At 39.0% G+C, this 72089-nt stretch overlaps 2 pseudogenes across 1 annotated transcript; both read left to right on the top strand.

Annotated features, from left to right (window-relative positions):
* The first annotated feature begins 27415 nt into the window (after window positions 1-27415).
* Window positions 27416-30189, top strand: LOC149199337 (protein EDS1B-like; annotated as a pseudogene). Its single transcript, XR_016253766.1, has 3 exons — window positions 27416-27657; window positions 27738-28034; window positions 29188-30189. The product of XR_016253766.1 is annotated as a protein EDS1B-like (transcript).
* LOC149199338 (uncharacterized) lies at window positions 28165-29251 on the top strand (annotated as a pseudogene).
* Window positions 30190-72089: the final 41900 nt, after the last annotated feature.

Here is a 72089-nt window from a genome sequence, read left to right as displayed (position 1 = left end):
ATGAATGACATGAAGCTACTTCTTTTAGTCAGATGGTATCCCGAATATACTGAATAAACTAATAAGTTCCCCATTCAAAGAACTTATTTTTAAATTTTAATGGACCCCCAAGGCAATTATCTTAGGTATGGACGCAACACAACTTTGATGATGCCGCCTTCACAAAATTGAACCTACAGAGGCATGGAAAGCTAGTCAGTGCCTTATCCAATTATCAATTCCAAAGAGAAATTCTAGTAGGTGGGTAAAATAATTATGCTACTAACTTCTCATTTCCTCTGGCCCAGGAGGACCAAGGAAATAATGAACTTTTATTGCTAGAATTCTACCAGGTGCCCTGCTAAACAAAAAACTTGAACTGTTATCCTGTGGAAGAGGTAGAAAAGACAGAAACAACTCAAACTTACAGGTTATACCTTGCAACTCTTTATGTTGGGTCAAGCAGCAAAAACGTGCACAACAACTGCCTTAACAATATCAACCTCTTTTTTTTTGTTTAGTGGGAATTTGTCTTTTATTTTATTGCATATCCTATTTATATATACATCGTCTACTAGCACATGGGCAATCATTATTTCTATTCATACAACAATTTCAGTTTTGTCCCTCTCTCGACCACAAATGGGACTTACGAACTCCTCCAATAAGAGGGGGGAAGGGGTGATGTATCACCTAAGGGGCACTAATCAACCACCCCCAATGCTTCCAATCCTAACGCCTGAAATCAAAGAGAAGAAACTAATAATCAATGACCAGACCCATCAATCGTCCCATATCCAACAAACTAAATCGAAAAAGTGCATCATAACTCCAATTAAGCTAAAAGAATTTATTCTTGTAGATGTGAAAGCATTTTCTAGGAACCCATGGAATGATTTGACTTCAAAATCAACCCATATCCAACGAGCCAAATAAAAAAAATCATAACTCCAATTGACCTTCAACACTTTTTTTTTTTTATAGATGTAAAATTAATTTCAAGAAACTCATTAAATCATTAATCCCACTTCACAACATATTACTCGAAAGGCAATCTCCAAACTAAAATTTGGCATAAGGCCTTGGAATATAGTATTCACAATTGGCACTTTGGATTTTAAAATAAAGGACTCGTATATTTGGCTTTCGGTATTGGAAATGAAGATGTAATAGATTCTCCATTGCGAGAGTGCATATCAGCAGGGAAACGAAAAAAGAGAGAGGATGTGTTATGTGGAATTTTTCATCTACGGATAAACAGAAGACAAAAACCAATAAAAGCAAGAGATCTATCTACTATTAGAAAATGGAATCGAAATAATTTACACATATAATCATCATACATAAATACAAGAATATGGGAAAAGGTGTAAACAACTTTATTAAGTAGAAGGAAGAATTACAACCATGAAGTTCGATCCATTGTCACTCTTCCAGCTTGGGTTCCAACCAAAATCACATCAAAAGCACAACACTCCAGTAGCATAACAATATTTGCTTATAATCTCAAACCTCACACCAACAGTATCTCCTTACAAATTCTCAAAGTCCGACCCCTGATCGCTTAGATGAGTGCTCAATTTATAGGAAAATGGAGGAGGTTTGGTCATAAATGAGGGTATTGAATGGCCTTCCAAACTTAGGGTTAGTTTCCATGGAAGAAGGGATGCGAGGATAGCAGGTTACTTAACTCATTCCCTATCCAATTTCAAGCTTATAGGATATGATAAGTGTGGGAATCTTCTAGATGGCTCCAGAAGATAGGAATATTTCTAGAACCCTATGATGATTTCGCTCAATCTCGCCCAGCAGGTCAAAGTGGGCCTAAGTGCTCTAGAAATCACCTTGACATGGACCTACCTGCACTAAAGTGCACTTACCCCTGACCAAGGCTGCCCTGGTCCCTCAAGGAGGCATTTCTGGAGGGCTTCAGGCCAAGAAACTCTCAGGGAAGGATGCATTCAAAGTGATGACTTGTATAATGCATGTAGCAACTGAATTAGGGTTTGATGAGCCCTAATAGTACTAATCTAAATGATGGGAGTGATGTGCCCAAATGGATTTGTAACAGCTGCACCCTAAAGCATGAAGTCGAAAATGATAATGTCAAGTGATATGCTTTATGATGTGATGAGGAGGTTCTGAAGTGGATTGTGACCTGCATTGATTACAATACATAATATCATTATATTTTGATTTTTTCTCATGAATTGTTGAGGGAAGGCATACCCATGCTCAGCATATAAACTTTCATTACAAGTACATAAATAGTCATCTATAGATATAGACCCATGATCGGATGACCATCAATGTAAAGCCATTATACGTATGATTTGGTACTTTCCTGAAATCGCAGCCCAGATGGATGAAACTAGATTCGGTTTCTTCTCTCTCGTTCAATCGTTCACTCAATTACAAGTCTAACCATGTGAATATGTGATCTGAAGTCGAACATGGGAAGACACTGTCTGATTACCAGCCAATGATGTAAGTCGTTAATAGACGCGAAAGAAATCACTGATAATGATAATGATCCTCAAGGTATTGTATTACATTCTGCATGGTGTGAGTGGATGTTTTGATGTCGAACACCATACAAAGCCTTTCGGTTGAAGGCCAATGATGTCAACCTATCGCTGGAAGCGAGAAAATTGTCATTTATGTATGCAAGCCCCAAGGTACTAAAAGGGTGTTTCTAAGTCAACTTCTTGGATAATGTGTTGATGTCGAAAAGAAGCGACTCGTCGCAGGAGGGCCTTGATGTATCCCACATCAACGACACGAAATGAGTGTAATGATTTTGGAGACGGAATTTGACTGACGACACAAGGTTTAGGAATGGTGATCATGAAAATGAAGATTTATGAGTATTGCAAAGGATGAATTTAACTGAATGACTTCTCTTGAACATGTTGGCGACACTGGATGAATTGGCAGAATTGAAAAACCATAATGGATGGTATGATAGACCAAGGTATGTTGACCATCAAGCAGATAACCCAACCCATGTAGTCACAGTGATGAAGTGAAAGTGTCATGTTCAAGAGCGACCTACTGCCATAAAGTGGTTTACACCTTTTCTCATTTTCACCAGTCATTGCTGACCAATACCTCTTTATTTTTTATCAATCTTAAGGAGGATAACATATGCTTGTTGTATAATTCCACCCTTTGGGTGAATCCATTGCTATGTGATTTTTTAACAAGTCTAGCGAAGGTGAAACTCAGTATTGTCATGATGGACAAGTTGGTCACTATTTGATGTTTTAACGAGTTTAACGACAATGATAACTCGGTCCTTTTCATGTTTACAGAGTTTAAAAAGGGACAAAAAAAAAACTCCACAAGTTCTTTTTCGTATATTTCTCTCTCAAGTCCGAAAAAGTGTAAAACAATACGAGAGAGAATCTATTGACCATGTTCGGTCAACGTATTCCTTTTTCATAAATAATCTATCTCAGTCCGGAAAAGGGTTAAACTTATACTGAGTAGATGTCATTTCCAATCTGTTAACGAGCTGAAAAGGACAAGTGCTCGGAAATGTTTTCATATTTCGAGAGTCTGAAAAGAGCTTAAAGAGGACTCCAAGGGGGTTCCTTTTTCTATCATTGTTTAACAGAGCTCAAAAAAGATATAAAAGTATGCTCTGTGGTCAAAGTACAATTCATGATCATGCACATCAAATTCTGTAAGCCAGTTGTAAATATATTCAAAGCAACACCAAAAGGATCAAACATACCAGTTTCATTGGTAACATTAGGTAAATACTGAAGTTTACTCATTTAATGATCATGAAATAAACATAAAAACAAGAATTTACCATGTTACTTTCACCATTTGATATTTACCATTACGTTTGTGCTCTAACCCTATTTTTTACCTCGATCTTGATCAGTTGATTGTGAGAGATTTTGTGGATCATTTCTCATGACGTCCAGACCAAGTAGGAGATCTACCCCTCCTCTTTCTTTTCATGGAATTCTTTTACAGTTTCATGCAATTTTTTACGGTTTTTAGGGCCCCTGGGGTTTGAATATTTCACCCTGGTATCAGTGCAGGCTTCCATGTTGAAAACTACATTGGGGAGCACCCAGACAGAAGGCTAGCTACACTGCAGCGCACTGTCTCCTTGCCTAGGCTGCGTTGGGCAAGTTTCACAAACTTGTTTCACCTGTTTGGCCCAAAATTTCTCCAGTTTTTTGCATGAAAAGGATCCTAACTAAGATTATGGTTTGATTTCAAGATTTCATCGAATCAGAATGTCTATTACTTGGTGAGAAAGAGAGCATGAAGAATAATACATGGTTGCCCTAAATAATCCGGGTACAGTTGAGACCCTCAAAAATTGTGGGTTGCTCAAATACTTCAGGTTATTCGGAATGAGGCAACAATCAGAACTATTGCAGTTTCTAGTTCATTCATGGGATCTAACGGATCGGGCATTTCACATAAGGGATAAAGTGGTCCTTATTATGATTGATGATGTTTACTTTATTACAGGGTTGCCAAGACGAGGTGCCCCCATTTCACTTTCAGGTTCTTCCCATGGAGGGGAATCAGTGAGGGACTATGTTCGACAATTCTGTCGGACATGTACATAGCCTAGCAAGTACGGAAAGACAATCATCAAATATATTCGTGATTTACCCATGAGAACAATCCTTTTCCCCATCACAAAGTTGGTAGGCAATATGACACTTCATCTGGCGAACAAATCATACATGCAGTATGCACTTGAGTGTCTTGAGCCAACTTTATTCAACTAGTGTGAGGCAGTACTTTCTTCACTGAAAGAACAACTAAAAAAGGTAAAGAGTGGTAAGACGAAGAACTTTAGCTATGGATCACTCTTAATTGCTTTTACGTTAGAGAGAACTCCATTGATGCAACCTCAGCATGGGACACTAGGTGTAGCTGGTACTAGAGATCCACGGATGTAGAGGTGGGTCGAATTGATGGCTAGACATGCTGGTTAGTCATCGATTACATTTTCTACTGCATTCTCCAGTTGGATCAATCGAAAACACATTGTCATCAAGGAGCATCCATATGCAGGGATGGATTTTCGTGGAGATCCAGAGTTGAGTTTACTAGTGGGTGCTCAATGGGGTGCTATAGGTAAAAAAAAAATTGACCAAATGTTTTTTGATTTTTCAAGTTTCTACATGTTTTTGTGTTTTGATTTTCCAAGACTAAACTAAAATTGTTCTCATGCATGTAGATGTTGGTACTGTTCGACCTATGAGGCACCAACAGGAGGTAGGCGGGCCAGTGCGAAGAAATGTTGGGAGAGAAATTCTCCAGAATTTGGATTTGGTTGAGACACTGGCAGAGTTGCAGGATCATGTAGAGGGACTAACCCTTGGTATTCCAGATGTTCGAATCGAGGAGTTACCTATGGGGCTGCAACGCCATACTATTTGTGTTCCAGGTCGTTGGATGCGGCTCTTACGTATGATAGCTCAGGTTGTGACCTGTTATCATGAGCATCACTAGGTCTACTTAGGTTGATTTTTGCATGCATTTTGAGTTTTTAGGTCAGATGACCAAACATGCCTTGGACACAAATTTTGTAAAAACTTTAAAACATCTATCTATTTTTACTTTCATAGTTTTTATATATGGCTATATGCATTCCTATTCAACTAACAATGTGAATTGAAAATTTACTTTTACATGTGTCACAAATGTCTGTTTAACACATAGTTCACTAATGAATCAGTTAATATGTTAAAGTTTCTGGAAATATGTTGATATTGAATGTACTCAAAATATCCTTCCAAAAGACAAATTCTAAGGAACATAAGAAGAATTGTTAGGTTTCAGACAGTATAAATGTTGTTAGTTGCAGTACGACAAGTTGTGAGTCCAGCCTAATGATGATTCAGTGAATGCTAAGTGAAATGGCATCAGAGAGAGGTTCGATCAACGCGCTATACTCAGTGATATTTTTCGTCGATCAACCGATACAAATCCCTTGAAAACTCACTAACTCGCCACTTGGAGCGAAAATGACCCATGTTGTAGAAGATAGGTTCTGCGTACTATGACTAGCACCAACAACGTAACCAACAAATGGTTCCAAATATTTTGACATCTGCAACAATTGCAAATCGGATTACTTAACCACATAAAAACTCTAAAATACACACTCACACACACACATGCAATTAAAGCATATATATAGTGATTTTACTAGACTCAATTAAGCATAGTAACGTTTGAGGTACAGGCCGTTTCGGGGCTGCGACAATGGAATTCCATCATAATCCACCAATTCGTAGGCACCTTTTGCCAAAACACGCTTGATAATGTAAGGACCCATCAATAGTGGTTCAAAGTTTCCTGTTCCTAGTTTATTAGCTTCCTGATCATAAAGCAAGACCAGGTCTCCTTCTGAGAAAACGCGAGGCTTGACATTTATGTCGTATTGCACCTTGATTTGTTTCTTATGTTCTTCGTTAGCCAATGCGGCTTCATGATGGGTTTCATCTAGATGGATGAGCTCTAAGAAACGTGCTTCTTCATTAGAAGTGTCGGGTAACAGGTCAATCACGAGTTTAAGAGATGAAATTTCACATTGTATTGGCAAGATTTCCTCCAGACCATGCACCAATTGAAAGGGTGTGAATCCAGTTGCATTTCTCACCAAGGTTTGATATGCCCACAAAGCAGAGTAAAGGATTAAATTCTAGTTTCTTTTATGAACCTCTATCATTCTTGTAGAAAATTTGTGATAGGTTAACCCGATAATGCAATATAAATCAAAGCAGAATATTATAACCTACTTCTACTATCAATTTGCAGAAGCTTAAATATCAAGTTGAACAATATAACCAAAAGAAGAAGAATCAATGGCACAATACACATGAAAATAATTTGCGGAAAGCCTCAACTAAAAACCCCACACTATTGTATTATCGTACATGATGGAAATACATAGGAATTATACAAAGCCTTAGCTCTCATATCTAGCCAGTTCTCAGTACAATCCTCATAGATGCCCATAGGAAATCTTGGCTTCTCTCCAGCCTTCCTCTCTACCCTCCAAGCTCCTATTTCCTTGCATTGTTCCTTGTGGATGATTAGCCTCTTACCAAGTGGAAAACCAACTTCAAAACTGCGCAATCCTCAAGGATAAATCCTTGAATGCATGCATGAGTTTTCTCCATGAGAAAACACATGCAACTGATAGTACATTTTCCTTGAACATTAATCTCAATTGGGTCTTTCTCATAATATACATGCATGAGTTTTTGATGAGGGAATTTTCAGTTAACTGGAGTAGCACTAGTTGAGTGCATTAATGCAACAACTGACTATTAACTCACTATTAGTTCTTCAAACAATTTGGAACTAATTTAACTGGACTTAATTCAGTAAACTGAGTTAACTAATTACAACTCAAATATAACTCAATCTTATCTCCTTAATTTAAGGGATAACTCTTGCATGACTTCAGAAAAACTTCTAACTTGAATTTCTCCAACTAATTAATTTAAAATGAATTAATTAATTATTTCCAAGTAGTTGTTAAGACTAAATTCGATTTTAATTCACAATTTAATTCAAGGACAAGTTAAATTGGAATATTCTTGTTGCCATATTTCAACACTCCCTCTCATCAAGAAAGGGATTATCTGCCACCTCGATCCTGTCTCTATGGAACTCGAATTTACACTTTGACAATGCCTTTGTCAAAATGTCAGCATCTTTCTCCTCTGTCGAAAAATATTGCAGCAACATTGTCCTCCTCGCCTATGAAAAGCCATGGGCAACAAATCTTTCCTTATGCTTCTCCACACTACCATCAGCAGCTTGCTTTACCTTGTAAAGCCAACGGGAACTCACAACTGACTTGTTCTATGATCTTGGAACCACATCCCAAACACTGTTACGAACTATGGAGTCATACTCCTCCATCATAGCATCAACCCAAATTGGCTGTTGCACTGCTTCCTCAAAGGAAGATGGCTCGATCTCAACAAATTCCCCAGCAAGGGCCATGTATCCAGTGTACCTCTCAGGTGACCTCCTCTATCTGCACTGAGAAGATGGTGCTCCCACATTCTCTCTCGCATCCTCCAATAATATGTCAACTTCTCTTGTGCGCTTCTGTCCATCTCTGGAAGACTCTGCTTGAGTGGATGTCTCCTCTCCTAGAACCTCTACATGTGGTTGCTCTGCATCAGTCTGAGGCTCCTCCTCCTTAGGAATCAACAGTTCCTCCATAGCCTGTAGTTGGAGCTCCTTCTCAAGGGAAACTCGCATGGCCTTCTGCTCATCAAACTTGAGATCTCTGCGAACCATTGTCCTCTGGCTGGTAGGAAATTACACCCGATAGTCGTGAGGTGTATCAGTGTACCCTACAAATATCTCCAACTTTGCTATTGGCTCAAGCTTCTTCCATTCCTCCTTTGTCACATGGAAATATACCGATGAGCCAAAGATCCTGAAGTGACCCACATCTGGTCTCTTACTAGAGAAAGCTTCCTCTGGTGTCTTCATCCCAAGTATGCGATGCGAGCTTCTATTCTGCAAATAGACTGTTGTGTTGCATGCCTCAGCCCACAAGTGAAGTGGTAGGCCTTGGTCATGCAGCATTGCCCATGCTGCCCCTACAATAGTTATGTTCTTCCTCTCAGCCACCCCATTCTGTTGTGGGTTATGAGGTGCCATCAACTCTCGTTTAATTCCTTCTACTGCACAAAAGTCCTTAAACTCTTGAGAGACATATTCTCCATCGTTGTTGCTTCTTAAGACCTTGATCTTCTTCCCTGACTCTTTCTCGACCAAAGCTTTGAACTCACAAAACTTTGTGAAAGTTTGGTCCTTCTTCTACATGAAATAAATCCAGCATTTATGAGAATATTCATCAATGAAAATCACATAATACCTTTGCTTCACTATGGATGCCATCAATAATGGTCCGCACAAATCATTATGAACTTGCTCTAAGATAGCCTCTACTCGACTGTCTCGATCATGAAAGGAATACTTGGTGTACTTTCCCAAGGTACAACCTTTGCATGTGTCAACTTGCTCAAGTTTACCTTTAGGAAGTCCTGTAGATATCTGCTGCATTATCTTCAAAGCCCCATAATGAAAATGGACCAACTGCGTGTGCCACAACTCACCAAAGTCTTGGCTTTGCACCAATTCTGCTTTCGTACTCAATGCTGCACAATCATCTACCTCTAGTTTATAGAGATTCTTCATCTGAATCCCTATCCTCTTGGTATGACCTGTGTATACGTTTCTTAGGAATGCCTTTCCTTTACTGAAGACAAAATCATAGCCTTTGTCCTCCAACATCGCGACTGATACCAAGTTCTTCTTTAGTCCAGGCACATACATCACATCTGTCATGGTGAGAGGAGCTCCATGCTCCCTCTAAAAAGCAACCGTGCCCACTCCTGAAACACTATTCCTATCGTCGTCACCCATCTCTATGCACATCTTGAGGTCTTTCTCCTCCAAGGAACTGAATAAATTTTTATCACCAGTCATTTGGAATGAGGCTCCACTGTCAAGATACCATACAAAACACATCATCGATGACAACATGCATGTGATGAGGGTAAAGTCCATTTCGAACTAAGAGGCTAATGCCTCACCTTCCAATCCTTCCAAGGATCCCTTCTTGGACTTCTTCGATGGGAAATTAGTCACATAATGTCCCATCTTATGACAATTAAAGAATATTACTTTAGACATGTCACCCTTCTTCCCTCCATGAGAAGAATTCGATTTGAAATGGGGAGCCTTCCCCTTCCCTTTCCTTGCCTTACTTGCTAAGCCTAGATTTTCTTCACCATCATTCTTGGATGAAGAACCATCTTGTGTGCTCCTCCCGATCTCCTCCTACATAAGATCTGACCACAGTCGTTCCCAATCCGGCAGTTTCTCCCTTCCATTCACAGAGTCCTGGTAGCCATTCCAACTCTTTGGAAGGCCAAGGAGAGCGAGGCTCACCATATCATCATCGACAGTAGTTATTCCCACACTACCAAGCTCATCTCTGTAGGTGGTGAGGTTGTTCAGATATGTGGAAATAGTACCACCCTTCTCCATCTTGATTCTTCGAAGCTTATCCTTGAGCGCTAATTTCCTCTAGTTGTTATTGTTCTGGTAGAGGTCCTTCAATGTCTTCCACATTGAAAATGGAGTATCCTTCCCATGGAGACTCGAGACAATATGGTCTCGAACTCCCTCAAGGATGATCCATCTCGCCTTCGCCACACACTTCTTCCACTCAGCCAACTCTTGGGCATTGGTTGAAGCTGGCTTTGAGATTTCTTGATCAATGAATTCCTTCAAGTTATTGTCTTATAATACAGCCTCCATTCTATCTTTCCATGCTATCTGAGCTACCTTCCAAGGCATACTCGAGTCTCAAGCCATAGAACACCATTGGCCAACCTTGAAGTATGATATGAATTTGATTTGCACCTGCAACCTTGAACTTCAAACTTCAAATTCTCTTCTCAATATACTATTCACAACTCTGATACCATGTAGAAAATTTGTGATAGGTTAACCCGATAATGCAATATAAATCAAAGAAGAATACTATAACCTACTTCTACTATCAATTTGCGGAAGCTTAAAGATCGAGCTGAACAATATAACTAGAAGAAGAAGAATCAATGGCACAATACACATGAAAATACTTTGGGGAAAGCCTCAGCTAAAAACCCCACACTATTGTGTTATAATACATTGTGGAAATACATAGGAATTATACAAAGCCTTAGCTCTCACAGCTAGCCAACTCTCAGTAAAATCCTCACAAATGCTCACAGGCAATATTGGCTTCTCTCCAACCTTCCTCTCTGCCCTCCAAGCTCCTATTTCCTTGCGTTGTTCCTTGTGGATGATTAGCCTCTTACCAAGTGGAAAACCAACTTCAAAACTACGCAATCCTCAAGGATAAATCCTTGACTGCATGCATGAGTTTTCTCCATGAGAAAACACACACAACTGATATTACATTGTCCTTGAAAATTAATCTCAACTGGGTCTTTCTCAGAATAGACATGCATGAGTTTTTGATGAGGGAATCTTTAGTTAACTGGAGTAGCACTAGTTGAGTGCATTAATGCATCCACTGACTGTTAACTCACTATTAGTTCCTCAAATAGTTTGGAACTAATTTAACTGGACTTAACTCAGTAAACTCAGTTAACTAATTACAACTCAAATATAACTTAATCTTATCTCCTTAATTTAAGGGATAACTCTTGCATTACTTCGGAAAGACTTCTAACTTGAATTTCTCCAGCTAATTAATTTAAAATAAATTAATTAATTATTTCCAAGTAGCTGTTAAGACTAAATTCGATTTTAATTCATAATTTAATTCAAGGACAAATTAAATTGGAATATTCTTGATGCCATATTTCAACAATTCTTTGAAGCATTCACTTCAGGACTTTGTTGATGGCCTCAACTTGTCCATTAGCTTGCGAATAATAAGGAGTAGAACTATCATGTGAAAGTCCTAACTTGGTAGTTAACTCAATCATCATGTGATTGTGAAAATGCGACCCATGATCTGTAACTATAGCCTGCGGTACACTAAACCGGGCAACCACATGGTTGAAAAAGAAAAGTGTAGCCGACTCGCCACTGTTGTTTAATGTTGGCATCGCCTCGGCCCATTTTGTGAAATAGTCAACGGTGACTATAATATACCCATGCCCCCCAACCGAGGTGGGGTTACATGTCATGAAGTCAATGCGCCATTTGGTGAGTGGTCCAACATTGACTATAGGATGCAATGGTGTAAGTGATAATCTAGCTTTATGGTCATAAATATGGCATGCATGACAGCTTCTGATGACAATAATGTAATTTTTGAATATGGTAGGCTAGAAGTAACCAGCACAGAGAATTCTCTGCATGGTAGCATAACCAGATAAGTGTCCACCACAAGCACCTAAATGGAAATCATTCAAAACTTTCTCGGCTTCCTCATGAGTGAGACACCTTCGTAAAATCGTATCGATACCACAATGGTAAAGAGTGTCGCCAATGATCAAATAATCTTTGGCTTGGTAAGATGTGTTGTTGTTACGAGCGAGAGGTACCAGGCTAGAAAGTTTGGGTCTGGAGATAAATCAGTATATCTCCATGCCACGAGTCAGATGATAAAATCAGGAACAAAGACTCATCCAGAATTGATGGTTATGATGTTGAATCAATGGTATTCGAGGTAAGGTCGCAAAGAAGCTCGACGAAGACTAGAGATTTCTTTGATTTGGATTTGAAGAATTCCAAATCAAACTCCTGCAAAATGACTATCCATTCTAAGTATTTCCCCCCCATGAATTGACGTGACAAAATATATGTCATAGGGTTGCAATCCAAAATGACAGTGGTCTTTCAGATCAGGATATAGTGGCGAAATCTCTGTACACCTTGAACAGTAGCTAGATTTATCTTTTTGACGTAAGAGTACTTAACTTCTGTGTCATTGAGATTGCGGCTCAAATAATATATCGGATGTTCAATCCCATCTTCTTCTTGGACTAAAACCATTCCAATGGTTGTATCTACAGCGACGAGATACAAGAGGTAGTCGGTTTGATAATTCGAGGATACATTAATGAGTCTCTAATCAAGGTATCTTTAAGAGCATCAAAGGAAGCTTGCACAACCTGATCCCAATGGAAGGGTATCCCCTTTTTCAAAAGACGAGTAAATCCTTTATCCATTTCAGCATAATTGGGAATGAACCTCCTCAGAAAGTTAGCCTTCCCTTGGAGTCTCTATAACTGTAGTAGATTGGAAGGTGGAGGCAAGTCAATAATTGCCTGAACCTTGAGTGGGTTGAGTCAAATTCCCTCCTTAGACACTACGAAACAAAGAAAACAACCTGAACCAACACAAAACACACATTTGTGCGGATTGAGTCATATTTTGTAGTGTCGTCACCATAAAAATATAGCTCTCAAATGCTGCGAGTGATCAATCCGCTTTCATGAATGAGTAGGTAAATCATCAAGGTATGGTTGAACAATATGTTTGATGTCATGGAAGGCATAGTTCATTCCCTCTCAAAAGTTTCCTCTGCGTTCTTCAAACCAAAAGGGAGTTTCCTATAAGCGAATGTGCCCCATGGACAAATAAAAGTAGTTTTAGATTGGTCCTCTGGGTGGATATTGATCTGATTATAGTCGGAAAAGCCATCCATAAATGAGAATATTTCACATCCAGCACATTCATCAATAATTTGGTCGATAAAGGGAGTGGGATAATTGTCTTTTTAGCAAGCCTGATTAGCATCCCTATAATCGACACACATTCGTATTGTCCCTTGTTTCTTCATGACAGGAACAATATTGGAAACCCAATCAGTAAGAGGAATAGGGTAAATGAAACCAGCATGCAAAAAAATTTCAACTTCTATTTTAATAGCAACAACCTTCTTTGGATGAACAAGACGGAGGTGTTGTCACACTGGTTTGACATCAGGATACATTTTGATTTCATGTTCAACTATACTAGAGTCAATTCTTGACATCTCCTTATATGACCATGCAAATATATCTCGGAATTCATGAAAGAGAGCACGATAAATATCAAGTTCTGATGGAGAACAAGATTTTCCAACATGAATGTTTTCTACAATGTTAGGTTTGGTCGAAATATTGATAGAAATGGTTTCTTCGATATTTGACAAGTTTCGCTCGGAATCTACTGTATCTATGAAAATAGAATTCGAAAGGAAATCGACAACTGAAGGGTGATTAAGTTCATTTGAATAATCTTCTATGTGATCTGGAAGATGGGAACGATGATGATAATCTTCCCATGGTTCTCCTTCCATCATCATTGATTGGATGATTCCTTCATCAGTAGAAAATATACGTGAAAAAGGATCAGAGGAAGTACCATATTCTAATGAACAATCTACCCATACAATTGATGAAGATGGATTTCGGTTCGGCGCACAAGCCAAAAATATTGATTACTATGCAAGCTCAATAGGGCTTAGCATCGTGATTTCATTACTACTATCAACTTCAAAACTATTGGTAATCTTCCTTAAGTCAGTCAAAGTGGAAGATATCATGTTGCATGTCTCAACTTTTGCCACTTCTACCATGTTTGATGGTGGTGGTAGTGAAAAAGTACCCATTAGGGAAGGATCTTTGAAGAGGCCTACACCAATGTTTTGAAGTGATAGCAGGGGTCCGTGAACTAACGAAACGTTTCCAATAGCCTATGAACTAGAGGCAAAGAAGGTGAGTTGGTCGATAACTATGATTCCACCCTTATGAGGGAATGAAATTGCACGAAAGTATGTTAAAACCACAGTAGCCATAGCATAAACCCACGGTCTTCCTAGAAAAATGTTGTAGTCAAAGGGTCCATCAACAACCTCAACTTCAATAGTTACTGTTTTGCCTCCTAGTTCGATTTGCAGATTACTCAATATTCCACAAGGCGTATATGTGCAACCGTCAAAAGCTTTTAACATTGTTGGTGAACGTGACAAAGGCGGTGAGCCAAGTGTTTTCCAGCAATTCATAGACATAATACAAGTAGATGCACACTCGTCAATAACGGTTCAGTGAATAAGTTTATTCAAGGCATTCACTTGAATCAGGAATGCTAATTGTGTTGGTAACTATGGCATATAACCCGCATGGTTGAAAACCACAAGATTGGAATCAGTTGGATCGATTCCACCAATTGTTGACAACAAAGCCTGCTTTTGGGAGGGACAGTTCTGAAGCACCTCAAGCGTTGACATAATAGAAGGTGACTGAGCCAAATATTCTACTATGTTATAGTTCTGTGCAGCTCGAGCTCGAGGGTTAAATGTTGATTTATGTACAACTCCCTTAGGCGATTTTATTGTTAACTCTGGTACAATAGGTGGTGGAATAGGATCAGACGAAGTCGAAGTCGAAGGATTAGGTTGATCAGCCTGGTTATTCGACGATGACGGTTGATTTCCATAATCTTTACTTGGTGTTGACACCAAAATATCATTTTTTAGCTTAGAGGTAGATAGCATAAGAACTTGGGAAGTGGAAGCATGGTATGTAGCAACCATATGTGTCTTCGGGTTTGGAAAAGGATCAGTCAACACTATAGATGTTTTAGAAGTCTTCAGAAGCTTTCAGAATTCGGAGCAGTGAGGACAATCTCGCGTAAAATGCTCATCGTTATAAATTAAACATGGGTAACGAGGTTTCCTAACCGAAGGAGAGGAATTAGATGATTTCTCTTAGCGGCATGATTTCATTACTACTATCAACTTCAAAACTATTGGTAATCTTCCTTATGTTAGACGAAGTGGAAGATATCATGTTTCATGTCTCGACTTTTTCCACTTCCGCCATGTTTGATGGTGGTGGTAGTGAAAAAGTACCCATTAGGGAAGGATATTTTAAGAGACCTACACCAATGTTTTGAAGTGATAGCAAGGGCCCGTGAACTAATGGAACGCTTCCAGTAGCCTATGAACTAAAGGCAAAGAAGGCAAGTTGGTTGATAACTATGATTCCACCCTTATGAGGGAATGCAATCGCATGAAAGTATGTTGAAACCACGCCATCCATAGCATAAAACCACGGTCTTCCTAGAAAAATGTTGTAGTTAAGGGGTCCATCAACAACCTCAACTTCAACAATTATTGTTTTTCCTCCTAGTTCGATTTGCAGATTACTCAATATTCCACAAGGCGTATATGTGCGACCGCCAAAAGCTTTTAACGTTGTTGGTGAACATGACAAAGGTGGTGAGCCAAGTGTTTTCCAGCAATTCATAAACATAATACAAGTAGATGCCCCCTCGTCAATAATGGTTCAGTGAATAAGTTTATTAAAGGCAATCACTTGAATTAGGAATGCTAATTGTGCTGGTAACTGTGGTGTATAACCCGCATGGTTGAAAACCACAAGATTGGAATCAGTTGGATCGATTCCACCAATTGATGACAACAAAGCCTGCTTTTGGAAGGGATAGTTCTAAAGTACCTCAAGCGATGACATAGTAGAAGGTGATTGAGCCAAATTTTCTACTATGTTATAGTTATGTGAAGCTTGAGATCGAGGGTTAAATGTTGATTTATGTACAACTCCCTTAGGCGATTTTATTGTTAACTCTGGTGCAATAGGTGGTGGAATAGGATCACACGAAGTCAAAGTCGAAGTATTAGGTTGATCAAACTGGTTATTCGACGACAACGGTTGATTTCCATAATATTTACTTCGTGTTGAAACCAAAATATCATTTTTCAACTTAGAGGCGGATAGCATAAGCACTTGGGAAGTGGAAGCATGGTTTGTAGCAACCGTATGTGTCTCCGAGTTTGGAAAAGGATCAGTCAACACTGCAGATGTATTATGAGTCTTCAAAAGCTTTGAGACTTCGGAGCGGTGAGGACAATATCGCGTAAAATGCTTATCATTATAGATTAAACATGGGTAACGAGCTTTCCTAGCCGAAGAAGAGGAATCAGATGATTTCTCTTAACAACATGATTTCATTACTACTATCAACTTTAGAACTATTGGTAATCTCCCTTAAGTCAGAAGAAGTGGAAGATATCATGTTGCATGTCTCGACTTTTTCCACTTCCGCCATGTTTGATGGTGGTGGTAGTGAAAAAGTACCCATTAGGGAAGGATCTTTGAAGAGACCTGCACCAATGTTTTGAAGTGATAGCAGGGGTCCGTGAACTAACGGAACGCTTCCAGTAGCCTATGAACTAGAGGCAAAGAAGGCGAGTTGGTCGATAACTATGATTCCAGCCTTACAAGGGAATGCAATCACATGAAAGTATGTTGAAACCACAACAACCATAGCATAGACCCACGGTCAAACTAGAAAAATGTTGTATTCAAGGGGTCCGTCAACAACCTCAACTTAAAAAGTTATTGTTTTGCCTCCTATTTCGATTTGCAGATTACTCAATATTCCAAAGGCGTATATGTGCGACCTTAAAAATATTTTAACGTTGTTGGTGAATGTGAAAAAGGTGGTGAGCCAAGTGTTTTCCAGCAATTCATAGACATAATACAAGTAGATGCCCCCTCGTCAATAATGGTTCAGTGAATAAGTTTATTCAAGGCATTCACTTGAATCAGGAATGTTAATTGTGCTGGTAACTGTGGCATATAACCCGCATGGTTAAAAACCATAAGATTGGAATCAGTTAGATCGATTCCACCAATCGCTGACAACAAAGCCTACTTTGGGAGGGACAGTTTTGAAGGACCTCAAGCGTTGACATAGCAGAAGGTGACTTAGCCAAATATTCTACTATGTTATAGTTCTATGCAGCTCGAGCTTGCGGGTTAAATGTTGATTTATGTACAACTCCCTTAGGCGATTTTTTTGTTAACTCTGGTGCAATAGGTGGTGGAATAGGATCAGACGAAGTCAAAGTCGAAGGATTAGGTTGATCAACCTAGTTATTCGATGACGACGGTTGATTTCCATGATCTTTACTTTGCGTTGACACCAAAATATCATTTTTTGGCTTAGAGGCGGATAGCATAAGCACTTGGGAAGTGGAAGCATGGTCTGTAGCAACCATTTGTGTCTCCGGGTTCGGAAAAGGATCAGTCAACACTGCAGATGTATTAGAAGTCTTCAGAAGCTTTGAGACTTCGGAGCGGTGAGGAAAATCTCACGTAAAATTCTCATCGTTATTGATTAAACATGGGTAATGAGATTTCCTAGCCGAAGGAGAGGAATCAGATGATTTCTCTTGAGGGTAATTATTTTGTTTCTTCTTGTTTTTCCCCTTCTTCCTACTTCCTGGTTTCTTTTCATTCTTGCCTTTGTCAAATGACACGGCATTGATTTTGGAGGCAAGAGTGTTATCAAATGAATTTGATGTTTGAATGGAAATGGCAAGTGTTTGACCATATGGTCTACCTGCCATTTGTGTGCTCGAAGAACCAATCACATCATCACCAGCATGAGAGTCCTTACTCAATGGTGGAGGAGGAACAATGAAAGTTGGTCGGGGTGCATTTAGGATCTTGTCATAGAGTGTGCCAGACTATGTATAAATTAAGTCCAAATTTTGGGCACGAGCAATTACTTGCTCTTCAGTGACAACTCCACCTTTCGCCACATCCTCGATGATAGATGGCAGCAAGGATTTTATAAACCACTCAGCTAAGAGCTGATCAGGAACATAAGTTTTAACCATTCAACGACAACAACGCCACTCATGAATATGATCAGAGATATGAGTAGCAGTAGTATGTTTAAATTTGGTTAATAGTTTCGTTCCAGTTTCATATCGTATGAGTAACTGGAAGTGGGTTAAAAACGTGGTATCCAAGGTTGTAAAGTTATCAAAAGAAGCTTGTGGTAACTCAATGTACCACTTCGCAGCCAGTCCAGTAAGCGTTCTCTGGAATCATCATTCAAGGATTTTGATGAACACCATAAATGAAAAGTCATGACATGGTTGGACGAGTCTTCTCTAGGGTTTCCATTGAATTTCAGAATATCAGAAAGTAACTTATGAGGAATCACTGGCCACCAAGGTGCATAAAGAATTGGGTTATTGGTGAGCCGATTTAGATATGGTAACTCTAGTGTCACAACGAAAGGCAACTGTCTATTGAGGTTAGGTTGAGCATATCCAGGGTAAGATGGGATTGCCTGGGAAATAGGCCTTTTCATACCAGCATAAGCCATCTACTACTGGTAACCTTCGTAAGTTTGTTGAGAAAATATGGTGTACGGTTGTTGTTGAGCACCAGGATACATTTGTTGTTGTCCAAACCTAGCATAGGCTTGTTGACCAGGACCTGGGTAAACTTGTTATTAACCAAACCCAACATAGGCTTGTTGATCGAGTCCAGGATGAGGTTGGTATTGCTGGAATTGTTGTTGTTGATATTGGGGCTGCCAAGGTTGTTGAAGCAACTGTTGTTGTTGTTGATACAACGGTTGTTGATTTAATGATTGTTGCCCACCAATGTAAGCTTGACCAGGTTGTGAATACACTAAACCAATGTAATTCTGAGTCATTCCAGTAAAAAGTAAACAAGCCTGAAGTTGTTGGACTCCACACACAAGTGGTTGTTGTAAAACTGCCTGAGAAGGTTGAATCTATACACCTGAAACTTGGGGGTCTGAGGTTGAAGGACTAGCTTGCACAAGTTGAGATACGACAATCTGAGCTTGTGACTTCGGTAAAGCTGTAACAACAGGCGTTGTAGATATGGATGAGACAAATTGCATAGGTTGTGATGGATACACAAGCCTAGGTTGAACGGGCATTGTTGGCTGCCATTGACAGACAATCATTCCAGGTCGATCTAAAGACGACGGTATACCGACATATGGTTGCCCCCCCAGAAAATAGAGGATAAGGAGAATGTGCATATTGTTCTCTGTATGGGGGTAGTCCAGTGTAAAGCGGATACATAGGATGGTAACGAGATTAACCAACTTGATATTGACTTGGTGGGTCTAGATGTTCGGTATTTGTTAATGAGGAACCAGATAGAATTCCTGTAGAGAACATTGGTGAAGACCAAGGGCTAGAAGCAACACTTGAGTGGGTTCGAGATAAATATCAGTAACCCGATGGGATGGATGGAACACCATACAAGTGTGACTCAGGTGTCATAGTAAACATAAAATAGGTTTCGACAGAAGATTCTGGCGTAGCTATAACAGATGGTATAGTTTGGGATGTTGACTTTGCCATAGTCAAATGTCCAAATAAATTTCCTAACGAATCAATGGGTGTCTGAAAGTAATCAAGATCAAAAGGAGCAATAAAATGAGGAGTATGAGGATACAGATAAAGTCTAGTTCCAAAATGGAATGGATTTCTGGGTGATTCTACCTCAGGTTCCTCTTCTATTGAAATCAAACTAGGTGGAAGGATTTCACCGTCAGGCCCGTAATATATTTATGGTATTTGTTCCTGAGGTAAAGAGGAAGTCTCGACAATTACGGATGTTTGAGGATGTACTGGTCGATGTTCTTCCGGTATGGTAACAACTTTTGATTGTTCAACCTCAAGATCTAAATGTTCTAGTAAAAGAACAGGTTCAGGTTGGGCTTCGTGAACAACTTCTGGTTCAGAAGTAACTTTTGATTGAACAGTGATAGGTTCAGGATCAACTTTTGGTTGAACAGATTCAGATTCAGAATTAATTTCTTATTGAACAACTTCGGATTGAGAATCAACTTGTTGTTGAACAACTTGGGTTATTGTTTCACTAGATTCAGTTCTAGTTTCCTCATGTAATTGTGGAAATTCCACTCCAGTAACATATGTACCAGTAACCGTAGGAGTAACTGGGGTCATAGTACTTACCGATATAGGTGTTTTTGGTAATTAATATGAAGAACCAAAAGTTTGTGAAGTACTGGATCCAGTCAAACGAAACTGCTTCGACCGGATAGGTGTAGCTTTGGGCAATAAAGGTGGTTTACTCGCTGCTCTCTACGAACGACGGGGTAAGGGTTGATTTTCCTCCAAAATTGCTGATTGATTTTATTACAAAAAAGAAATAAACAAAAAGGGTTAAACTAGGCAAAAAGGTTTACAAAGCAACTGCGAACTGCAGAATACCTCTCGGTGAACCAAGAAGCACGGGCAAGCAATCTCCCCGAATGTTGTGTTCGGTGTATCACAGTGTACAAGGCAAAAGACACGATTACCTAAGGATGGATAGCAACCTGGTGTTTTCCTCCCATATATACCCGAAAATACATGGAGGCCCAATCTGTATTAGCATTGTCTAATGCGAAACCGCACAGTGAGAGCATTCATTTATACTTTACATATTGTAACACCGTCCTATATACCCAAAGGTACGTGGACAAGCTACGATATACTCACGTACGTGGAATGAGGTATCACACTCGGAATGTATCACAGACAAGTTAGTGACAACTGCTATGTTTTACGACACCGGAACACGTCTCTAGACTAGAACCCCTAAACGTTTCACGTTAGGTGACAATGTTCCATTAGGTTAATTGATGTTAATTTTAAGTTGATCTTGATTAAGAATTTGCCTTTCAAGGTTCACCAGGTGATGTATTTGAAATTCCTAGAATGCAACTAACATGATAAGCATTCTTTTCATTCAATTTTAACAATGAAAACCTTAGCTAGTAGGGATAGAGCAATCCAATTCTTTTAATCAAAGAACAAAGAACACATCTAATGCAATTTCCCTAAACTATTCTTATGAGCACACACAAACTTTTTCAATGCACAATGCAAGTTTTTCTTTTCAATTCCCTTAATGTTGGAATGAATAAAAGGAAACTAATGCACATACAATCAATCAATCTTTTGCAAGAATGAAGACTTTACGACAGTTCCGTTTCGAAAGAAATGAAGACTTTTATGACACTTTCTTTTGAACAAAGATTAATCAACTATAAAACAACTTTGAAAATGAATTGATAGTGATAAATAAATCATTTAATAAACACTAAACAATCAAGGCCAAAGTATGGCTAGCAAAGGAAACACAAATTGATTTCAGAGACACAAGCATCATTGATCTTTCAGCAAGCAAAAACAGAAGGAAATTTGGGTAAAATCAAGACACAGGAGGGATTTTTGTCCTAAGGAGGATCAGTGCACCCTTGAATGGGAGACAGTGCGCTTCAGAGCACTGTCCTCAAGTCAGGGGTGCTCTACAGCGCTCTGTCTCTAGACCAAACCTATGCTGGTGCCAGAGAGGCCATCCTAAGGGATTTCAAGCAAAATTTTTACCAAAAAAACTCTTCAAAAAGGCTAAAACAAGATCAATGGAAGCAAGTAAAGTCTACTAGGGTGTAGTAGGATGAAATTAAACTACTCAGAACGATGATTTCTCCCCAGTGGAGTCGCCAATTTGTTATGTGGAATTTTTCATCTACGGATAAGCACAATTTCCCTAGGTGGGTAGCTACACCTAGAACAACATATTTAAAGCGTTTAACATTTCTCTATAGAAGATAAATAAGGAAAATGACCTACTTGTTATCTTTCACTTTCCCTTTGTCTCCTTTGGATGGCTCCCATTTCTCGAACTTAATTCGCTTGACAAGTACCTGCAATCATAAACAGAAGACAAAACCCAATTAAAGCAAGAGATCTATCTACTATAGGCAAATGGAATCGAAATCATTTACACATATAATCATCATACATAAAGACAAGAATATGGGAAAAGGTGTAAACAACATTATTAAGTAGAAGGAAGAATTACAACCATGAAGTCCGATCCATTTTCACTCTTCTAGCTTAGGTTCCAACCAACATCACATCAAAAGCACAACAATATGACAGCATAAAAATACTTGCTTATAATCTCAAACCTCACACCAACAATATCTCATTACAAATTCTCAAAGTCAAGCCCCTGATCACTTAGATGAGTGCTCAATTTATAGGAAAATGGCAGAGGTTTGGTCATAAATGAGGGTATTGAATGTCCTTCCAAACTTAGGGTTAGTTTCCATGGAGGAAGGGATGTGAGGATAGGAGGTTACTTAACTCATTCCCTATCCAATTTCGAGCTCATAAGAGATGACAAGTGTGGGAATCTTCTATATGGCTCTAGAAGATAAGAATATTCCCAGAACCCTATGATGATTTCACTCAATCTCGCCTAGCGCAGGTCAAAGTGGGCCTAAGTGCTTTGGGAAGCACCCTAACATGGACCTACCTACACTGAAGCACACTTACCCCTGACCAAGGCTGCGTTGGTCCCTCAAGGAGGCATTTCTGGAGGGCTTCAGGCCAAGAAACTCTCAGGGAAGGAGGAATTCAAAGTGATGACTTGTCTAGGGAATGTAGCAACTGAATTAGGGTTTGACGAGCCCTAATAGTACTGATCTGAATGATGGGAGTGATGTGCCCAAATGGATCTGTAACAGTATGATTAGGATTTTTTTTTCATTGTACTCTAAAACTTATGCTAGTCATCTGATCGCATGCATCATGTTACCAGAAACCACACCTAAGGAGATTATCTCTTACAAAAACCCATCCCAGAACATAAACCACACCAGAAACTTGTTCATACCCATTATTTCCATTTTGGGACAACAACCTATAATGCAAGAAACAATTAATGTTTTTGTTGATTGTTTCTTGTAGGTTTTTGGCCTATGAGAACAACCAATAGTAAACACCCTAGTTTAAATTTCTATTAGTAAATTTGAAATCCCAACATCTCCATTTCTCCACACGCTTAACTAGGTCATGAGTGAAAATGGAGTGAACATTCCTTCATCCGTTATGTGAACAGGACTACCCTAATCTTGGGAAAGGCTCAAGATTTGGCGTGGTGTGTGTTCATTCAAATCACAGACTTCTATTTTGATAACAAGAAAACTACTTTGTTTCACCCCCTATGATGTGGAATTATTGCAGTTCTCAAGATGATAGTGATGATGAACTACCTTTGGAGGTGTTACCTCCGAATGCAGAAGAGATTTCTCGTAGGTTTGGGTAAACATATGAAGTTCAACAAAAAAATGCCTCACATAGATGAGCAAATTGAGAAGGCCAAGCAAACCATTAAGGACATGTTGAGATATTAGGTTTTCAAAGAAAAAACGCAAGTTGTTGGGAAATGCTATATCAAATATAAGAATTGAAATTATAAAATAAAAATATAAAGAGGCCTTAAATTTATGCAAAGTTGTATGCTAGCCCACATAGATCATCACAATCCTTTAAGATGGGGATAAAATGTATATTGTAGGGAAACAGAAGGATTCCTTGTCCAATAAAATGTGTTAACTGTCAAGTTAACACCAAGATTTGAGGACCTTTTTAAATAGTAGAGCGATCGATGAGCTAGCTTATAAGTTGCATTTACCAACCTATGTTAGGATGCATCAGAACTTTCATGTCAGTTACATATACGAACACATAATCCAAATTCCAAAATATGATGCCAACTTTGATGGAAATTGAGGATGTATATTCTGCCACCTAAATTTAAGTTGCAGTGCACAACCATATCAAGAAACATCAATTTTTTGAAGTATTATCAATGTTAGGCCAACTATTGCAGATGTCAGAGAAATTGAGCAAAGGATGCATGACTTCATATGGACTACAAAAGGCACAAGAAGATTCAGAACCAAGAGATTGAGGATTACTTGTTTTAAATGGTGAAGAAAAACTATGGAGGAAGCACCAAGGGAATCTACTCTTTATATTCGAGAAGTCAGTCTCATGGAGCATGATGATATCTGCAAGTTGGTAATAGAAGTTACTGAGAAAGAAATAAAGGGTAGAATGGTGATTTTGAGGAAAATGTCTAGAAACGGTAAATGAGGGACTCAAAAATTTATCTTGGATTTTTATTTTATTGAAGCCAAGGCACACCATGAGAAAAGTGAAATTATAGAATAAAACAATAGAAAGATACATTCTATGAGAAGTGGTGAAATCGTTGTTTCAAGGAAAATGTTTAGAAATGGTAATGAGAAAAATGAGCAATTGAAAGTGCTTACAAACAATTCTGAAGGTTAAAACTTTCATCATGAAGAGTCTACTAAGAACGTTTCAAATACAACTCCATTAAATTCAAAAACTAAATCAGAGCTACAGAAGAAGTTGTTGGGCCTTAAAAGAAAGGCTCTTGCTCTCAAACGAGAAAGGCGAATTGATGAAGCAGTTGTAGAGTTAAGCAAATGAAAGTTATTAGAGCAGCAATTGGAAGAGATAGAAAAGTCAAAGAAAACTTGAAATGTGTATTCAAATGTTTTTCAAGAGGTTTAGAAAGAAAATGATAAAGGCAGAGGTAGTGTCTCAGCGGGATTGCCAGTTAAGGTGAAGGAAGATCCTGAAAGAGTAGTGGCACGAGGTATGCAGAAACTTTGAGACATACAATTGGAACATCGGGTCCATGGTGTTAAGGAGGCCTTTAATCCAGCAGACAAAAAAAAACTAAAGCCTGGCCACGTGGAAAAAAAGTTACAATCACCAAGGCAAGATGTAATATTTCTGAGGTTAGACGATAAAGATGATGAATTGATTGAAGTAACCGAAGAAGATATGGGAGGCCCTGAACTTGCCAAGATAATAAAAGATTTGGGTTGGCAAGAATATGATCAATCGAGGGTGCTTACAAACAATTTTGAAGGTGAAATTTATAATCCCACACAAACTACGAAGAATGTTTCAGTGGCAACTCCATTATCTTCCAAAATAAAAACCAAAGCAAAGCTGTAGACGAAGTTGTTGGGGCTTAAAAGAAAGGTTGTTGCTCTCAGGCGAGAAGGGCGAATTGCAAGGTTGCTGCTCTCAGATGAGAAGGGCGAATTGATGAGGCCTTAAAAGAAATGCTCTTGCTCCCAGACAAGAAGGGTGAATTGATGAAGCAGATGCAAAGTTAAGCAAAGAAAAACTATTAGAGCAGTAGTTGGAAGAGATAGAAAAGTAAAAAAAATCGAAATGTTTATTCAAATGTTTTATGAGGTTTCTAAAGAAAATGATAAAGGCAGAGGTAGTAACTCAGGGGGATTACTAGTTAAGGTGGAGGAAGCTACCTTGTATTTTCAGAAAGCAAGCAGTCGACCCAATGTTGTGAAATTTGAACTCTGACACTATAAACTTGACATATTCAAACAACACCAAGTAAGAAGACACCCCTGACAATATATTGGCAGCTGAATGAAGTGATGGGTTGCGAGTAGAGGAAGGCCTGTGAACACCGATAACTCATTCCAATTCAATGTTGTGTAGGCAGGTATGGCAGACAATGCAATTCAACGCTGAAGGTATGGCGAATTAGCTAGATTTACCTACCGACCATAGCAGTGGAGTACAAGCACCTCCTGCTAAGAGAAAGAGAAATTTGCTAGGCAATCCAGGCAAGCATTATCTTTAGTCTTCTTCTTATCAATTGGTTGGGTCATAAATTGTTTGCAAGTTGCAGACAATTAGACTTTAAGAGCTTGTTTCCCTCCTTTATTTAGTTTCGTTGCTTAGAAGGATGCAAGTTGGGATGACGTGTCATAGATTTTTTGCAGGTGGGCGTGATGTGCATGAAAAGTAAATGCGGAAGGGAGAGAAGTACAACAAGATGGTGTAGGTGGCAGGTGGGCAGAAATTTATTTTGACAAATGGGAAGATGATATTGGTGGAAGGGCAAACACATGTCACAATATTATTGGTCAGAAGGGCGAAATCCAAGCATTCTCATTGGCTGGGGTGAATAGTGTTTGCCCACCCCAAATCAACAAAGAAAACGCCTATTGGCGTACTTATAAAAATGCAATAGAAAATTTCAAAATTTTCTATGTTAAGTCTTATATGGTTATAGATTTATTGAAAAAGATGAGAAATTCGTAAAAAAGTTTGGAGAGCTAAATAAAAATTTCATATTAATGCGCATTGGGACATATGAAAAAAATAAGAGAAAAAATAATGATCTTAAAGAACTCACAAAGAGAAATAGAATAACAAAGAGAAATACATAGAAATAAAATGGACAAAACACTACAATGGGATTGAGAAAAATCATAATAGTATTAATGGACAAAACAATACAATGGGATTAAGCAAAATCATACAAATGTCATAAATAGTATTAATGAAAAGGACAAAGTCACTAATGATATGTCTAAAGTTGGTTGATTTATATCTCAATTATTTCAATTGAAAGGAAAGGATTCTAGGAATGGAATGCATATTTAAATATTTTTTAAACATATTGTTTTGTGAATTAATCATTTTAATTAAAAAAATAATATAATCGCCTAGACATAAATGGTGATGGGGTGTACTATTAAGGGAGTGGGTTACTTGTTCGAAATTTTGTGGGCAAAAAGTCAACCATGTTAAGGGTTGGCATGGCCAAAGTTGGCTGTGATCCCCAAGTTTAGATGACATGGGTCATCTGTCATTGTTTCTCAATCCAAAAAGTTAAGTGTATAGTCATCTAAAAACTCACACAACTTAACAAATAAACAAAAATTAACATAAGCTTAAAAAAAAAAACAAATTTTAATAAAATAATAATAAAATCTATTTTAAGAAAATAATTATAAAAACCCATTTTTAATTTGACATCATTCTAAATAATTAATAACAAGACACCTAATTCATACTATATACATGGTTAATAAAAAGATACCTAACTCACACTTTATACATTGTTAATTTTATAAAAAAATTGAGAATATTTCATAAAATAATAATTAAGATAAATTTTAAATTATTTATAAAAACATATTATCGCCATCATAAAAATAACATAAGATGGCTAGCTATATGATAATGATGAACTACTTTAGAATTATTACCCAATTTTCCACGAAATTCCTAATTATATAAAGTGATGTGGATGTTTTGAAATTTAAAGGAAAAAAACAAAGCAACTTTTGACCATATGGCCCGAAGGAAGCTAACATTGTGACGCATCTAAATATAAAAACGATATATACATTTCCGCGAAGGTTCTAATTCATAAAGTGGTGCGTGTGTTCAAAGGCTTTCGGAAATTGAGAAGAAAAAAATGATGTTGTTCCCCGGCTTTAGAGAAGCCAAATTTCACACGGCAGCTTTGCTTCTGTCAGTTTTCTGCACCCTCAATAGTTAGTCCTTATAAGATACCCATTCTCCTCTTCCCCACACCCGTTGAAGTGCAGGCCGAGGAATATACATCTCACGGCTTTCATTGCAGGTTCTTCCACTTGAGAGTTGAGGTATAATACTCTTCAGCCATTGTTATTTATGGACAAATGTATTGCAACATTACTTAGCTGAATGATCCTGTTATTTGTAGGATTGTGTGTGTATTATGTTAGAATAATGGATGGATCAGCTTCTGCTTCCTGTTTTCTCGGACGCCAAGCTATCTTGCAGTGTACGTGATGAGCCCTCCTATGTGACGACTGACATGGGCTCTGTTGAATCCCATGTAGTCGCACCCACAGCAACCAAAAACAGAGAATGTGAAATTCATGATATTGACTGTATAGAGCCGATGAAAGATGGGTCGAATAACCAGCCAGCCTCTGTCCATGAGGGTGCTCTCAGTCAATTCCTGGACATTTGGAGCAATTCTCCTCTTCAAGAAGAGGTTCTTCCGTTCCCAGTTCTTTTATTGGGAAATCCGTACAATAATTTTCGTTAGCAGGAAGCACGACTATATAAATCCATCATAAACAAAAATTCTAGCTTTCTTTTGGGGTTAAGTGGATCTAAACCTGATGAGCTTGGCCATTTCTGTAAACTGTCCAAGTTCGAAGTCGAGTCTGATTGCGCATTCAACTTCCACGAGCATATCAAACCCTAAACCCTATCTTGTCATATTGATTGTTGTTGCTAAATTGTAATATGAAAGGGGGAAGACCGTGGGGTTCACCGGGGATGGGCTATTGCTTCTTTGGCCACGCTATGCATGTTGAATAAACAGCTGCAGCCCGGCAACCCTAAATCTATTTTCTGCATCACATTTGGCTTCCCTCTGGTTGGTGATGAAGTTGTAGCACGAGCAGTTCGTCGCAAGAGGTGGGGGGATCAGTTATGTCATGTGGTTCTAGGACGTGATGTCTTCTCTAGAGTCTTGTTGGCCCCTTGCATAAATGTGCATAAGCGCTTGGAGGCACTGTTGCCTTGTTGGAAGAGATCCATGCAGAGTGCACGGGACTTTCTGGGTTCCACTGACACACCTATGGAAGAAGCCCTCCCAGAGGGCATTCCTGAGTTTGTCAGCACTGTACTCTAGCGTTGTTCGGCTGTTGTTGTTTTAAAGTACAGCAGCACAGCCAAAATAAGTCCCAATAACGCCTTGATAGCTGCCGTAAGCCTTGTTGCAAATTTTTTTTCTCTGGCCTGTAATATAAAATAGTAGTAATCCTATGATAATCTGGATTTACAGTGTTGATACATCATTCATTCATGGGTACTCGCATGATTATATCCGTCCTATTTATTGAATCATAGATAGATTTCGAACTAATCATTCGAAGTGTCTCCCTGGCATTCTGCTTCCTTTTCATTTGACTAAGTTTGGGCTCACTTGTGGGGTATTGTTGTAAATTGTGTTAGCTTTTTCATTTGATTTAGTTTGGGCTCACTCTGAAAGTATTGGTGTACGTTGGGCCTAACTTGTCTGAAATCATTTTACAAGTATTATTGTTACTGACCTTGATTTGATTACTATTGTGAAAAGTAATATTATTGTAGCTATTTCCAGTATCCATATAAGTGGGTGGAAAAAATCTGTGCAGAATTGCCAGGCAAGTCCTTCCCTGAGAGCAGCAGGACAAGTTCTGAAGCAGCAGATGGAGAACATGTCCATTTTGGAGAAGGAATCCCCCAAAAAGATGGAAACCCCCATGGAAGAGCTAGAAGAATATCACCTACAATGTCGGGGAAATGAGACCCGATACTATGACGCTTTCAAACAGAAGCAACGAGGTAATGTGGACTTCCAGGCGAATCTCAAGAGGCTGGAGCTTGCAGGCTGGTGGGACGAGATCATCCAGTACAAGTTCGATGAGGACGAATTACCCGATGATTTCCAGTGCAGGAAAGAGTGGATAATATGGTTCACTCAGCACAGGCCACTAGTTGAACCCCTTGACATCGCTAATTATTGCAGATTAGGCAAAAAGGAGGACTCAGGATTCTACGGGAGGCCTAGTCGTTACAGAACTTGTGGTTGGAAGAGTATGATGAGAACAAGCAACGGCAAGCACCCACGACGCTCACTCAGGACTGGTGTGTCTGGGCATATGTTGAAGAACTTGCGTGCTTAATGCAAAAGAATAATTGCTCTGATGAAAAAAAGAACAGAATTGGAGAATCGAGTGAGACCTTCAAAAGAATGCTCAATTGGTTCTGGACACATATGACTCCACTGCAGCAACAAACCTCTCCCTTCCGTTTAATTATTTATTGTCGCCGGCAGACAGCCCAGAAGAATTGATTGAATGATGAATGGTAGATCTCGATTCTAATAGATCGGAGTGGCCCTGTGCCATTCTGCTTTCTTTGATTTAGTTTTGGGTCACTTGTGGAGAAGCGTTGTACATTTTGCTTGGCTTTTCCATTTGCTTAGTTTTCGGTCATTTGTGGAGTATTGTAATAGATTGCGCCTCCTGGGCTCTGTAAGTATTAGTGGGACTGATTTGATTTGATTTCAGGAGTGTTATCATATCTGTTTTCGATATCTCTGTAAATAGAAATATTTCTATGGACAATTAATCGGATCAATTTTAAAAGCTAAACTTTTTTAGTCATGGTAATATTTTTTATGTTTATAGAGTGATGTTTCAGCTACGCCTTGATCAATTTTGAATGAATGTTTCAGCCATTGTAAATGTAACACTCTAAACCAGTTGGGTATATTTCAATTGAAGTGCTGTAATTTATTCTGCAACTGTTGCATCATTTACAGTTGCCAGAATGCCCCAGCATTGCCAGGGATTTTTATAATTACTTTGACACTTCTCCTTCTCAACTGCTCAAGTGTTCAAATCTACAGATAATGGAGCTTCACCTGTTTTCCCACACCCAGACCACGATCCCTGATATTCTAGCTCAGATCATAACAGAAGATGAAAAAAGCATAAAGGGCTAAGATTGAAACGCTCAATACGTCTCCCAGTCTCGGACCAGTTCTCGTAAGAACATGAAATGATGGGAGCATGGGATCACTACCTGCCTCCAGATTTTTGTGAAACAGAGTTCTTCTCATCTCCAGCTCCCACACAGCATAGACATCAAAGAAATGTTTGCCAGGACAAGAACTTCAAAATTAATTAAAAAGACATAGAAAAGGCCGCTGGTCCTGGCGTGACTTTCCAATTGTGGACAATTTCCATCCACATAACAGAATGAAGTATCTTCCATGCTCTGAAACAAACCGCCTTAAAACGTACAACAGAGGTCTTTGCACCAGAGAAACAATAAAACATAGAACAAGATTTTTGCATATGCATGTGACTAACAATTTCCCATGGTACACAAAGCTGGAATGATTATATGAAATACACTAGCAAACTGAGCTCAGACCGCACTCCTTTGTTCATGGTGACAGCTATACAGGGGAAACCATCATAATAGTGAATTCCCTGAATTTATTCCAATCCAATTTTTCGAATGTTGTCCAAATCCAATTTTTCGAATGTTGTCTAAATCCCTAACGCATGGTCACGCATGGTCTAACGAGGTGGAGGAGTTGCCCCGAAAGCTATGGAAATTCCCATAAATAATATATATATATATATAATAAATAATAAATTTCAGCCATCTTCACCTCCGTCATCTAGCCAGGTAAACGATGGAGGCAATCCTGAGTAACAGATTCAGACATCTCACTAACAACATTCTCTCCCTTTAAAAATCCAAGTTGTTGGGGGAAGATGAATATCTTCATTAACAACTTTTTCTCCCTCAAAAAATTCATGATGATAGTGAAGATGAAGATCTTCATATTTGTTTTCAAAGGCTATTTCCACCTTTCATGACAGTTGGCTTTGTTGTTGTTTTGATAACAGAAGCTGGCTCATATAATTCTGAAAATGTAACTAGAGTTTGTGGCGGAGGTGAAGATAGATGTGAGGAAAAACCAATATCCATGTCTATATTTGTATGTTTTACTTTGGTTGCAACATCATTTATTTGGGGAAGTGGCATTTAAATACCGAGTCTGAATACCGTTTTTTTCGAGAAGTGTATAATTTCCTCCAATCTTAACAGTAATGAGATACCCTGCACGGAATGATCCATCTAGTACTCCATGGACAGTTTGGCCAATCAGAGAATTGATCTCTAGGCGAGCCAATGAATTGTCCCCATTTTCATTACTCGGATTTTGTGCTTTATCATTAGAGGGAGGAACATATGGTTTTTTCCTCAAGGACGGTTAAGGTACCCAAAAAGTCACCAAAATCTGCCCGGGACAGATTGGGAACGGCTTGGAAGTCCCCAAGTCTCTGATAATGTTCCCAAAAAAATTGGGGAAGTTCCCGACGCTTGTAAAAGTCCCAGTTATGAGAGATTTTTTTGGGGGGACGGGTAAATTAAAGTGACCAGGAAAAAAAGAAAATTTTAAATATAATAATATTTCTTTGAATATAATAATAATTTGTATGGGTTGTTGAATGATTATGTTAATGTAAAGAAAATTATAAATATAATAATATTTTTTAGATATAATAATAATTTATATTGGTTGTTGATACTTTTTATTATTGGGATTTTTTTTTTAAGTTTATAAGAATCATTTAATCATTTGGATATTCTTTGCATAGTGTTTATTCTTTAATATTTTTCTTTTTTAATGAGTCAAATAGATATAATTAAGAATGAAAAAAGATATTATAATTAATAGCTATATAAATATAAATTTTAAATAATGATGAGTGTTATTAATAATATAATTTAAAATTTAAAGGCGATATAAAACTCATGGAGAGGAATGTTGTTATAAGTGTTAAAGCTACATTATATAAAGATGTGAGTTTTAGTATATTTTGAAGAGAATTAAATTTAAAATTTCAGAAATAAGTTTGTATATGCAATTCTATAGTTTGAGAAAGTAACTTAAACCTAATCTCTAAATAATACAATTAATAATTTAACAATGAATTTTTCAATAGTGACATTATTGGTTAATACAATATATGTCCGAACCATGTTGAAAATTCATTGTCATGAAATTAATCATCCATTATATGAGAGAGACAAATCACATGAATTTTCTTAAATGAAATAACAGATTTTAAAGGTTACAACCAAAATTAAAATAAACAAGATGAGCTATGAAGCAGCAAGTCCCTGCAAACACAAAATCTTAGTACAAATTACGAGAGTTTTGTCTTGCCCAATGACGTTATATTTTGAACTATGGAGACAAGCTCGTTTTTAATAGATAAATTATAAATATAGGGCTTTGTCCTGCGTCCTGCCCAATGACGTTATATTTTGAACTACGAAGACAAGTTCGTTTTTAATAGATAAATTATAAATACAGGGCATGATCAAAATCATTCGACCATCTAGCTTCATTCATGTAATGACAACCAAGTGAGTACAAATTACAAGAGTTTTGTCCTGCCCAATGACGTTATATTTTGAACTACGAAGACAAGTTCGTTTTTAATAGATAAATTATAAATACAGGGCTGTCCTGCCCAATGACGTTATATTTTGAATTACGGATACAAGTTCGTTTTTAATATTATAAATACAGGGCATGATCGAAATCATTCGACCATCTAGCTTCATTCATGTAATGACAACCAAGTGAGTACAAATTACGAGAGTTTTGTCCTACCCAATGACGTTATATTTTGAACTACGGAGACAAGTTCGTTTTTAATAAATAAATTATAAATACAGGGCATGATCAAAATCATTCGACCATCTAGCTTCATTCATGTAATGACAACCAAGACCATGACTGTTAATTTGTCGAGTTTTGTCTTGCGAATGATGTTATATTTTGAACTACAAACACAAGTTTATTTTTAGTCCCTGCCCCATGCGTCATGGGACTATAGTAATCGATATTTTGCACTAGCATTTATTGGAATACAAAATCGATGCAAAATTCTAATGTTTAATGAAAGTTATGTTGGTCCCTCCAAATTCTATCCAATGAACTGTTTCACTATCTTATTTGGCCTCATATCGAGGCCATACATAGGATAAACCTGTAAAAACCAACGATATATTGTATTGCAATAATACAAAATGAATTAATGCCATCTCCAACTTAGCATTAATTTGTAAACACTTAATGTTAATAGTATCTTTCTTGCTTTTGGCTCTGGAGAGTGTTGACACCTAATCCTTGTGATTGGGTGAATTATTGTAAATAAATAAATGAGAAATGTGAACAGTCATCGGGAGATGAACTGAACAGTCTCTCCCTCATGTATATAACAGACCTACCTGATTGAATGAAATATATGAATCAGATTTTGCCTAATGGAGTTACTGCCTGGCCTGACATGGTATCAGAGCCAGCTCCTTTTTTTGGCTCATGTGCCTTGTAACTCCCTTGTCTGACTGAGTGCCTGTACTGCCTACGTTCTGTCTGCCATATTCCATTTATAAAACCTGCGCCCTGCTCTTCTGAAGCGTTGTCCTGTCTAGCGCTGTCTATACTATCCTGAAAGGAGCGTTGTACGTTGGTGCCAGGTTCTGACAAGCCTTCCTACTGTTACACTACTCTCATTGCATACATTGAACGGATGCAGTGAACGGGTGGTATCGTTGGAACTGTGATAGTGTGCAGAGAAGGGTGCGTATTACCGTTGAAGGACTGTTAGCCGAGCCATGGTTGAAGACTGAAACTTCAGTAACTGGTATGCAGAAAATGTGTTGAGTTCTATGCTTGTACGTTTTTCTTTTAATATAACTCCTGTGTGAAGGACAACACAGTGCTGGAAGAAGGCCATCAGAGCCCATCTACTCCATGGTGGTGGCAGCGGAAACGTTTGCAGGAATCGAGTAAAGAAGCCGCAGAGGGTCCGACCCTCTCTCGTCAGAAGAGTGTGATCGTTTCACGAGGTGGTGGTGGCTCTATCTCGCAAAGAACATTTAGTTTTGCAGTAGTCGAGCCTCGGTCTCCATACCTCAGCGTGATATATTTCCTTGCAAGAAACCGAGCATTTTTTCTGGTGTGCGATAAAGAACGCAATCGATCAACCCAGTTGGACGGCTACTGTTCGTCAAGTGGCGCGAATGAATGATTCAGAGCTCGTGTGATTGAGCCGGTCTAAGTCTGCAGACCATATGTACATTTCTCTCACCATTTCAGGTAAACATAAAATTTGATAAAATTTGGCACATAATCTTGTGGAACCCTACTACCGGGGGTTGAGGTTTTGTACGCGAATCCATATAAGCAATAGCACGCTGCTCAACTCAGCTGGAGGATTCAAGCTTGCTAGTGGAAGGATTTGATAACACATTATAGTGCTGGTTATATTCCTTTCAAATAGTTGAAAGCATACATTTGAACGCTAACAACAAATTTGTGGCAGAATGTTTGAGGCAACCCTTTTAAAAGGAGGCCGTATGGTATGAAGAATTGGACTTGTATGTTGCGTATGCATTGAATTTTTTGTTGGTGGCTGTGTACGTTTTTTTTTTAAGGTCATTTTTTTTCTCTGTGTATTGAAGTTGTGATGGTTGTGATCCAATGGGTACATGAAAACCTTGTGTTAGAAGACGATAATGCCATTTGAGAATGCCCTTTTGAGTACATTTTTACTGTATATTGGCAGAAGCATTTTTCTATCAGCAAAACTATTTTCTTTTACAGAATGCATTCAATCATATCCATGGTGGGAATAGTTCTCACTGGCAAGGAGAACTATCCTGAATGATCCTGGATGATAAAACACATCCTCATCTTCAATGAGTTGTGGAAAGGAGTGTGTGTCGGAGAAGGAGACAATGACCCAGTACAGCCTACCTCAGACAAAGAGCTCGTCATTTGGGAAAACAAGAAGAGCAAAGCTTATGCATTAATCACAGCATCTGTAAATGAAGAGGTGAGTCGCCATATTTCGTCATATTCAACTGCCTTTGAAGCTTTACAAAAGCTGAAAGAACTCTATGACTCACATTCTGCACTTGAAGTTGTTCAACTCATGATTAAACTCTTCACTCTTGAACTGCAAAATAATGATCCTCTTACTCTTGCATCTGAAGTAAAGTCTATAATGCATGATATCAAATCTACTAAGGTTGAATTGAATATTCCTCTTATCGCTTTTGTCAAGGCATTTTATCCTACTTCAATTATCTTGAGTCATTGCAAGCAAATGGAAATCTCAAAGATATAACCTTTGACTCTCTTGTGAAAAAGTTCGCTGAAAGAGAGAAAGCTTTTGGAAAGAAGACAACCCCTGAATCTTCTTAAGAGACTGTGTGCCTTGCTCATAAATAAAAGCATCCTGCTTAAGACTCTACAAGAGGAAGAGGTGGACAAAGAGGAAGAGGAAGATATTTCAGAGGCAGGGGGGGCAGACATTCTCAAGGAGAAAAGGCATATTTGCACTGCATTTGCTGCAAAAGAAATGGATCACATGATGCCTCTACATGCAAGCTACCATGGGACAAAATTGAGTAGAAAAGAAACCAACAGAAAGGTAAAACTGATGATACAGACAAAGGTAAAGCACCTGAATCCGCTCACTATGTTGTGGCACAATGTAACATTGGAGTAAATGAAGATTTATTTAATGCTTCACTTGCTTCCTGGAAAAATGATTGGTTGCTTGATTCAGGAGAAACCTGTCACATGACTCATAGAAAAGATTTTTTTGAAGATTTCACTGACAATGTTGATGGAGCAATATACTTTGCAGATCAATCAAAAATCAAGCCAACAGGGCTTGGCACAATCAGGCTTAAACTGCCTGGTCTTCCAGACTTTCTTCTGCATCATGTTCTATATCTCCCACAGCTCAAGAAAAACTTGCTGTCCTTGGTCCACATCCACTAGAAAGGTCACTCCATTCATATGTTTGATGGCAAGCTTGAGGTAAGAAAAGCATCTGACCATTCACTTGTCATGAGGGGAATAGAAGAAGAAAGGCTTATCAAGCTGCAAGGAACCTCTGCTCATGCACAACATTTCTCATACAATTCTCATCATGAAGAAGGTACACTTCCATCAATTTTATCATGGCATGCTAGATTTGGACATTTGAACTATGACAGTCTCCGCTTGTTGAAGAAAAATGGTGTTGCTGGTTTGCCTACAATTCCTAGAAAACTTAAGCAATGTGATGCTTGCATTCTAGGAAAGCATAGCAAACAGTCTTTTCATGATTCACATTCAAGAGCACATAGGAAACTTGAACTCATTCATTCAAATTTATCTGGTCTAATGCCTATTCCTTCTGGAAATGGAAATAAACATATCATGACATGTATTGATGACTACACCAGAATGTGCTGGGTTTATTTATTGAAGAACAAATATGATGCTTTTCAAACATTCAAGAATTTTCATAAATGGATTGAAAATGATGCACAATCTAATATTGGGTCTATTCGCACTGATAATGGAAAAGAATACACATCAAATGAATTTGAAAACTATCTTCGCCAACATGGGATCAAACATCAAACAACTGTGCCTTATAATCCCCAACAGAATGGTGTAGCTGAAAGAATGAATAGAACAATCTTGAATATGGTACGATCCATGCTTTTCTTCAAAAATGTAAAGATAATGTTTTGGGCTGATGCTGTTCTATGTGCTGCATATATAAAGAATAGATGTCCATCTAATGCTATAAGAAACAAGACTCCTTATGAAATGTGGTATGGACATGTTCCTTCGGTAAAACATCTCAGGGTCTGTGGTTCCACCTGTTATGCTTTGATACCAAAGGTATATATAAACAAACTTGGTGCTAGAAGTCGTAAGTGTATCTTCCTGGGGTATTCAAACACCTCCAAAGCATACCGCCTCTATGATGAAGTAAATAAGAAGTTTGTTGTATCTAGAGATGTAATTTTCCTTGAATCATCCAAAACTGAAAATGTTGTTGAGCGGCAACTTGATCACTTGGATAGATTCACAAAAGCAAAATCATTTCAAGAATTTGATAATCAGATTCCACATCTTGAAGGGGGATTCCTATACTAGATCAACATGTGGAATCTTCTTCTGAAGAACACTCTCCCCCGCATGAAACTCCAACAACAGATGATGCTTTAAGTGATGTAATTGATAGAATTGGGAGACTCAATCTTGATTCAGTCCCAACTCAACCAATGGAGCAGCCTGGACCATCTCAGAAAGGTCCCCCAAAATGGCTGACAAAGACACTTGAAAGTGTTCATCCTGATGAAGTTGGAAAAACAAGAACCAGAAATTCAAACCGGAAAAATGGAGGTGATGTAGATGACTCTAATTCACCTCTTGATATGGATGTTTCTTATGATTGTGAATTGAACTTGTCTACAGATTTTGAACCAACTTCCTTCAAAGAAGCTGCTTCTCATGATGAATGGAAATAATCAATGCAAAAGGAGTATGATGCCCTCATAAAGAACGGGACTTGGAAGCTGATTGATCCTCCATTAGGAACCAAACCAATTGGCTGCAAGTGGGTCTAGAAGAACAAGTATAAAGTTGATGGCTCACTTGACAAGCACAAAGCTAGGCTTGTGGCAAAAGGTTTTGCACAGAAGGAAGGGGTCGATTATGAGGATACTTTTGCCCCCACAGCAAAATGGGCTACCATCTGGACACTCTTTGCACTAGCAGCTCAGAACGGTTGGAAAGTCCATCAAATGGATGTAAAAACTGCTTTCTTGAACGGAGATCGAAAAGAAAATGTTTTTATGTCCCAGCCTGAAGGATTTGCTGTGAAAGGACATGAACATAAAGTATGCAAACTTGTGAAGTCCTTGTATGGCCTCAAACAAGCACCGTGCGCCTGGTATGAAAAACTAACTGAGCATCTTCTGAAACTCAATTTCAATCATTTTGATCTTGATGATGCAACTTTATTTGTCAAGAAAGTTGGCAAAACAATTGTATATCTTGTGGTATATGTAGATGATCTTTTAATGACAGGGAACAATGAAAGTTACATTGCATTCATAAAGAAGGAATTGGGGAAAAGTTTTGAAATGACTGATTTGGGCTATGTTCATTACTATTTCGGCATTGAAGTAATCCAACATCCAAAATCCATATTTCTTTCTCAAAAGAAATACATTGGAGATTTGTTGAACAGGTTTGGCATGACAGAGTGCAATCCTCTTACTACTCCAATGTAACAAAACTTAAAGCTCACATCTATTGAAGGAAAGGAATTTGAGGATGCAACAAAGTATAGACAGCTTGTAGGAAGTCTCAACTACCTAACTACTACCAGACCAGACATTTCATTTGCTGTTGGAATCCTCTCCAGGTTTATGCAAAAGCCTTATGAGGGACATTGGTCTGCTGCAAAAAGAGTTCTAAAGTACTTGAAGGGAACTCAAGATTTTGGAATCAAGTACACACAGGTGGATGACTTCAGCTTGATCGGATACTCTGATTCAGACTTCGATGGAGACAAAGAAACTGGGGTATCTACTTCAGGATATGCTATGAGTCTTGGATCAGGAGCTGTCTCCTGGAGATCACGCAAACAATCAGTTCCAGCAGATCCCACGACAGAAGCGGAATATGTGGCAGCAGCTGAAGCAACAAAAGAAATTGTGTGGCTCAGGAAAATTCTTGAAGATTTGCAGGCAAAACAAGTACAATCAACTCCACTCATTATTGAAAATACCTCTGCAATAAAGTTGGACAAGAACCCAAAGTTCCATGATCGAACGAAGCACATCAATACTAAATATCATCTGATTCGACATCATGTTGAGGCCAAAACAATCCATCTCCGTCATTGTTCCACAAATGAGAAAATTGCAGACATCTTCACCAAAGCACTTGGAAGGGAAAAGCTTGAACGATTCAGAATGATGCTTGGATTCACGAACATCCCTTCAGATTAAGGGGGGGAATGTTGACACCTAATCCTTGTGATTGGGTGAATTATTATAAATAAATAAATGAGAAATGTGAACAGTCATTGAGAGATGAACTGAATAGTCTCTCCCTCAAGTATATAACAGACCTACCTGATTGAATGAAATATATGAATCAGATTTTGCCTAATGGAGTTACTGCCTGGCCTGACAGAGAGGATAAGCGGATAAGCTTACAAAATTCAGGATAAGATTTATGTTTTCACTAATACAATGTTTTCAGGCCAAAAAAATAGTTCTATCGTTTTCCACCTACCTATAGAACTAATATAGATCTATTTTGCCACCTATATGACACGTATACCTATTTTATCTGACACTTGTTCTCATTTCCTCCTTCAACCTGCCATTTGTTCTCACCATTTATTCTCATCGCCTTCTCCCTGCAACTATTTTAGAGCTTCAATCCCACGAAAATGGTCTCCCTCTCAATGATTTTAGAGCTTCACTTGCACGAAAATTTTGCACAATCAGTATATGGGCTTGCATGAAAATTTGCAACAATCAGTATATCAAATTTACCAGAGGTAGTTTTCGTATTTAAGTAAATTGAATTGTGTTGTTTGTGTGGTCTATAACTTAGGCTTATAAACCCTCAATAGGCAATCTGTAGCAAGTAGGGAATCAAATGTTTTCCATATTCATAACATTTGTAGAAACCATTTATCTGGAACCTATATATGAGGTGTAGTAAGAATTAAGGTGTTTTAAATTGTATATTTATTTATCAGGTTAGTGGTTAATCCTTTAACGGAAAAGATACTTGGCTTGGATTGTTGCATTGAAAACTATTCAAAGATACATCAGAATAGTCCAGTATGCAAACAATATGCTAATACTCATATCTTCCATACAAATGGAGTAACTAAATGTATTATCTTGATCTTTCTACACAAGTCCTGTACTTAGTTTTTCATACAGAAGTCCAGTACATGTAGAATTAATAACCCAAAGGATTTCAAGATTGATTTATATATCGTCACACTTATTTTTTTTTCAAGAATTCTGTGGTAAGAAAACTATGTGAAGGGGAACTTGAATTTTCTCAATCAATATTTTATTCGAATAGTTTTATTTTCACCATACTTCTGGCAATGTTCGATACAAATATCCAACATGAGTAGTTGGGTGGACAGTTTATATTGAACCAGTTGACCTCTCTAGCATGGTCATCATCGACAGTTTATTCATTTGCTTGATCTTTTATGTTTTCAGCACTGCCCACAGTGTACATAGTTCTTCATTTGCTTGATTTTTTCTGTTTTTGACAGTGCTGAATTCTCAAACCTTATCTCCAAACAGTTGGCATGAACTTCATTATCTTTCTCAGGAGGTATACTTTCCTTATCTAAGGTTCCCCTTTCTTAAGCATCTATGGTTCCAGGTCCTTTCCTAAGGATGCATATCAGGTTCAGGGCTCAGGTTCGACGGCCTTTACTCACATGCTGCATAATGCTGCATACAAAACTGCGAGGAAAGCACTATCTCGTAGGTGCGGGTTGTTTAGCAGACCAGCGCAGCTAAACCTCTTAAGTGGTAGGTATCGGATCGATTCTCGCTGCCACAAGATCTAAAGGTCGTGGAGGAATAACAGGAGAGACACGCCTAGACGACTCAGCCCTAACCCCGATGAGAGAGAGAGATCTTGAAAGGTAACCGACCTCTATCAGAACTCGACTCGACCCTGACGATGAAAATGTAGTATTTTGAGTTATTAAGAAGGTTATTAAGACTGACGTTTGTTAAATCACCTTCCATAAATAACAATATGACTTCCCACATACCAAAACTGACATCAAATCACATACACGACAATTTTATGACCTCGATTCCTTATCCCGCTTATGCCAAATTGCTATTTTATGCCATAACCAACTGTACAAAGAAAACTAGAAGGAAAAAACAAACCAATTTCAAATTCCTATACTTGAAGGAAGAGGGAGCTTAGATTGAACAGTGGGGCAGGCCATTGGTATGCTGCTCGACCTTTGCCGTCCTCAATTGATTTCTCTCGTGAGTTAATACATTCATAGTGTTCCAGTTGTCGTGGAGTACAATAGCAATAATTTTTCTCTGATTTCTGCAAGAACCTTCATAGCTTTGTAAGGCTGATACATTTTAAGTGACTCGACCACCATTGTATTTGCACAACCCAACAATGTTCATTCCCTTTAAGAATCCAACAACTTCATTCCCTTCTCTCTTTGATTCAGGCCGCCAATCACAGTCTGCATCTTGCTTTATTTTTGTACATAATCATTGCAATGGAAACTAAAATTCAGTCATAAAATTCACTCATGGTAAGAAACCCCGAAAGCATTTTTAAGAAACCATGAAAACATTTTTATTTTTATTGTTTCTGGTTTTCTGCATGCAATTTTGAGCATGTGCTTACAAATGTCATTTCTCTTCAAGGTTCTGGTAAAAACGTGGCCATGCGGGCACTTGAATATGGACGTTGGGAAGCTGAAAACAGGTTCTGATAGAAACGTGGCCATGCGGGCACTTGAATATGGACGTTGGGAAGCTGAAGACATTTAAATGGACATGTGGCTATAAAACAATCCACTGGTTCCAAGTATTATAATGCGGGCCATGAAACTTTATGTTCCAAGTATAACTTTATGCCAAGTGTAATAATGCGAAGCAATGAAACTTTATGCCAAGTATATACCCGTGGGTTACATTTGATTAGCTCACTCGTTGGATCAATCCATGCTACAGTGCTTGGGCAGGATACTGCCCGAGTTTTTTTCTAGTTCAATCCATTTTATTACTAACCGCCTAGGTTAATTATTAACCATTACTGTGCTCTTTCTTTTACGGGTTAACCCTTGGATAATATGATGTAAAAGTAATTTCACTGATGCTAGGCAATAACATAGTATTTACTTACTTTAGTTGGTACTAATAGCTCGTGTGTGATGTAATGACTAAGGCAGTAGATATACAAGTAGAATATGTTGATAGGCTTTTTAGGGCTCCTATACCATGCCTATGCAGCAACTACCACCCACCCATCTTACGCGGTGCATTCAAGTCTATTTCGGATCTCCGTATTGAATCCTATTACCAATGCGGAGAGATTCCTTAAACAGATGTGAGCAGATTAATTAGATCACCTATGAGCCTGGTCTCAATGTGTTTTTTCCGTTCCCTATACCTGAATGCTCAATCATATCCGGGATTGGTCGTGACCTAGTACTGGGAGGGTGAGCGGTGCCAATCATACAAGAAACACTTATTACTATAGTGACTGAGCCATAAAGTACCCATAGAATCTGTTATCACTCAGGTTGTCCCTTGGCTCCTTAAGGGATACGACCGAGGTAACCACAAACCAATCTTTGGGCTGCAGGTCCTAGCCTACCTGCAGTCGGAGAGGGCTATATCTTTATGATTTAACTTTGTTTTGGGTTGATTTTAGGCTAGTTATGGTGTACAAAGGTTTTGTTTTGATTTTGGTGGGAAGGAGATGTTTTCAAGCAGAGTTGGGATGCATAGTGTGAGAAGTTCAAACCATTGGGCATGGAGTCATGGATTAGGGCTTGTTGTTGCGTTTTCTTGGTCACAAGAGGAATATAGAGCAGGATAGCTACACATAGAACAATATCAGGCTGGAATAAAGATGGAATGAAGGTCAGAGATGAAAGGAAACTAAGAATATTTCATTAGCTAACAGAGAGGGAAGGTGGATGAAAGTTTTTCTAGGAGTAGTAAAGAATTCCTAAAAAACAGTCATATGTGAAAGAAACATGGTAAACATGATCATTTAAGTATGCATATTCATAACCATTTCTGAGGAAAACATATAGAAATAACAAGAACTGAGCATAGGGTGCAGTCAAGCAAAACCTAAGCTATTCTTTTTTCTTTCTATTTAGATGGTAACACAATTGTGCATAAACATATGAAAACTGTAAACAGAGATAGAAAAACTTATTGAGCCATGTAGTAGCACAGGAATTCCACAGTCACTCTTTAACCATTAATAAAACAATATTCAGTTTTTCATCCAAAGCATTCCACCAGTCTTTGATTACAGAGCTTCTCAAAAATACAGCGCAAGTCTAGCATGAGGAATATCAACCAACCAACCCTTTAAACAATGAATTAGGGTGGTTTATATAGGGAAAATATCTAAAAATATCTATTACAGCAGACCTTAAATAGGTCTGAGGGAAATGAGTTCTTTAACCTAATTTTGTCCTGAAATTAATGCAAGAAAATATCTTTGAGCTGCGCTGGAGGCAGCTATATCAAAATGAGTTAATATGGTGTCCTTTTGGCTCTGTTCTGTTCATTTAGCGATAATTGTGCTTTGGGATTTGATCCCCTGCTCTCGAGTGGTTTTGATGTGCATTAACTGTGATCTGAGAGCCTTAAATGGCTTCACCATCTTCTTTGACTTTGCTTTGGGGGCCTTTAATGTTCACCTGCTTTGGTATTGCCAATCTGATACGCTTTGCCGCTTCATTGATACTCTTTAATTTAATCTGGGCTTCGTCTTTCCTCTGATACTCTTGAAATTGTCAAATCGCCCCTTTTCTGAACCTACATGAAGAAATCCTGTCAAATTGCGAATTTTCGGGCCTGCTGGTAGCCGAGCAATAGGCAGCCTTCCATTTTGACCATTTTTTCTTAGCGATGCATGCCAGTTTTTCGTTCTGGGCATCCTTCGTTGCAATTTCGACCTTCGCGCCTTTTTCGGTGATGACGTCAGCGGTGGGTCCCCATACGGTGGTGACGTGGCAGGGTGACATCAGCAGGGTGACGTGGCAGTATGGCAGGGTGACAACGTGGCACAGGATGCAGTGGCGGGTTGATGTGAGGGTGACGTAGTGTTGACGTGGTGATGACGTCCCGGGCGGAGAGACAGAAGGCAGTTTGTGGTTTCATCGGACCGCCTTCTGTACGAGAGCGGTAATTATCAGAGGGGCTCCGATGCAATGAAAGGTGGACACCTGTCTTCTGCATGACGACAAAACTGCCAGGCTATCAGAGGATAACCGTCGATCGTCAGGGCGGATTCGAAATCGCCGAGAGCCGTTGGATCTGGGCGAGTGGATCAGAGGGCTGACGAAGTGCGGAGCTGGTGGCAAGTTTATGTGCGGGGGCCCACCCGAATATTAAATTAATATTTATGTGCGGGGGGGGTGGGGGGGGGGGGGTCAAAACTTTGGGAAATACGGGTTTTTGAGGCTTCGGAAGGGGTCTGATAACCTAAAAGGGATTTCACGCTTTGGAGGAGTTCAAAGGCACTTGAGAAGGGTTTATGGCAAAAAAGGGGTTTATGCCTTGGGAAAGGTAAAACACGGCCAAAGATGGATTTTATACATTTGGACGGGAATTTTATGCATAGGAATGAGTCCTAATGCATTTTTTTTTAGAATATGGTTTGAGAGGCAACCTGAGGGTTCTGGCTAAGTTTCAGGCAAACTTAGCGATTCCCAAGCATATTCAAGGTTATCTTTCAACCAAAGGGAGGGGATATGTACATAGGGGAGCTATTTAGTGCTTTTTAGTAAGGAGAAGGGAAAATAGATAGGGATTTACATAATAATGTTAGAAGTTAATATGAATTTGTGAGGTGAAGTGTAGGGGAGAGGCTAAGTTTGTGAACTGAAACTTTAAACATAGGAAGTGAATGGACTGTGGAGAAATGATTTTTTACACAAGAAATGTGGCTTCTTTTCACTGAAGAAAGTCAAAGCTTGTCTTAGTATTTTACAAAAGATGAAGTGGTAACAGGACTGGTTGGGCAGATCTCAAGGTCCTCAAGGGGATGTTAGTGAGTGATTTGGGGAATAAGAAGAAGGGGGAGTTAGACATGCCTCGCTTGAGTTCCTCCAAATGAAAAAGTGCCTCATAACTGTGATCTGAATAGATATAACACTTGAAAACATGAAATGGATCACATAGCTTGATTCTGCAACCACAAACTACTTACCCAGCCTACTTGCCTAGCATTTTTTCTTCTTTTTGCATGGGTGCACTTAGACTTGCAGACCCTGATTATCTTCTTTTCTTTTGATTGCCCTTCTATCTAAATGTACCCTTATATCTTCCGATGGCCCAGATTAAGCAGTTGGGCTCCTTCATTTCTCTACCTAGCTACTTATCTGCCAAGTTTAAGCTGTTTGGATAGATATTCAATCTCTATCTTCTAAAACAAGTAATTTAAACCTAGGGAAGCCAAGATTAAGCTGTTTGGCTTTCCCTTATCTGTAAAAATCTTCAAAAATGGTATGATTCTTCAAAATGGAACTTCTTGGAAATATGGAACCTTGCAGCATGAAAAGATGACATATTAGGCATGTAAAACAGTCAATCATAAAATATGAAACCTATTGCAATAGGAGGCTAACAGTGGCTCCACTTGGGGATGGCTTTTCAGGATGAAAAGCCAAGAACAATAGGTCAGAATGCCTTGATCTTCACTTGTTGCAATGAACTGAAAATTTCCTTCTTGTCAATGCCTTTGACTGAATTCTCATAAGCTGATATGCAATATTCTTTTGAGCTGAATTGCAAAAAAATTCCAGCTCCGCTTCTTGCCCTTTGGGTGCTTGTAATCATATTGAAATCCGCTTGAGAACTTCTTTGTAATTATTTCAAAAACAACGATCTGAAATAGAACTTTCTCTGATCTTTCCTTCAAAATTTGCTGCTTTGTTCCCTCTTATTAGCCTGTTATAAGAAAAAGTGTTGAAAATACTAATATTAATGTACAGATAGTATACAGAACTGTGTTGCCTTCACCAAATGGGATCATGATAGTGCTTTAGCATTCGGCCATTGACAGGGCCTTCTTCAGCTGTGATGCCATCCAAATTCTTCAGAAAATATGTGTTGTTATTTTGAACAGCAGAAATAATAAAGGGGCCTTTCCACAGGAAATCAAACTTGCCATGCTTTCCTTTGTCCTCTCTTCTTGAATCCCATCTTAAGACTTTGTTGCCTATGTAGAAATCTTCAGCCTTGGTTATTTTGTCAAACATTTTCTTGAGCTTCTCTTGTAAAATCCGAGCTTTGTCGTACACTTGCTCTCTTGTTTGCTGAAAATGGATGGTTTGGTTTATTCTTCTTTGGATATCATTTGGCTCTGCCTGCATTTCTTGCAGCAATTTGATAACAGGGAATCCCAAAGAAGAGGGGAACTTGGCCTCCATGCCATAGACTAACTCATATGGGCTCATCCCTATGGACCTCTTGATTGACAATCTGTCTGCCCATAGGGCATTTACAAGCCTTTTGTGCCAGTTCTTCTTGTTCTCCTGCAAGACTTTCTTAATGATGTTAATCAGACTCTTGTTGGATGATTCAACCAAGCCATTCCCTTGAGGGTAATAGGCTGTGGAGTGGCATAAGGTAATGTGGAATTTGTGGCAAAAATGATCATTTTCTTGGATTTGAAGGCATCAACGTTATCTGTAATGGTCTTCTTAGGACAACCAAATCTGGACAAAATATTGGTTTCAAGGAATTGGATGATGGTGGAGTCATTGACTTGCCTACATGGGATGGCTTCAATCCACTTGGTAAAGTAATCTGTGGCTGTTAGAATCCACTTATGCTGGCCAGAAGAGGATGGATGGATTTCTCCAATGAAGTCAAGACCCCATTGTTGAAAAGGCCTCTCGGTTGAAATAGGCTTAAGGGGCAAGGGGAGAAGCTTTCTTTTGCCTTCAAAGATTTGGCATTTGTGGCATGAAACAACAAACTTTCTTACATCAGCAAACAAAGAGGGCCAATAGAAACCAGCCCTTAGTATTTTATCAGCAGTGGACTTCCAATATAAGTGCCCTCCACAGTCTCCTGCATGGAATTCTTTCATGACACTGTCAGTTTCATTCATAGTTAGACAATTCAACAATATTCCTTCATGATTTTTCCAAAACAGGGCACTATCTAAGACACAAAACTTTGATGCTTTCATCTTTAAAAATCTCTTTTTGGTTCTGGACAACCCTGGAGGAGCACACAGGTTTAACAATATAAAACATATATCAGCATACCATGGGGATTGCAAAAAAGCTTCACTGATCTGTGGAGTCGCCAGCTCTTGTTCATTGTCCAGTTGATTAATGTCTAAGGCTTGAAAATTGGTTTCGGACATCAGTTTGGCTAAAACTCGTCCCTTTATCAGCTTGGTGGGTTTTATCTCAATGTCGTACTCAAGGATATTGGCAATCCATTTGCCTCTTTTGCCTTCTATGCCTTCTTGAGTTAATATGTCTTTTACAACAGCATTTGGTACATAAGCAATCACATGTGAATATAAAATGTAAATTCTAAAATCTTTGATTGCTTTCACAAGGGCATATGCTTGCTTCTCCATGATTTGGTACTTCAAGGGTGAATCTCTAAGGGCTTGGCTAAAAAATGCAATTGGCTTTTCATTTCCCTGATCATCTTTCTACAAAGGGACAACAGCAATGGTGTGTTCAGATGCAAATGAAAAAATGATGAAATCTTTATCAAATTGAGGAATTGTGAGGACTGGGGCTTGGGTTAAGGCAGATTTTATGCCCTCAAAGGCTTGCTTGCCCTCTAAAGTCCATTTTACCTTGGAATCCTTCTTTATCATTTTATTTAGCATTCGTATCAGCTCGACCAAGTTTGGGATAAATCTCCTTAGGAAATTGACCTTTCCTAGGAATGCTTGCAATTCTTTGATGTTTCTCGGATAAGGGATTTGCAAGATGGCTTGAATTCTTTCAGGATCAATTCTAATCCCATCTTTTGAAATGATATGGCCTAGTAATTTGCCTTCTTCTAGGCCGAAGAGAGACTTCTTGGGGTTCAAGGAAATGCCATATTTCCTAAAGGTTAGGAACACTTGTCTCAAATGTTTTAGGTGCTCTTGATCAGATTTTGAGAAAGGAGTAAGGTCATCAAGGTAAACCATTAGGAAGTCATGGATTTCCTTGGCAAATGCAATGTACATGACCCTTTGAAAGGTAGCACATGCATTCTTTAGTCCGAAAGGCATCTTCACATACTTAAATGTTCCCCACGGTGTTGTAAAGGCTATCTTGTCTTGGTCATCCGGGTGAACAAGTATTTGATTAAAACCTGAAAATCCGTCTAGCAAAGAAATTCTTGATGACCCCACTACTCTTTGTAGAATGTGGTCCATTTTTGGCAGAGGGTCAGATTTCTTAAGTCCACACATAGTCTTATCTCCCCTATTTTCTTCCTTGTGGGAACAAGATTGGATACCCATTCTGAAAATCTAATGAGTGCTATGATACCAGCCTCAAACGTTCTTTTCACTTCTTTCTCAATCAAAGGGAGGAGCACAGGATTGATTCTCCTTAGTTTTTGTTTGAAGGGCTTTTGATTTGGTTTTAAGGGAATGGTATGTTGAATAACAGAGGTGTCATAGGACTTAAGGTCCTCATAACTCCAGGCAAATACATCTTGAAACTCTTTAAATAAATCAACATATTTTGGTTTTTTATCGGGAGGCAAAGACTTGGACAGTTTAATCATTTTGGGCTTTTTTGCTGTCCCAATATTACAGTCTTCCACAGCAGCGTTTAAGGGCTGCATCTTTTGCTTTTTGGGGACATAGTTTGAATCAAATATGTCTTCTAATGGAGTGAGGCCAGCAGGTAGAAAATTGTCTTTTAAATCAATCACTTCGGCCTCTACTTCAGCTATTTCTTCTGAATGCATTTGCTTCAGCTCTTGCATGTTTTTCTCCTCAAAAATGGTTGGGTGCAGCATTTGATTTGCTGCTTCAGCTGTTATAGTTTGCTCATTTTGGCTCATTTGCTGTTGTGGGTCATTCATGGCATCTTCATCAATGTTTAAGCTTGAGAATTATTGCTGTAAGGTAAGAAAATTGTTGATTTGAGCATCATCCTCAAATACTTTCCAATCTTTGATATTGTTAGGGACAACAGGCCTGTGCTTTATCTCAGCAGTAAAGTGGTAATTGGGCCCAAAGGGCAGCCTGCAACTGCTAGAAAAAGTAGCTAGACTATGAGCATGCATGTTATGGTTTCTAGAAATCTTAGCAAGCTTGGATTTGGTGAAGGAATTGAGTATTTCTGTGGCAGCAGACCTATAAGCTCTTAGCCTATTGTCATTAGTAAAAAAGTTACCTTTCATCTATTGAATGATCAAAACGTAGTCACCTAGAATGGACACTTTTGCAGCTCCTAGAGCTTTGAGCATTTTAAGGCCTAAAAAGAGAGCTTCATACTCTGCCATGTTGTTGGTGCATTTGAAGTTTAGTCTGTAAGCATGACCCTCTGCATGGCTATTATGTGTATTGTGAATCCATATTCCTGCCCCTGCTCCTAGCTTATTAACAGAACCATCAAACTCTAAATACCATGTGATTTCTTGCTTGTGGTTAGTATTAAGAGTTTCAATCATTTTAGGATTGGGTGGACCTTGGTTTTGTGCTTCATGTGGTTCTTCTTGTATGCTGGTTGCACTAATTGTTTTAGCAGTTTCATGGGTATGGGCAACCGACTCTTGATTGATGCATGTTTCTTGTTCTAAAGGCAAAGGCTTCTCATCAGTGGGAGGGCAACTATCATCATTGAATAATATAAAGGAATCCATATCAGAATGGATGGAGTAAATGGGAAAGTTTTGGGGTTTTTCCTCACTACTTACCACATACTTCATCAGTGTTTCTCTATACAGTCTCTTTGGTTGCCCAAAGACTTAAATAGTGGCATAGGAGAGGTCTAGTTGGAGAGATCCTTGGAGTTTTGCTCCCCAAGATCTTGATAAGAGCATACCATACTTTGGTGGAATGTCAGCAACCACCACGTCCATTAGGATCGTTTTATTGGGAAATTGGACTAAAGACACACAAAGGTATTTGATTAAGCCTAAACACTCGACCTGACTAGAATCGAATGAGAATAAGTCTTTGTAGGGTCTAGTGACATCAAGGTTTAGCTTCTCCATCACAGCTTTGGGCATTAAATTGTGTGAAGCACCTGAATCAAACATAGCATTGTGCAACACTTTATCATGAATGTGAAAACTAACATAAAAGGGTAGAACAACTCCATATCCTGATTTACCATTGACCTCAGGACCAAAATGTAATTCAGGTTGATTATCTAAGACATTAACATCATCCCTGTTCTCTGGTATTTACAGTGATCTTTTGATTTGGTGTCTGTACACATCCTGTTTGGCAAGCTCAGAGAGAGGAATAGATATCTTTAATTTACCAATTTCTGCTTCTAAATCAAAAGGGTTTTCTGACTATGTTTTAGTATTGTGACTAGTAGATTTTCCATTTTCAATTGTATCTTCAGTGATCTTCTCTTGGTTATCAGTGATTTCTTGAGATTGTTCTGTTTTGGGAAGGCTTTGAGGAGTGCTATTTACATTGTCTTTTAAGGGAAAGGAGACAAAAGGCTGGTTATTAGAGGGCTGCATGTCAAATACATCCTCTATGGTCACTTCTTTTAATTTTGGGTCTGTTTTGTCAACAGGTTCTGTGATAACGGTCTTGTCCTTTACTTTCGTAGCTAGCTTGGCATCCTTTGGCTTGATGGGATTAGACACATCAATGGTTCTTGTTCTCAATTTTTATTGTTTATGGACTTCGTAGACAGCCGAATCATAGCCTTGTTTGAAGTCAAATGACTCTCCAGACTTGGTCTGAAATTGATTTATATCATGGTTATCTTGGTCTTGTTGGGTTAGAAATACTTGTTGTTCACTTTTCAAACCCATCAATTTTATGTGAGTGTCCTCTATCTTCTCATTAGATGTGGATGCTTCAACATAGTTTTCACGAAAAAGAGGTCTTATATCATGGTCAGGACTTGCCCTTCCAACGTTTGGGTTCTAATTTTTTCTAAAGTTTGGATTTCTAATAGGATTGTTTTGTTGTCCTTCCCATGTGGCTTTTCTTTCAATAGTTCCCATTCTATTTTCAAAGGTGTCCATACCTTTGATGATTGTGTCCAATTTTTGCTCAAAGGTTGAAGGTTCATCTTTGAAAGTGGTTCTTCTCTCAGCTCTTGCTCTATTTCGCTTGGCAATCATATTTGCCTCCACACTAACAGCTACATTCTGCATGTTTGCTAAGGTTTGAGGGGCCCTTTCTCTTAACTGATAAGCCATGTCTAAATCAAATCCATCAGGGAATTTGTATAAAGCAAGATCAGGTGGAGGTCTAAGGTTTTGTGGAATAGCGTTATAAACATTGTTAAACCTGGCACAATAGTCTAAGACAGCTTCTTGAGGGCCTCTTTTGATAGTGTCATACTCGGATAATATGTGCAGAGGGTCCTTCTTATTTTCCCATCTGTTAAGAAATGCTTGGTAAAGGGCCTCTGGGTCAGCTATGGAATTTGCAGCAAGTGCTCTAAACCAATGCCTTACATCTCCTGTTAAACTTTTGACAAAAATCTTCATTCTTACACTATCATCATCTATTTCATAACTCTCAAAAAAGTCCTGCATTTTCTTGGTATGTTGCAGGGCTATGCCAGAACCAGTAGCATAAAAGTATGTGATTTTAGTTTGATAGTCCTGAGGCATAGCCCCTGGATTTGCAGGTAACTATAAAGGTGCATATATGTTAGCCATATTTACAGGGATAAATGGAACGACTGGAACAACTGGGAGAGCTGTAATAACAGTGGTGGTAGTGGTAGTATGCGCAGTGAATGAAGGTGTGGAAAAGGTGCTTGGAGAGGTGGATGATGAACAAGGGGAAGTAGGGGTTGAATGAAACAACACTTTAACAAGGGTTGGAAAACAGCTTGGCTGAACTGTTTCATGACTAGAATCAGCTACCTCTTCCTGTTTTTGTTTGCTAAGGTTTCTAGAGATTAAATTGGGATTTTCAAAAATAGCTGGTGGATTTGGGTTAGGATTTGACCTAGTATTGTGTGTTTTCTTCTTGTGAACCAGCTTCTAACTTGTTTTCTGGAATTTTCTGAATAAGGTCCCCAGTGGAGTCGCCAATGATGTTATCACTCAGGTTGTCCCTTGGCTCCTTAAGGGATACAGTCGAGGTAACCACAAACCAATCTTTGGGCTGCAGGTCCTAGCCTACTTGCAGTCAGAGAGGGCTCTCTCTTTATGATTTAACTTTGTTTTGGGTTGATTTTAGGCTAGTTATGGTGTATAAAGGTTTTTTTTTTTTATTTTGGTGGGAAGGAGATGTTTTCAAGCAGAGTTGGTATGCATAGTGTGAGAAGTTCAAACCATTGGGCATGGAGTCATGGATTAGGGCTTGCTGTTGCATTTTCTTGGTCACAAGAGGAATATAGAGCAGGATAGCTACACATAGAACAATATCAGGCTGGAATAAAGATGGAATGAAGGTCAGAGATGAAAGGCAACTAAGAATCTTTCATTAGCTAACAGAGAGGGAAGGTGGATGAAAGTTTGTCTAGGAGCAGTAAAGAATTCCTAAAAAACAGTCATATGTGAAAGAAACAGGGTAAACATGATCATTTAAGTATGCATATTCATAACCATTTCTGAGGAAAACATATAGAAATAACAAGAACTGAGCATAGGGTGCAGTCAAGCAAAACCTAAGCTATTATTTTTTCTTGCTATTTAGATGGTAACACAATTGTGCATAAACATATGAAAACTGTAAACAGAGATAGAAAAACTTATTGAGCCATGTAGTAGCACAGGAATTCCACAGTCACTCTTTAACCATTAGTAACACAACATTTAGTTCTTCATCCAAAGCATTCCAGCAGTCTTTGATTACAGAGCTTCTCAAAAATACAACGCAAGTCCAGCATGAGGAATATCAACCAACCAACCCTTTAAACAATGAATTAGGGTGGTTTATATAGGGAAAATATCTAAAAATATCTATTACAGCAGACCTTAAACAGGTCTGAGGGAAATGAGTTCTTTAACCTAATTTTGTCCTGAAATTAATGCAAGAAAATATCTTTGAGCTGCGCTGGAGGCAGCTGTATCAAAATGAGTTAATATGGTGTCCTTTTGGCTCTGTGTTGTTCATTTAGCCATAACTATGCTTTGGGCTTTGATCCCCTGCTCTCGAGTGGTTTTGATGTGCATTAACTGTGATCTGAGAGCCTTAAATGGCTTCACCGTTTTCTTTGACTTTTCTTTGAGGGCCTTTAATGTTCACCTACTTTGGTATTGCCGATCTGATACTCTTTTCCGCTTCACTGATACTCTTTAATTTAATCTGGGCTTCGTCTTTCCTCTGATACTCTTGAAATTGTCAAATCGCCCCTTTTCTAAACCTACGTGAAGAAATCCTATCAAATTGCGAATTTTCGGGCCTGCTGGTAGCCGAGCAATAGGCAGCCTTCCATTTTGACCATTTTTTCTTAGTGATGCATGATTAGCGCTAAGCACTAATCGCGCATCAAAAACTGCCTCAGTTTTTCATTCTGGGCATCCTTCGCTGCGATTTCGCCCTTCGCGCCTTTTTTCGGTGATGACGTCAGCATGACGTCAGCGGTGGGTCCCGGTACGACGGTGACGTGGCAAGGTGACATGGTAGGGTGACATCAGCAGGGTGACGTGGCAGTACGGCAGGGTGACGACGTGGCACAGGACATAGTGATAGGTTGATGCGGGGGTGACGTAGTGCTGACGTGGCGATGACGTCAGGGGCGAAGAGACAGAAGGCGGTTTGTGGTTTCATCGGATCGCCTTCTGTACGAGAGCGGTAATTGTCAGAGGGGCTCCGACGTAATGAAAGGCAGACACCTGTCTTCTGTACAATGGCAAAACCGCTAGGCTATCGAAGGATAATCGTCGATCGTCAGGGCAGGTGGATCGGAGGGCTGACAAAGTGCGGAGCTGGCAGCAGGTTTATGTGCGGGAACCCGCCCGAATATTAAATTAATACCTATGTGCGGGGGGGTCAAAACTTTGGGAAATACGGATTTTTGAGGCTTCAGAAGGGGTCCGATAACCTAAAATGGATTTCACGCTTTGGAGGAGTTCAAAGGCACTTGAGAAGGGTTTATGGAAAAAAAGGGGTTTATGCCTTGGGAAAGGTAAAACACGGCCAAAGATGTATTTTATACATTTGGAGGGGAATTTTACGCATAGGAATGAGTCCTAATGCATTTTTTTTTAGAAGATGGTTTGAGAGGCAACCTGAGGGTTTTAGCTAAGTTTCAGGCAAACTTAGTGATTCCCAAGCATAGTTAAGGTTATCTTTCAACCAGAGGGAGGGGATATGTACATAGGGGAGCTATTTAATGCTTTTTAGTAAGGAGAAGGGAAAATAGATAGGGATTTACATAATAAAGTTAGAAGTTAATATGAATTTGTGAGGTGAAGTGTAGGGGAGAGGCTAAGTTTGTGAACTGAAACTTTAAACATAGGAAGTGAATGGACTGTGGAGAAATGATTTTTTACACAAGAAATGTGGCTTCTTTTCACTGAAGAAAGTCAAAGCTTGTCTTAGTATTTTACAAAAGATGAAGTGGTAACAGGACTGGTTGGGTAGATCCCAAGGTCCTCAAGGGGATGTTAGTGAGTGATTTGGGGAATAAGAAGAAGGGGGAGTTAGACATGCCTCGCTCGATTTCCTCCAAATGAAAAAGTGCCTCATAACTATGATCTGAATAGATATAACACTTGAAAACATGAAATGCGTCACATAGCTTGATTCTGCAACCACAAAACTACTTACCCAGCCTACTTGCCTAGCATTTTTTCTTCTTTTTGCATGGGTGCACTTAGATTTGCAGACCCTGATTATCTTCTTTTCTTTTGACTGCCCTCCTATCTAAATGTACCCTTATATCTTTCGAGGGCCCAGATTAAACAGTTGGTCTCCTTCATTTCTCTACCTAGTTACTAATCTGCCAAGTTTAAGATGTTTGGATAGATATTCATTCTCTATCTTCTAAAACAAGTAATTTAAACCTAGGGAAGCCAAGATTAAGCTGTTTGGCTTTCCCTTATCTGTAAAACTCTTCAAAAATGGTATGATTCTTGAAAATGGAACTTCTTGGAAATATGGAACCTTGCAGCATGAAAAGATGACATATTTGGCATGTAAAACAGTCAATCATGAAATATGAAACCTATTGCAATAGGTGGCTAACAGAATCCAAGAAACAGTGCCTTCATTAGCTCACGCCTATCCGGGTCAGTGTTGATTAGGCATGTACTTTCATTTAGGAGAATTGAACACTACGTGCTTCGATGAGCAGGAACCGAATACTGCATGCTTGGCTGAGCTAGCCTGAGATGTGGGTCGGTGGATTCGAAAACTAAAACTGCCACAGTTAAACACAGTTACTATTCAACGAGCAACCCTTCCTACTGGGCAGGGACTTGTTGCTTAGCAACCGCTCTTGTTAATAAATAAAGTATAAATACAGGGCATGATCAAAACCATTCGACCATCTAGCTTCTTTCATGTAATGACAACCAAGACCATGACTTGTAATTTTCCTCCGTACCATGAGTGGTGATTTCCCTTGGTCTTATTACATATTTTTTTACTAGTAGCAATGTGAAAACGCCTCATGCACATATATAATTTGTTGCATGCAATTAATGACAACGAAGACCATGATCAGTGAATTGCCTTGGTCATGAAAAATTGTTGAAGGAAATTATGTGCTTCAGCAAAAGAATCGACTGCTAAAAATGGATATACTCATTTGGTGGAGAAATTAGGTAGTAAACCAGCTACGTTGATCATTTTGTAGAATCAACAGGTGAGGCCTTACCTGCCTTTCCCAATCAATCTAGCATTTTCCCTTCTCAATTAATCTAGTCCAGTTGTTGTTAGAAAATTTTACAGGGTAGGGGAGAGGAGTTTCACTCAAGAATAGTTGCGGAAACTCAAATCTTGTTGCGGAAAGCAAATTACAACTGGACAGAGGCTTAAATAAAACACAAAAAAAATCACGGAAAAATAAAGTAAAACAATGTGGTTGCAAGTAAATCTACTCATGAAGGTTTAAGGCCATATCGCAACAAACCAAACTTTGGATTATATTATTAAGCATATGTAAATACATTCGCATGATAAACTGGAGGTTGTTGCTCCAAGTAAAAACACAAAAAATCTTACTGTGATTTATGCTTCATTGGGGTTGCAGAGTAACTCACAGTAAAACACATTGTTTTCATGTGCCCACCAAAATTTGCTCCACAATTTTCTCACATTAAAACACCATAATGGTTGTTTTCATGCGCCCACCAAAATTTGCTCCACAATTTTCTCTTCACCTCTCAAACTTTCACCCTCTCTCTCGCTCAACCTTCCAAATGACTTTTACATTCATATTTATCCAAACATACATTTTTGACATTAATACATGACAGAGAAAATCATTAAGACACAGGATGGGCGAATGTTCATATCTATGTTGCGAGTACATATTTCACTGGCGGAGTAAATATTTGACATACTTAACTACCAACCCTACATTAAATTCACATTCATTCTTAAATGCTTGATGTGTGTTGCAGAATGGTCTGATGTGTTGCAGAATGGAGAACTCGTACTCCTGCTCAAACCTTCTATCCTTCAGCCTGCAAACAGATCCGCAACCTACAAAATTCATCTGACAATTATGGTTGTTGTCAGTGTGTTTAACACGGTGGTTGGGATTAATTTTCCAACACCCCACCTTAATCACAACTGTTCCCATTAACAATTCCAAAATAGTCTCTGAGATAAACAAAACTTTCACGTGCCAATGGATTTGTGAAAATATCAACAAATTGTTCATGTGACCTTTAGTGCTGCAACACAATTTCATCATTGTTAATCAACTCTCTAATAAAATGATATTTAACATCAATATGCTTGCTCCTCTTGTGAAAGACAAAATTATTTGACAATGCAATTGTGGAAGTGTTGTCGTGGGAAATAGTTTTCGTTCCCTCTTGGTTGTGGCGAAGATCCCTCAACATCCTTCTCATCCAAAATGCTTGACATGCTGCTGCCATTGTGGCGAAATATTCAACTTCTGTTGTTGACAGTGACACTATTGGTTGCTTCTTCGAGACCCATGAAATGGCTCTGGAACCCAAATGAAAAACATATCTTGTCGTGATCTTTCTATCATCAACACTTCCTGCCCAATCACTGTCGGTGTAACCAACCAGCCTAAAATAATTTGTACAGTGTATAAAATACCATAATGTTTTGTCCCATTGACATACCTTAGAATCCTTTTCACTGCTTTCCAATGTGTTTCCTTGGGTGTCTCCATGAACCTCGACACCAAACTCACTGCATGCATTATATATGGCCTAATGGCAGTCAAATACATCAAGTTGTCTATAATACTTTTGTATAATGTCAGATTGACATTGTTGCTGCAATCTTCTTTGCTCAACTTCAACCCCATGACAGTTGGAGTTGGTGCGGGCTTGTTGTTCTGCATATTAAACCTCTCCAAAATGTCTGCTACATACTTTTCTTGGGAAATAAAAATACCATTTTCTGTTTGCTTCACTTCTATGCCCAAAAAATATCTTAACAACCCCATGTTAGTCATTTCAAATTCACTCTTGATGACTTCTTTGAAATCAACGATGAGAAAATCATCATTGTCTGTAAAAATCAAATCATCTACATATAAGACAACAATAAGAATCTTACCATCACTCTCTTTGATGTAGAGATTAGGCTCATCATCACATTTGTCAAAACCATTGTCCAAAAAGTAATTATCTGTCCTGCTATACCATGCACGCAGTGCTTGTTTTGGCCCATAAAGAGCTTTCCTCAATTGATACACTTTGTCTTCTTGGCCTTCCACCTCATAACTAGGCGGTTGCGCAACATACACTTCCTCTTTCAGCACTCCACTCACAAATGTTGATTTTACATCCATTTGATACACTTTCCATTTATGTTGCATGACAATCACCACAACTGTACATGTTGTCACCATCCTCATGATTGGCACAAACGTCTCTGCATAATCTCTTCCATGTCGCTTCTTGTACCCTTTGACAACTAGCCTTGCTTTATGCCTTTCAATCTTTCCATTGACATTGCTCTTGGTCTTATAGACCCACTTCATTCCAATGACATCTTTTCCTTGTGGAAGGTCCACTAACTCCCACGTGTCATTCTTTTCTATTGCTTCTATTTCTTCCTCCATTGTCGCAACCCATTTTTCTTCTTTGACTACATCCTCAAAATGGATTGGGTCATCTACATGACAAAATAATGCAAATAAGGAATTTAGACTAGCACTACTATCAACTTCATATTGCTCATAAATCTCATTTAAATTTCTGAATTTTGGTATTCTTGTGCTTGCTGAAGATGGGCTTGACATGTCACTTGGTGTTGCGCTTTGTGGCATGCTTGGAGAAGCACTTGCTTGACTGCGTGACATTGTCCTATTATTTGTTGACGGTGTTACTTGCTGCCTGCTTTGTTGTGCTTGAATAGGAGTAGAGGGAGTCACTGTTGAGGAATTTCTTGCTGCTATCAATTCCTCTTTGTCCTCATGTAGTATACATGCTTTCACATTGACTGTCTTCTCTAAAATTCCATCCCATGCTTCTTCTTCTATGAACTGCACATCTCTGTTGATTATGACCTTCTTGGTTGATGGATTATAGAGCTTGTATGCCTTGGATTCATCACTATATCCAAAAAATATGCATTTCTCCCCCTTGTTGTCCAACTTCTTCCTCAAATCATTTGGGACATGTGCATGCGCCACACATCCAAACGCTCTCATGTGAGTGACACGATGCTTTCTTCCACTCCATGCCTCTTCAGGAACTACGTTCTGGAAGCTTTTGGTTGGACATCTATTCATGATATATGTTGCACAAGCGACAACTTCAACCCAATAATCATTTGGAAAATGCTTTTCCTTCAACATACTCCTTTCCATTTCCATAATGGTCCTATTCTTCCTTTCCGCTACACCATTTTGTTGAGGTGTATACCTTGTTGTAAATTGCTTGTGAATTCCATGCTCCCTACAAAAATGAAGGAAGTCCTTTGAGATGTGTTCGCCACCTCTGTCAGTGCTAAGGAATTTGATGTAGTGTCCACTTTTCTTCTCAACAAGAGCTTTGTATTAGTGAAAGCGCTCAAAAACTTCACTTTTATGTTTTAGGAGATAGACCCATGTCTTCCTTGTGTAGTCATCTATGAAGGTCAATAAATAGTGGCTGCCACCAATTTATGGTGTTTGCATTGGTCCACATAAATATGAGTGGACAATCTCCAAAGGTGTTTTTTCCCTTATTGACTTTCTTGTTGGAAATGTCTCTCTATGTTGTTTGCCCAAGATGCATCCTTCAGATAGGCTGTCCGGTTTTTCTATGAGTGGAAATATTTTCACCACTCCTTTCCTATGCAGTAAATTCAAACCTCCAAAGTTGAGATGTCCAAATCTCAAATGTCATAACCAATTTTCATCTTTGACCTCTGCTTGATAGTTCACTTGTGTAACAGTTGCAACTTTTCTTTCATCCTCTTGTGAGTTCATTGATAGTTGTGCTTGTGCACCTTCTTCTTTCAAATCTGATCTTATCTTTAGGGGAAAAATTCTATTGTTTGTCATCTGAACCTTTGCAATCAACTGTCTACTTGGAGGCCTATCCAAAATTGTACACTCATCATTCTTGAAAAATACATTGTAGCCTTTTGCATGAGTTTTCCAATGCTTATGAAGTTATGCTTCAAACCTGGGACAAAGTAAACATCTGAGATGTACTTTTCCCCCCCTTCTTTTTTAGGATATTAACTCTTCCTTTGCCCATGACAAAGACTTTGATATCGGTCCCTAATGTCACTTCAGATTTCACACTTTCATTTAGATTGGAAAACATTTCTATGTTCCCTGACATGTGATTGCTACACCTTGAATCTAGATACCATATATCACTTTGTTTTTCTTGTGCTACATTACAAGATAAAAACATGCTATCATGGTTTTGATTTTCTTTTGTGAAATTTACAATTGGTTTGTTACTAATTTCATATTGCTTCTTTCTACATTCATTCGCATAATGACCATACTTCTTACAGTAATGACATTGGAATTGAGATTTATCATACCTTTGAGCTTGTGCTTGATTTTGGCTTGGGCCTTGACTTGGATTTTGATTGTTTCCCCTTCCACTTGTGCTTGAAGAGATGCTTCTTCCACCTCTGTGTGGGCTTCTTCTTCTTCCTCTAGCATATGATCTTCCTCTACCTCTACCTTGACCAAATGAAACTTGTGTCTTGAAGGCATGCTCCAATGAGGAACTTATTTCTCTATCCATTCTATGTTCAGGAGAAATCAGTGATGCATGAAGCTCATCCACTAAGAACTGTGAAAGATATTTTGTCTCTTCTATGGCCACAATAATGGCATCAAACCTTGTTGGCAGACTTCTCAAGACTTTCTCAACTATTCTCATTTCCTCAAATGTCTCACCATGAGAACTAATTTGAGTAACCAACACAATTACACGTGTAAAGAATGAGTCTACATTCTCAAACTCTTTCATACAAAGTGTTTCAAAGCCTCTTCTACAAATTTGCAGTTTTGTTGTCTTGACTTTTGCCATGCCTTGGTAAGTTGTCTAGAGGGTGTCACATGCTTGCTTGGACTTCGTCGCTACTACAACCCTTGGGAAAATAATTTCATGAACCGCTTGAAAAATGTAGAAGAGGGATTTTTCATCCTTCTTCCTATTGTCCTTCAGAAAATCCCTTTCTGCTTGAGACAAGGAATTGTATGTTGTTGCATCTGCTGGTTCTTGAAAAGTATTCTCTACCAAATCCCAAATGTGTTGAGAAGAAAACAGGGCCTTCATTGTAATAGCCCAGTAATGATAATTTTTTCCATTAAACCGAGGTATCTATGGATTAGTCAAGCTTGTGCTTGATGTTGGCATTTTTGAGTGAAAAAAAAAAAACTTTCTACCTGCTGGTATATACACTTCAAAAATTTACCCACAAAACAATTTTTAATTGCTAGTAAAAAAAACTTTTTTTTACACTAACAAAGTTTAACCCGATTTGATACCATGTTAGAAAATTTTATAGGGGCAGAGGAGAAGACTTTCACTGAAGAATAGTTGCACAAGTCAAATCTCCAGTTGCTATAGAATTATCCTGTAGATTCACAAGCTCATGTAATCTACTAAAACAAGAGACAAGAATCTACTTCTACTATTTACAATGGAAGCCCATAAAGATCGAGCAAAACAATAATCGACAAGAGGAAGAACATTAAAGGCACATAACAAAATAAGCATTTGGGGAAAGTGTTGGGCAGCAGATCCCCCGCATAACAGTTTTGGGGCTTAAAGCCCACATTTTTGGGTATTGGTATTGTAAAAGCTCCGCGAAGTGCGCAGAGTGTGAATTGTAATAGGTCTAGTCTAAGGGTAGCCTACCCTAAAATATTGTAAATTAATCTAGAATGTGTCGGCCTACCCATGGTCCGCAGACCATGGGAATGTATAAATAAGAGCGAGGCTCTAAGTGTAAAAAGCATCGTTTTGTGATGTAAGAAGTAATATGGGTGTTTGAATGCGGTATTAGATCTGAGTCTGTAAGTCTGGGTTTTGGGTTGTAATTAGGGATAGAGGCTCCGCAACTGTGTGCGCGGAGGCCTAGTTAGAGTCCACAGCTGAGTGCGCAGACCCCTGCAGCTGTGTGCATAGGGTAGGAAGTGGATTGTAACTGGAAAAGGCATTAATAAAGATAAGTTGGTTTTGGAAAAATGTGTATGTATTTCTATATTCCAGTTTATGCATCTGTTTATGGTTTATAATTGTGCGCATGTCTATTTATGTTAATTGGTAACTGAAATATTGGGCCTACTTAATTTAATTCAAGATCTATAATAATACTAAGCACAAAAATGGTAAATAACGTTCGCGCCAGTCATCCTAGCCACGCGAAGGTAGTTGCACTAAACAAACGGCTGCACGGAAGTAGCACAGTGTGTAGGATCGGTTCGCAAACCTTCCAGACCTCATCAAGACATCCCTAGGGTGTGGAAACTTGGTTCCAGCACCCTCCCATACTACCTCGGGTGAGACCTCAGTCCGCGTTTCGCGAACTGTTGCCGAAAGGGCTAGTAGTTTCTGGATTTGTTTGGCTAAAACACTTTTGAACTTGGGTCAGGCCCCAACAAGCCAACAAATGGTTCCGTTGCCGAGACCAGGATCTACCTAAGGGATGTCTAATGTCGGAACACTGGAACCCTATGAAGAAAGAAATTGAAGATTGGTTGGATCAGAAGCTGCACGAATTCGTAATACAGGAAAACAAAACACTGCATATATCCGAGAAGAGGTGGTTGGATCGCTTCATATATACAAAAATCCACGAGATCTTCTTCGCGACCTTCTCTTCGGAACTGTATGATTGGATCGTGAGGCTAGAAGATAGCCAAGGAAGGTGCAAGCTCGATCAACCGATAGTGTGGAGTCCAGAGTTGGTGCGTAGGCTAGAAGCATCTGAAGATAAGATCGTGCGGGTTGTAAACCATTGGCTGGATCAGATAATAGGAGGGTTTATCATTGAATTTGCAATAGACATGACTGTCAGCTACAATGAAGCAGAAAGACGTTTTCTAAAGGGACCACGAGGTAAGTACATCAAGTCTTTGAATACTTGGATTAAGATGCTGTTATGTGAAAAACGGGTGATACGAATACATTAATGAGTGGAACGACGTGAAGAAAAAAGGTCTACAAAGGGATCGAATGGTTAGGAAATAGTCATTTAATTTCACCTCTGCGAGCAAGTGAGGAAGAGTACGCTTGGGTTTCTCTGAGGAGTGCGATCAATTTGATTAGGTAGTGCATTCCATAGTTATCATCCCCACTAACACCACCACTTCCGCCACCTTCTTTACCTCCATCTTTGCCCATGCTGCCTCCACCAAACTAGTAGTTTAGCATGGCAAGCGCGATCAAGTTGCCTATATTTAGAGGAGTAGGGAACGAAGATCCAAATCAGTTTTGGTTCGTAGTAAGAGCAGTGTGGGAAGCGCACGGGGTTACAGATGATAACATTAAGAAGGCCACATTGGTAAGTGCACTGCAGGATCGTGCGCTGACATGGTATATCAAGCACTCGAATGATCACCCAAATGTCAGAATAGCAGAGATCCAGATTGCATTGAACAAAGAATTTAGCCAGCCAAAATCGGAGACACAGTTGATCATCAGATTCAAGGAGATTGCGATGCTTCTAGGCGAAACCCCCTGGGATCTGGATCAGAGGCTGAAAAGTATGATCCGCGAGGCTAATATGACACTTACAGATGCGCAACACCAAGCGTGGTTTGTGTTTTCTTTGACACCACACTTGAGGACAACACTGTCACAATAGAAGCTCTCAACCCAGGCAGAGGCATTGGAAATGGTGATGAGGTTGCATGAAACATCGATACAGGATTTGGGGTTGGGAGTCCAACAAATCCACATGCAACTACAAAACCTATGCTTGGAGATACAAAGTTTGAAGCAGAATAGGGCGCCCCGGCCAGAGGCGCTCAAAGAAGTGTGGTGTATAAAATGTAAAGGCCAGGGTCACGATAAGGATTATTGTCCTATATTCGTGAACTATTTGGTGAGAGGGGGACCTATGCTGTTGAGACCGGAGGAACAAGTAGGGTCAAATGCGCCCCTCGCACTCTGGTACGCAATTTGTTAGGTGGGAGGAAAGCACACGACGAACAATTTTCACCTGTTGCAGAAGTATACCCAGACTCCACAACAACTGTACTATAATTTCTATAGATCAGTGGGCCATGATGAGCGGACATGTCAGAGCTATGAGCTAATGATGGATAGGACCCCAGCTTATTGAATGCAGATAGAATCGTAAGGCTTCAATCTAACCATAGCAATAGCGCGGGGTGGATTTCAAGGGCAAGGTCGAGGTCGAGGAGAAATGGGGCTCGGAAGGGGCCGCAGATAGCTAATCTGTTATAATTGCAGAGGGCCCAGGCACTACGCTCGTGATTGTACCAACCCGACGAGACTATATTTCCCATATTGTGAATAGTTTGATCATGAAATGGTAGATTGTCCGACGCTGATCGCACAAATGCGCAAAAAAGGGGTGCTGCAACCTACTCTGATGCAAAATATCTAAATGATGAGGTCTGAACCGCGTGAAGAAGACCCCAACATGAACATGATGCTCAGAAGTGGTGCGACCAGGGGGGAAGATAAGGGGAAGCAGCCTGAAGAAGATACTTGGGTATGTAAGGCTCCTATAAAGGAACCTGAGTTTGACTTCGAACACGCAAAGGAAACATTTATGGAAGCTAAGAAGAGCTTCGCGGAGGTCTCTACTTCAAGTAGTAAGGATCAACCAGAGATGGGCCTGGATCCTTCTATGCTAACTACCTTTTTAGAGACATGTATGAAACTGTTCCATGACAATAAGGTAGTCAAAGGACTACAAGATCTGATCGCTAGGTGCGCAACATCAGGGGAACCGCGCGTAGTTCGAAAAATGGGGAAGCATGCTTTGCGTACAGGAAGGGAAATGCAGTGACAACACAAATTGGCGAATATGAGATGGATCAGGTAATATTAGACTTGGGTTCAGATGCGAACGTGTTACCAAATCAGACTTGGGAACACATGGGTAGGCCCATGTTACAATGGTCTCCTATTCAATTACGGATGGAAAACCAACAGAAGATCTGTTATGAAACCAGCTCACAAAAAGATAGAAAAGAGAGATCCACGCCTTAGAATTTAGCCTCTTCGAGGGGGCAACCTCCTTTACATTACATAAATGAACAATTCTTGGATGATACAAATGAAAATACCTCCTTTCTATATATAGGAGTCTAAGTGGTCCCAATACAATCAAAGCCTACATAACAATAATATTGTAGGGCACAACAATAACAATAGTGGGCTTCTATGTGGCACAATAGTAACAATATGGGCACTACATGGGTACATCAATATAAATAAGGGGTATAACTACAATAGTAATGGGGTAATCACTAGTATTATAGGGACCCAACATGCCCCTCTCCTTCAAAAAAGTGTTGTCCTCAACGCTTGAGTAGTTCAGGATACTTCTGCATAAAATTCTCATCCTCCCATGTGGAATCTTCAGCGGATAAGTTCTTCCACTTGATAAGGTACTCTGAAATTGATCGATTTCGTAGCTGTCGAGTTCTTGTTTCTATAACTGCTTCCGGTTCCAATATAATTTTTCCTTCCTCGTCAAGTTCTGGCAATATTGTTTGAACTGGGAGCTTGTCGCCTATAACCTTCTTTAAGCATGAAACATGGAAAACTGGGTGCAATCGAGAAGCTGCAGGAAGCTCCAATTTGTATGCCATAGTACCAATCTTTTGCAACACCTTGTACGGACCATAATACTTTGGTGATAATTTATTATCCTTCTTAGCTTGCTTGAGGGACATTTGCTTATATGGTTGTAGCCGTAGGAATACCCAATCACCTACATCAAAACTTCTTTCACTGCGATGTTGATCTGCCTGTTGTTTCATTCTATTCTGTGCCAACACGAGGTTATCCTTTAAGAGTTGGAGGACTTGTTGTTGATGTTCGATGTGATGTTCCACTGCCTGAACCTTAGAATTTTCTCTTAAATATGATGTGATGGATGGTGGTTGATACCCATAAAGTGCCATAAATGGGGTCATTTTTGTTGCTGTATGAAAGGAAGTGTTATACCACCATTCAGCCAGAGGCAACCATTTGACCCATTGTGTCTGTTTATCAGATACAAAGCAACGAAGATATCCTTCCAAACATTTGTTTACTATCTCAGTTTGCCCATCAGATTGAGGATGATAAGATGAGCTATGAGCTAACTGAGTACCAAGACAAGAAAATAATTCTGTCCAAAAATTTCCAGTGAAAATGGGATCTCTGTCACTTACAATAATCTTTGGGTTTCCATGTAGCTTTTGAATTGTTTCCATAAATGCAGTAGAAACTGTACTGGCTTTAAATGGATGTGATAATGCACAAAAGTGTGCATACTTGGTAAGTCTGTCAACTACCACCATGATGACACTCTTTCCCTCAGACTTGGGTAAACCTGTGATAAAATCCATTGAAACCTCCTCCCAACGTTGGCTTGGAATGGATAAAGGTTGTAATAGACCCGGTGTCTTAATTGTTTCAACTTTATTTTGCTGGCAAACCAAACATTCTGCCACAAACTTTTGAATATCTGATTTAAGGCCATCCCAAAAAAATTCCTTCTTAACCCTGTGGTAAGTTTTTAAAAATCCTGAGTGCCCTCCTAAGGGAGAAGTGTGCAATTCCATAAGAATCTTTTGTTTTAGCTGGGAATTCTTACAGAGGTATAAGCGATCTTTGTACCATAACGAATCATTTTTCCAGCTAAATGTATCAGACGTACTGGAATCTTGTTGTAGCTTTCGAATAAGTGCCCACACTTCTTCGTCATTCTTCCATTCCTCCCTTGCTTCGTTTATCCAATCTGGTTGGATAATAGAAATAGCGCACAACAATGCTTCCACATCCTCATCCTTTCTTGAGAGTGCATCTGCCACCACATTTTGCTTCCCTTTTTTGTAGATGATTTCAAAGTCATAACCCAACATCTTTGTGACCCACTTTTGTTGCTCTTCAGAGGATAATCTTTGTTCTAAAAAGTATTTAAGGCTATCATGATCCGTTTTTACCTTGAAGTGTCTTCCCATTAGGTAGGGTCGCCATTTCTTAAGTGCATGGAGTATTGCCAACATTTCCTTCTCATAAATAGCTTTGCTTAAAAACTTTCCCTTGATTGGACGACTTTCAAAAGCAATGGGTCTTTCATCTTGCATTAGAACAGCACCAATTCCATTTCCTGAAGCATCACATTCCACAATAAAGGTTTTTGTGAAGTCCGGTGTAGCTAAGACCGGTGCTTGGCACATTGCCTCTTTAAGATGTTCAAAGGCCTTTGTTGCTTCCGGAGTCCATGAAAATGCATCTTTCTTCAATAATGTTGTTAGAGGTGCTGCTATTCTCCCATAATTCTTAACAAACTTGCGATAATACCCTGTCAACCCAAGAAATCCTCGCAGATGCTTTATGGATGTGGGGATTTTCCATTCCTTAATGGCTTTAATTTTGCTAGGGTCTACCTTAACTCCTTCATGAGATACAATATGACCCAAATATTCCACCTCCTGGACTCCAAAGAAACATTTGGATCTTTTTGCATATAATTGTTTCTCCTCCAATAGTTGTAGCACCCTGTCAACATGTTCAACATGATCCTTCCAAGACTTGCTGTAGATTAGTATATCATCAAAAAATACTAACACAAATTTTCTAAGGAATGGTTTGAAAATTGAATTCATCAAACCTTGAAATGTTGAAGGTGCATTGGTAAGGCCAAAAGGCATGACCAAAAATTCATAATGACCCTCATGAGTTCTAAATGCCGTTTTCGGAATGTCTTCAATCTTCATTCTGATTTGATGATATCCTGAACGAAGATCCAACTTGGTGAAGTAAATTGATCCATGCAATTCATCCAGTAATTCATCAATGACAGGAATGGGGAACTTATCTTTAATAGTGAGCTTGTTGAGCTCCCTATAATCCGGACACATGCGCCATGATCCATCCTTCTTGTGCACCAATACTACTGGAGTAGAGAAAGAACTTTGACTCGGTTGAATTATACCAGCCTCTAGCATTTCTGCAACCATACGTTCAATTTCACTTTTTTGGACATAGGGATATCTGTACGGCCTGATGTTTGGAGGAACACTTCCTGGAATCAGATGAATAGCATGATCATGATCACGCATAGGTGGGAGACCTTTGGGAGTCTCAAATACCTTGGAATGATTGTCCAGGACTTTTTGGAGATCTGGAGAAATAGATGATTCCAATGTGGAAACATCTAGCGAACATAATTGTGCAATTACACCTCTTTGCTCCTTTTTTAGAAGCTTTGTCATACCATTAGAGCTGATTATCTTTCCTGGTTTCCCTGCAATACCCCTTAATTCAACTTCCTTTCCTTCCACAGAAAATTTCATGAAAAGTTCTTGAAAATTAAAAGCTATTGTACCCAAGGATTGTAGCCATTGGACTCCTAGTACAACATCAGCACCTCCCATTGGAATGGAAAGCATTGGGCTAGTCAATACATATTCTCCCATGGATAGCTTGATATTATGGCACTTTCCAGAGCAATTTATTGTTCCTCCATTTGCAATCATCACTTGACACTCTGGTGCTGGATATAGGAAGCAATTCAATTCTTTTGCTACCCTACAATGAATAAAATTGTGGGTGCTTCCTGAATCAATCAACACTATTACCTTTTTCTTCTTGATTTGTCCTTCTATCTTGATGGTTTGAGGAGTGGTAATTCCCGCCAATGCATTACAAGATATGGTCGGATTTATTTGTTCTTCATCTAGGCTTTGTTCCTGGAATATATCCTCTTCTTTTGACCTTTCTTGCTCCTTTTCTTCTTCCTCTTCACAATCTATGTAGAATAATTTCTTCTCAGCACACTTATGACCTTTTGTGTATTTGCTATCACAATTGTAACAAAGCCCTTTTGCTCTTTTTTCTTCCAATTGTTGTGGTGTCAACCTTGTAGGTTGTGGAAGACTATGGGCAACAACACTTCCATCTTTATAGTTGTGAATGGTATGCTTCCTAGTTGCCATAATTTTGCTTTCCATTTTTCTTGCTAACCTGAATGCCTTCTCTAATGAATCAGGTTCCCAAAGGCGCACATCATGTTGGATATTATCCTTTAAAGACCCTATGAACACATCAATCCTATGCTCCTCTGGAATATCTTTTACCCTTATGTTCAATTTTTGGAACTCCTCAATGTGCTCCATTATTGAACCCTTTTGTTTGAGACTTATCAATTGGCTAAAAAAAGTGTTGCTTTTTGTATCCTCATAATGTGCTATCAATTCTTCCGTAAAAATTGCCCAAGTGATAAATTGTTTACGAGAACAAAGCCATTGATACCATACAAACTGATTTGGTTCCAAATATAAAGTTGCCATACGTACCTTTTGTGTGTTTTGCACATTATTGAGATCGAAGAATTGCTCCATCTGTAATATCCATGTGGCGGGATCCTTGCCATCAAACTTCCTCATATCGATTTTTGGAACATGGTGAGTCTTCGATCCAACATTAGAGTCTATGGAATCATGATTAACATTTCTTTTGTTCTCATCATGAGTTTCCTTTACTACCTTTTCACCATTAGTGACCCTTTCTTGTAGCAACTTCTTCAATTCATCCATCTTATCATCCATGCAATCAATTTTAGCGTCCATGCCATCAATTTTAGCGTCAATCTTAGCTTCCATGCCATCCATCTTAGCTTCCATTCCCTTTATCTTAGATTCCACGCCATTTACCTTAGATTCCACGCCACTTATCTTAGCTTCTGTTAGCTTTTGTGAGCGTGACATTTGTTGCACTTGTTCTTGTAATTTTGATATATCATGTAGCATTTCTTCCTCTTCTTCATGAGTCATGCTAGAGCTTTCAGGTTCCTTACTAGGTGTTTGCATTTTCTTTCCTCGGGGCATCAGTTACCGATAATAATGCTTTACTATGCCCTTTGAATTCTGTTGAAGCAAGCTTACACAAAAATTAAAAAAAAACTACACACCTTTTTTCACTTTATAGAAGCCTGATATTGAATCTGATGTATCTCTGTAATTTCGGATCATCCAGTTCTGAAATTGCTACCTGTAGTAGCCTTCTGTGTCCTCTTTCCAATGCCACAAGTCTGAGCCAAATTGGATTCTCCAAGGAAGAGTTATGTGAAATCTCCCACAGTGACTTTCTTTTAGACTGGTTCAGTAGAGCGAACTTGTACGACGTGCCACGAGTCACTGTTTCAACCTTTGAATCTGAAACACACACATAAGAAACTACAGTCCGTCCTCTTTCTGTACCTTTTTACGAAATTTCAATCCGATCCTCAGAGAGAGAGTTATGACGATTTTCCCCAGGTCACCTGTTTTGAATGTAATTCAGGAGTCTGCAAAAAGGCCAACTTCCTCAGATCATATCTCCGAAAATATCGCGCGAAAAGCTCTGAAATTCGGACCCAAGGTTCAGCGCCAATTCTTCTCAAATGGGTTTTTTTTGTGACTTCTGAAACGTCACAGAAAAAAAGTTATAGCGAAAATGCCACGATGACCTGTTTGGAGCAGCGAAACCCTAGAATCCAAAGCTCTGATACCAAATGTTATGAAACCAGCTCACAAAAAGATAGAAAAGAGAGATCCACGCCTTAGAATTCAGCCTCTTCGAGGGGGAAACCTCCTTTACATTACATAAATGAACAATTCTTGGATGATACAAATGAAAAACCTCCTTTCTATATATAGGAGTCTAAGGGTCCCAATACAATCCAGCCTACATAACAATAATATTGTAGGGCACAACAATAACAATAGAGGGATTCTATGTGGCACAATAGTAACAATATGGGCACTACATGGGTACAACAATATAAATAAGGGGTATAACTACAATAGTAATGGGGTAATCACTAGTATTATAGGGACCCAACAAGATCTTTCCCATGGGGAGATTGTAAGGGGTAACAGTGGATATCGAAGGTGTGAACACGCAGACAAACTTCAAGGTAATAGAGATTGTAGATGATTGTAATCATTACCCTGCGTTGCTAGGAATAGATTGGGCCACGGATATGAATGGAGTCATCAACCTAAAAAAACAGAAGATGATATTCGAGAAAAATTCCCTACGCGTAGTAGTTCTGTTGGATCTCGCTGAAGGAAAACGCTACACTGAACTCATGCGCGATGATGGAGGTGATGAGGAGATGGATTGTATCTACAAAATAACCACGTGAAACCAGGATTGGATAAATTTGACTATAGATGGAAGGGTCTCGTGGGAGTGAGCAGAGTCCTGCCTTTCAGATTTAGACGAAGAAGATGAACGATGGCATAATCGATTGAGTCAAGTGACGACGCTAAATTGTAATATGATGACCAAATCACTGCATTGTGTAACCGCCCAGGATTGAGATCTACCAACATATAATGGATTGACAGTGGTGGATGAATTCTTGAGCAAGTTTGAGAGTGCAGTACCAGAGCACCAGAGGTTCGATGTATTAAAGTGGGCGTTGCGTGCAACACCTCTGCATTGGTGGGGAACACATGAAGGAAATTTTGAAAACTGGCGCGACTGCATAAGGATGATGTAGCTAAGGTTTGGGAATCCAGAACTACGAATAACCGAGAAGTATCATGGGCATGATGACCCACGCATGCACCTCAAAATATGGACCAAAGCCTATGGCGAAGAGCCCTAGCCTAAATGGGTACTTATTTTATCATACCCTGGATGTCATCCCAAGAAACTGGTATACTAAGGCAAAACTCCAACATGGTACGGGCGAATGGTGTTGGGTTGTGTTATATTCTTTCCATGTAGTTAATAGGGGGTTTGAAGGGCACCCATAACCCCACTTTATGGGGTCCAGGGCAGTGCCCCGGAAAATTTTGGTTTTGGACCATATGTTAGGTTGGGCGGACCCACCTATGGTTTTGTGCATGATTTTCGCACATGTTTTTTGGACGCGATGGTTTTTGGTCCATGGTATTGGATGCGATGGTTTTCGGTCCATGGTATT

The sequence above is a fragment of the Pinus tabuliformis genome, chromosome 2_1 (genome assembly GCF_031772625.1).
Source record: "Pinus tabuliformis cultivar Carrire ecotype Pingquan chromosome 2_1, CPIR1, whole genome shotgun sequence".
Lineage (NCBI taxonomy): Eukaryota > Viridiplantae > Streptophyta > Pinopsida > Pinales > Pinaceae > Pinus > Pinus tabuliformis.
This window is presented reverse-complemented; position numbering and strand designations above follow the sequence as displayed.